Source organism: Lathyrus oleraceus, chromosome 2 (assembly GCF_024323335.1).
Source record: "Lathyrus oleraceus cultivar Zhongwan6 chromosome 2, CAAS_Psat_ZW6_1.0, whole genome shotgun sequence".
NCBI lineage: Eukaryota > Viridiplantae > Streptophyta > Magnoliopsida > Fabales > Fabaceae > Lathyrus > Lathyrus oleraceus.
The window spans coordinates 319,736,255-319,808,343 of NC_066580.1; the positions used below are offsets into that span (position 1 = coordinate 319,736,255).

Consider the following 72,089-nt stretch of genomic DNA (forward strand, 5'->3'; position numbering starts at 1 on the left):
TGTGCTATTAAAGAGTTATGCGATTAGGGTTGTGACTACACAAGAGTTATGCTTTAAAATATCAAGTGTTGATATGAAAACTAACGTTAGTTTCAAATGAATTGTTCATTAAAATACGGCATGCATGTCATGATCAATCGGGCAGCGGAACCCCCGACTAACTCTGCGTAGTGCGATCAATCGCCGAAATTTAATTTGGTTTATTTAATTAACTGAATTTAAAATAATAATAATAATGTCTTTATTGTTACGGTTATTGTTACGGTCTTGTGGTGATCAGTTATGACCTTAGTTTTCCTTTATTTTGTTTTTGAGATTTTAAAATACGGTTTGCGTGTCGTGCCTCTCTTTTAATTTTTTAATGTAACTTCTTTTCTCATCTCACTCCCTCGTGTGTAAAACAAATTTATTTTAGGTAATGTAATGTTATGAAGAAAGAGAAGAATACAATATCAAAGGAGGACAACCTTGAAGATCTTGCTTGGAGAAGCTTAGATCGTTATTAGGTTAACTTAGGTTCTCTCATTGGCTTGGGAGAACAATTGCGCTAGGGGCCATAACTCTTTCATTTTGTATGTATGTTGGTGCATGTGAATGTATGTTGATGCATGTGAGAGACAATTTATATGATAAATAAGTCGGTGAGATCAAAGTAATTGCAAATTCCCTTAAATTAAATATTAAGTTTATGTTTTCCAAGTTTTAGTACTCATCAAGACTAGTATCGAATAATGTAGGTTTCGCCTACGCGAGGTGCATGTTCTATATTAGTACGGTGCGATGGGACAATTATAATATTCAATTGCTAAAACAATAGTTCAAACTTAACTAAACAAATTATAATAAGATTATATACGTTTAGAAGAAAGAGTTGTAAATGATCCATACGATGGATTGGAATAAGGAGTTATTCACCCAACTAAAATATTCGAGAGTTGTATTAGATACAATTGGAAGGAGTTCCTACCTAAATAACCTAGTTTTGTGTAATCCTCCTACACGAACTTAAAACAAAGTGAAATGTAGATCTCGACCCACTAGAAAATCTTCCAACGAGATTTTATGAATCAAATGGTGAGGGTCATTTGTTTTGAGTAAAATAGTGGGAGCATATTTAATTAAAGGCCTAATTAAATATGCTACTTTAATGATACTTATATTTTCATATTTTTCATGTAGATTACCATGACAATAAACACCTCTAACAATATTTTACGATCAATCCTTGATAAGGAAAAATTGTCTAGGACAATTTTTTTGGATTGGCACCAAAATCTGAGGATTATCCTCAAGCATGATAAAAAGTTGTATGTCTAGGAGAAACCTGTTCCTAAAGAGGAACCCCCTAGTTCAGCACCTAAGGCATAAAGAGATCCTTATAAGAAGCATGTTGATGATGCCAATGAAACTGCTTGACTCATGCTAGCTACCATGAACTCGGAGTTGCAAAAGCAACATGAGAACATGCCAGCGTTCGATATGATCGGACACCTGAAGATGCTCTATCAAGAGCAGGAAAGGCATGCAAGGTTTAAAGTTTCAAAAGCCCTTTTTCAAGGCAAGTTAGCCGAGGGAGCCCATGTAGGTCCCCATGTGCTCAAGATGATTTGATATATGGAGAACCTTGAGAGGTTAAGTTTTCCCCTCAGAAAGGAACTTGCGACTGATTTGATCTTGCAATCGTTGCCAGAGAGCTTCAGTCAATTTGTCATTAATTTCAACATGAATGATATGGACAAAACTCTTTATGAACTGCTGGGCATGTTAAGAACTGCTGAGCAGAATCTGAAGTCAAAAGGGAAGTCTATTTTGATGATCGAAAATGGAAAGAAAGAGAACAAAAGGCCCACCAAACAGGGTGGTAAAGGGAAAGTCAAGGAAGTTTCCAAATCCAAACTCATTGCTCCTGCTTTGAAGTCTAGTGGAGGCATAACAAAGAATGACACATGCTTTCATTGCGGTAAGACCAAACACTGGAAGAGAAACTGCCTAAAGTACCTGGAAGATAAGAAGAATGGAGTAGAGACTTCAACTTCAGGTATTTTTATTATTGAAATTAATCTATCTACTTCTGCATCAGGGATATTAGATACTGGATGCGGTTCTCACATTTGTACCAATGTGCAGGGGCTAAAAAGGAGTAGAGATTTGGCAAAAGGTGAAGTTGAAAGTCTTATTTAGGGGTTTAAAATAAAATTTAAATTATGGTATTTGAAAAAAAATGAAGATTAAATTATAGTTTTTGTCCTTCTATTTTATTTAATCCACAAAATTAGTCCATTTATTTTAAAATCAAATAGTTTTGGTCTCCTCTCATTTTTTTATACTACAAAATGATGAAACCTTAGTTTTTTAAATTATATTTTATTTATTTATAATGTTTCACAAAAAATAACTTATGTATGATGATTTATCAAGTTTCACATGTGACACATCATTTCAAAATAGACAAAATCGCCAATTTTAAATTAAAAAATGTGAAATAAACTAAAACTATTTGATTTTAAAATAAAGGGACTGATTCTGTGAATTAGACAAAATAAGTGGACTAAAACTATAATTAAACCAAAAATAAACAAAAGTTTATATTTCGAGTCTAATTAACTTTTAAAATATTAAAGGATACAAATATGTATACTCCTAAGATTGATTAATTCTTTAGCAAATCAATTAATAGAAAAATTAATAAATAAAATAGATACTAAATACCTAAATAGTTAATGTTAATAAAAAGAATAATAATAATTACTTTACAAACATAAATTTGAACCTAAAAATATTTGAAGTATAGATTAGCTTTATCACTTAAGTCGATAGTCTCTCTATTTTACGTCATGATAATGTATTAATGAAATTAAATTGTTGTTATTTGTAAATCAATAATTTAATATATATATATATATATATATATATATATATATATATATATATATATATATATATATATATATATATATATATATATATATATATATATATATATATATATATATATATGTGTGTGTGTGTGTGTGTGAATTTTTCTACTATTGATTTAATGACTTTTGGAAATCAACCACAGTCTATGAAGGATTTCAATCAATCTTGATGAACAAGATTGTTATCACCAACACAATCAATCTTGACGAAGGAGAAGAAGAATATTTTCTACAGAGAGAATCTGCCCACAACCTGGTGAAAAAACTTATTATTTACTTTGCAACTGCAAAATTCTGTGAATACAATGTTATAAATACAACATTCACTTCATTACAAGAATAATGGTTACTCCCTCTATTTACAGATTTAGGTTAATCCAAAGCCCAAAACTATAAAAGCCCAAAATAGTTAACACTACTAAAAATAGACCTAAGTCGAAATCCTATGTGAAGCAACATGCTTCGACACTTCGACACACTAATACAACTCAGGACACTAGGTGATTCAACACTTCCTTGCTTTTGTCGAGCAACCTTCTTCGACACAACGAATTACAATTCAACACACCACCTAATTCATTGTGTCTAAGCTATCTACATTCATCATAGCTCTTAGTCTTCTGAACACTTCGACATGCACTCCCTTCATCATGATGTCTACAATCTGATTCTCAGTTCTATAGTGTTCCACATTCATCTTCCCATCTGCTATTTGCTCTCAAAGATAATGGAACCCTATTTCGATGTGCTTGCTTCGACCATGTGCTATCAGATTCTTTGTTAGATTGATAGCTGACATGCTGTCGATCTTCATGGTAATTGCTCCATGACTCTTCGTTGTTATTTCTTCGACCAGATTCACCATCCATGTTGAGTGACATGCACAAAGGGAAGCAGCTATGTATTCTTCTTTGCATGACGATAATGCCACTACTAGCATCTTTCTTGAACTCCAAGCAATTGGTGCATCACCTAGCATAAACACATAGCCATATGTGGATTTTCGATCCTTAGCATCACTACACCAACTTGAGTATGTGTATCCCACTAGTTTGCATTCTTTTCCTTCATCAGCCGCAGGAAACAAAATGCCATAGCCGAAAGTTCCTTTCAGATACCCTAGTATCCTCTTCGTCATTGCTAGATGTGATACCTTTGACTTCTGCATGACTCTACTCACCATACCTACATTGTATGCTAAGTGAAACCTTGTGTAGCAAAATGTATCAAAGTGACCAAATAAGTATTCTATATTGGGTTGGGTTGACATCATCTGAATCTGAATCTTTCGATAGTTGTAATCTGGACTCAACTGGAGCCAAAGTTAGGTTGCAATCTTGCATCTCAAATCTCTTGAGTATTTCACCTACATACCTTCTTTGATGCATCATCAAATCTCTACCACTCTTGTAGAATTGGATGTCAGGGAAGTATGAGATTTCACCCAGATCTGACATTTCGAGTTCCTTGTTGAGATCACCTTTGAAGTCTTCGATTCCTTCCTTGCAGCTGCCCATTATCAATAAGTCATCGACATAGAGACATAGTATAAGTAATTCACTCTTGCTTATTCTTACATATACTCCATGTTCAGTTGTGCACTTCACAAATTCCTTCTCCCTTAGGAAGCCATCTATCTTCTTGTTCCAAACTCTTGGAGCTTGTTTAAGTCCGTACAGTGCTTTATGCAGCTTGTACACCTTTCTTTCTTCTCCTTGTTTAATAAACTCATCTGGTTGTGCAACATAAACTTCTTCTTCTAAGGGGTCATTCAGGAATTCACATTTCACATCCACTTCACATCGACTTCAGTGTTGTTGACTTCGATGGACTTCAGTTCTTCATTCATTGCTTTCATCCACTTCGAATCTTTCAATGCCTCAGCTGCATTGACTGGTTCGACATCTCCGTAGAAAGCATAATGTACCAGCTCACCTTCTTCATTGACCATATCATCTGATGTAATCACACATTCTTGTAACCTTGCAGGCATGTGCCTTGTTCTTTGAGGTCTGCTTGGGCCTGCTTCACCTCTGGCTTCCTGTCGAACTTCTCTTTCGACATCACTAGTTGGTTCATCATATAATATTCTCACTAAACCCTTCTTAACATTCTCAGTCCAATCACATTCCTTAAGCTCATCTATGATCATGTCCCTACTGATCACCACTTGCTTATTCACAGGGTCGAACAACTTGTATCCTCCAGTCGAATGATATCCTATCAGGATCATCTGACTCGACTTGTCATCAATTTTTCTTCTCAGTTGATCTGGCACATGTCTATGTGCTATAGATCCAAACACCTTCAGATGACTCAAGCTAGGCTTGAAACCAGACCAACATTCTTCTGGCGTGATTCCTTCTACCTTCTTCGTCGGACATCTGTTCAGGATATATGTTACAGTCGACACAACTTCTCTCCATAATTCTTTGGGTAGATGTTTTCCTTTCAACATACTTCTAACCATATTCATGATGGTTCTATTCTTCCTTTCTGCGACTCCATTTTGACGTGGAGTGTAGGGTGGCACCACCTCATGCATAATCCCTTCTTTCACACATAATGCGTCAAAGTCTTTCGACACATATTCTCCACCACCATCAGTCCTTAGAATCTTGATCTTTCGACCGTTCTGTCTTTCGACCATAGATTTAAACTTGGAAAATACTTCGATCACTTCACTTTTCTTCTTGATCAGGTAAGACCACAGTTTTCGACTGAAATCATTTATGAATGTAACAACGTATTTGTTACCTCCAATCAAATTCACTTGGATAAGACCACATACATCAAAGTATATGACTTCAAGAATTACCTTCGACTTGCTTATTGCATCCTTACTGAAGTTGTTCTTGTGTTGCTTCGCCTGCACACATTCTTCACACACTTCGTTTGGAATGTCGATTTCTGGTAATCCTGAAACCATATTTCTTCTCTTCAAATCGATGTTGTCTTTTAAATTGAGATATCCAAGTCTATAATTCCATATCCATTCATCTTTGCCGGCTGTTATTGCAAGACACTTATGTTCCATCGCATTTAGCTTAATCTTGAAGGTTTTATTCTGAGACATTTGAGCCTTCAAGATCAACCTTCCATTTGAGTCGAGAACTCTCATCATCTTGTCTTCAATCAACACCTTGTAGTTCTTTTTGACTAACTGCTCTATGCTGAGCAAATTACTCTTCATGCCTGGTATGTACAACACATTTGAAATTACTGACCTCTTGCCATCTTTCCTCATAATCAGAACATCACCAACACCTTCAGCTGCTAGAGTGTTGTCATTTGCAAATTTCACCATGTTCTTCATTGAGGGCTTTATGTTGACAAACCAATCTTTCCTTCCAAACATGTGTGATGAGCATCCTGAGTCAAAGTACCACAAGTCCTTGAATCTCTCTTCATCTCTTGTTGTAACCATCAGCAACGTCTCTTCTTCTTCATGTTTCGCCATCTTTGCATAAGTTTCTTGATTCTTCTACTTTTCTGGATAATCACTAGAATAGTGACCATACTTCTGACAATTGTAACATTGAATGTGACTCTTGTCCGGCTTTTGACCACCTGTTAGATTCCCAAAAGTGCTTATTTAAGCTATCAAATATGGGCATCTTTCACTCCATTTCCTTGCTAAAGTGTTCGAAAACACCTTTGTTTTTGATGAATTGCAAAACAATGATAAGCGATCTTGGTACCTTTGATTTGTGTGTTATTGTGCAGGAATTAGGCATGAAATAATAGAAAATGAAGCCACAAGAAAGTTGGCAAAGGGACCAAAAAAGGATGCATTCATCAGCTTGCTCGCTAGGCGGGCGCCCAGCGAGACCCCAGCGAAGAGCTCCAGTATTTTACAGTGGCAAACATCAGCAAACTCGCTAGGCGAGCAGCCAGCGAAGGGTGTAGCGAACACGTCCAGACTTGGCCAAAAGCGCAGCCAGCACTCACTCGCTAGGCGAGCCATTAGCGAGCTCCCGACGAGCAATTACAGTAGCAAAACCTCCTAAGCTCGCTGGAGCGAAGGCTGAAGCGTGGGCTTCGCCTAGCGAAGGTTTTGTTCGCCTAGCGAACATGCCAATCTGGCAGAGGTTATTTCTTTGGGCGCAGGTGCCACAGGTGCCTCATTTTGGGGCTCGCTAGGCGAACAATTCTGCTCGCCTAGCGAGCATGACAGCTCAGTAGCAGCTCTATAAGTAGCCAGGGCTACTTTTTAGAGCCATACATTTTACACCTCCATACTTTTGTACTTTTTAGATATTTTTCCAGCATTGCTCTAGAGATCTTTTGTGACCTAGAAATCATTTCTCTTCATCTCTTAACAATCTTTCACAAAAAGAAGGTGGATTCCCATCCAATCTCGATTATTTGACTCGAATGTTGATCAACCTTCTTCCGAAACTTGTTGACCAAGCTACCATGAAAATGAGTAGCTAAGTTCTTCATTTTGTCAAGGTTAGATGTAGATGATCACTAGCTTTGTGTGTAAATGGGATGATCTTCATTTGTAAACTCTTTAATGGTGAATATATGGTGAAAACTTTGTTTTATTGAAAACTCTTTGTGTTGGTTTATGATCGAGAGATGTTTACCAACTCTTTACCTAGGTTTTCATCCAATCTTGTTTGTTAGCTAGAGATAGTAATGAATGATTTTGTTCACCATAAGGTTGAACCAGAAAGTTGTCATTTTGATAGATTGTGTTAGAGATAAACAATGGATCAAAATGGGAAAACTCACAATGTGTGTTAGAGATAAACACATTGGGAGGACTTTGTGAAATAGTTTATCATCTAAAGGAGTTTATAAGTTTTGTTGATCGAACATATACATGCAAAGTGATTGTCGAACCCTAACTCACTACTAGAATAAGTCATTTTAGCCTCCTAGTTTAGAGTCGGCCACCGACACGGACACTATTAGTGTCGGCTAAGCCTACACTAACGGACTCTATCTACGTACATCATTTAAGACAAGTTATTTTTTTATCAGTGTCGGCAAAACCGACACTACTTGTTATGTTACCTTTGAAGAATGTTTGATTAATTTATTTAGAGTCGGTGTGACCGACTCTATCTAGTAGCATTATTTTTTAATTAGTATTTATTTACTTAGAGTCCGCGTAGCCGACGCTATTATTATTACATATAATTTTTCCATTTATTTATCTATAATATGTATATATATTTAAGGTTTAAGTATTTTATTTATTAAGTAGAGTCCGCTTGGCGGACGCTAAGGAATTTTCTATTTCTGACCAAAAATTGCGCGCAGCTTATTTCCCTCTTTCCTTTTCCCTCGTCATTTTTCACTCTCCCTCCATTTCATTTCACAACACGAAAACCCTAATTCCATGCTAAATCGTGAATCCGTTTTTCCCAATTTCGTGAACCGATTCGTGAATCCCTAATCCGTGAATCCATTGAAGAATCCCTAATTCAAAATCCCTCGTTAAAGGGTTTCTGAATCATCAAAGGTAATGCATATTCGGTGAATCCCTAATCCGTGAATCCTTTTCGATGTTTATACATTTGTGTGCGTGGTTGTTTGCCCAGGCTGTCTATTCGGTGATATCTTGCTGTAGGAGGGAATCCTCTCCTCTTATAAAGGGTATTTGCTGTTAATGTTTGTTCGTTGATATGGTTTGTGTAACTTTGATAGCTTGATTATTTTAGCTCGCCAACTCTTTTCTTAACTGTTGATAGCAATCTGTCTCCTTCCACTGTGGTTTGCTTAATTTTCCTGTCTTATGTAGTAAATTGGTTTTATTTTCTTTTTCTATCTAGTGAAGAATCAAATTAGATTTTTTTTTCATTTAATCAAGAGCTTTATATGATTTTGAAAGTTATTATCATGGTCCGTAAATGATCGCTGAAACTCAAATTTGAGCAGGGAACCTGAATGTTTGATAGTGTTTTATGAAGTTCTAGGTTCTGAGTGTTTTATCTCTGTCCAACATAACCAGAATTGCATTAATTTCTGTATAGTGCTCTAATGTAAAGTTGATTTGATGATGTTTACAATGATTTCTAATGCCTTGCTATTGCAAATCTAATATGATATTGGTTGATGTTTGCTCTATCATGTGTTTATGAAAGGTTTGAAAATAGCTTGTAAAATTCAATTATTCTACTGCCAGATAAAGCTAATGTGATTGTTTTTCCCTAAGAAAAGAATGTCTTTTAATTTTATTCTCAATTGATTTTGTATGTTAGTTCACAAGATTGGAAGGCAAGACTAAAGATTCCACCAGCTGATACACGCTATAGGACAGAGGTATGATTACAAACAATTTAAAGCTGTTATCATATATATTCCAAGTGATTGTTTATTTAAATTATGTATTATGCTTTGGTTTTGGTCATATATTTTGTTTAAGAATTGCGATCTTTGAGTTTGTCAGGAACAGTACGCATCCCTTGTTGGAGTTGATTCTCTGCATTGGTTTTAGCTTTCATTTTGTTGAGTCATGTCATTTTTAGTGCCCTATGGCCTGTGCTCAGTGCCTTTTAGACATTTTATTTGATATGCCATTTTTCAGTCATTAGATCATTACGGCTTAGAATTTAGAGTATAAACATGCTTGATGAGATATTTACATCCTCACAGTCTTTTTTTACTAACTGAAATTAACCTGCATAACTACATTCACATAAAACAAGGAGGGAAAATTTTACAATTTTCATTTCAGTTACATTCCACTTAAATCTCAATTTCGATTCAACTAACTTTTGAATTTCTAAACTAACTGAATTTACAATGGAATTTAATTTCAAAACAGAATTTGAGTTAAACATTTCACTCACCAAATCCACCTCTAACAGATTTTATAACTTCTCATAACAGATCCTAACTAACTAATAACCTCTAACAGAAACAAAATTGCTGCACAGTTTTTGTTATGAACTTCTTAGCTAATTAAGTGTTAGGAAATTAATTAGTTGAATGTGTTATTACTTATTAGTAATGTCAGCTGTGAACTATTGTTGAAAGTCTAATAGTTTGCTTCTGTTAATGTTAATGTTGAGTTGTTATGACTTAAATGAAACCATGATATGCTTTTATTGTGGACTGCTATTAGCGAACTGTTTGGTGATTACTGAATTTCTGTTAGGATGGAGTTAAGTTTCTGTTAGATTTCTTACTTGAGTTAAGTCTGCTATCAGTTAGTAGGTTGTTTTGAATTCTGTTATGACTGTTAATGTTTGTCAAATGGGAGGTTAGTTAAGTCGAAATTCTGTTATGAAAACTGTTAAGGACTGATGTAGTTAAATTAGTTAGTTGGCGAGAATAGTTAGTAGTGGTTTTTTTGTTCTTTATGCCTAAAATTAAATCAGTTAAATGCAAGTTTTGTTAGTTTAGTTTTTCTGTTATTATTAGCAATATTGTCAGTTATTGGTATGCTATTAGTTGCAAATAATGGTTAGTAATAGTTCTTGTAAGTTGTTTATTTATATGAAACTAGTCACCCTGTAAATGATTGACTGAATGTTAGATGAATGGTGATGAAGTTGTCAAGTGAATATTGTTGTTGATATCACTTATGGTTATGAGTATTGGTGATTTTTGTCAAAACTCTATGGTGCTTGCAGTTACAGAATTCAATTAACTTGTTATTTTCAAGTTTCTGCTAATCTATGTTTTGTTATTAAGTGTTAAATGTGGGTGATCTCAATTAACTAGTTAGTGAATGGAAAATGCTTAGTAATGATGTGAGTTTAATGTTGGTCCAATTGACTTGAAATTGACTGATTTCCTGCTGTGATATGCTAACTAGAATGAAACCTAAAAAAATTGATTCAATAGTCTTGGAGTATGCATGTGGATTGAATGATGTTTTTCTTGAGTAATACATATGCAGGTTGTTATTAATGTTAACTATGTGTGAATGCAATGGCTTGAATTGGTTGTAGGACTGTTAGAAATTAATGATTGTTATATGCTATACTAATTTTCTGATGAAGCTGATATGAAGATTATATGCTATACTAATTCTCTCATAACTTTGTGGCTTATGGCCAGTCCAGTTAATCTTCCAAATAAGTACATCTTACAATTAGTCGGTGAGAACCACTTTTTGAGTTTGGCCTCCATTGATTAACAGGTTTGAATTTTAGTAACAAAAAATGTAAATGCAGACTTCATAGAAAAGGTCTAGTGTTGTCTTTGGAATACAAACATTTTATAGGATTTATGCTTTTGTACTGAACTGTTTCTTCTTCTTATTATTACAATTTTTAAAATGAATTTATCAGTGTAACTGTCACACTTGCACTAGCCTGAAATAAAACGGTCAATTCATATTTGCTCACTGTACATAATCTGTTCCCGGCATAGGGACAGGTGGCTACTTCTCATATTAGTTATTATGAAGTAGAAGATGGGGAACATCATTAATCTATTTGCCTAAAAAATGTTTTTTTTCTACTTAATCATTTCTGATCATAATCTAATTTTATATGAATGGGGTAGAGAAATTTGCTTATATGAGGTGGTTCTTATAAAAAATAGCTTACAGGTCATATGAATATTCTAATTTAATGTTAGAAAACACAACTTTCTGAATTTGTTACTGCTCTTGGTTAAGAACCTTTCTTGATGTTTCATTTAGTTGCATTTCTACTTTCCTCAACAAACAAGGAGAACTGTACCGAAAACATTTTACATTCATATTTACACATAAATACATAAACCTCAAATACATGCCATCACATAGATATATATGTAACCTTTTATCTTGACAAATTATTGTAATATCTAATCCCTTGGAATGCATGTATTCTATTCTCTCCTAATACCCATTAGGAAGTTATCTGATTTTCTCCTAATACCCATTAGGAACTTATCAGCAATTCATTTTTGTCTAATATATGTTTTAATTTTCAGTGGTTGACGAGTTAATTGTTTGCCTTATAGAAAATGGATCGTACTTGGATGTACGATAGAGTATATTCCAATAGACACGGATTGAAAGAAGAGTATGTTCGCGGGGTTAAAGACTTCGTAAAGAGGGCTTTGAAACAACCTATTTGTAAATCTGAGGGAGGGATAAGGTGTCCGTGTATAAATTGCAAGTGTCTCAAGATAAGAACACCAACTAATGTTAGACTTCACTTGTATCGAGATGGATTTCAACCAGACTATTGGATTTGGACTCAACATGGAGAAGTAGAGCTCAATGTTAATACAAGGAATGATTCAAATAGTAGTGAGCATGTGCATCATGATGACCAAATTGAGGCAATGAATCAGATGGTGTATGATGCTTTTAGGCCTTATGGAGTATTCTCTCACGTGAATGATAACATAGAAGTTGAGGAATATACGGAGGATGAGTTTCCCAACGAAGATGCCAAACGATTTTATGACAAGTTGATATCTTTCAACAAGCCCATTTATGAGGGAGCGACCCAATCAATATTATCAATATCTACTCAACTTCTTGAAATTAGGTCTAATTGGCATGTACCACAAAAAGGTTTAGATTTTGTTGCACAAATGCTTAAAAGTGTATGTCCAGTTCAAAAATGCTTGCCCGATAACTATTACCAAGCAACACAGTTGGTATCTAAGTTAGGGCTAAAGGTTGAGAAGATTGATTGTTGTAAGAATGGTTGTATGTTATATTACAAGGATGATAGCAATCTATCAGAGTGCAAATTTTGTAATGCTCCTAGGTTCATTCCTCGCAAGACTGGCATGGGAAAGTACAAAGATATCCCAGTGAAGAGAATGTTCTACTTCCCAATCATTCCCAGATTACAAAGATTGTATGCATCAACTGAGTCGGCAAGTGAAATGAGATGGCATCACATGAACAAAAATAGTTCCAACATCCTTCGCCACCCGTCAGATGGAAAAGCATGGAAACATTTTGATAGTGTATATCCTGACTTTTCTAGGGAACCCAGAAATGTAAGGTTGGGTCTGTGTTCAGATGGTTTTACTCCTTACATTCAAGCGTCTGCTTCTCCATACTCATGTTGGCCAATAATAGTTACTCCGTATAATCTCCCCCCTGAAATGTGCATGACCAAACCATACTTGTTTTTGGCATGCCTCATACCCGGACCTAAAAACCCTAAATTAAAGATAGATGTCTACTTGCAACCATTGATTGATGATCTACATCGATTGTGGTCCAATGGAATATTGACCTATGATATATCTACAAAACAAAACTTCATCATGAAAGCCTGCTTGATGTGGACAATTAATGATTTTCCAGCCTATGGTATGTTATCTGGATGGGGAACACAAGGTAAATTGGCATGCCCTCATTGTATGGAACACACTGATGCTTTCACCTTGAAAAGTGGCCATAAGAATTCCTGGTTTGACTGTCATCGTCGTTTCTTGCCATCTAATCACTCCTTCAGAAGGAGTAAAAGAAGTTTCCTAAAAAATAGGGTTGTGACCAATGAGCCACCTCCCATTTCCACAGGGAAAGATATATGGGCGGTAATAAGTAATTTTCCAAAATTTACTGAAATTGGATGGGAGGCGAAATGGAAAGAATTCGAAGGGTATGGAGTGGATCACAATTGGAAAAAGCGAAGTATTTTTTGGGATCTCCCATATTGGAAGGATAATTTGTTAAGGCATAACCTCGATGTGATGCACATAGAAAAAAACGTCTTCGATAATATATTTAATACTGTCATGAATGTTAAGGATAAAACAAAGGATAATGAAAAGGCAAGAGAAGACTTGGCTAAATTATGCTTTCGCGGGGACTTGGAGCTCCAACCCTTAGAAAACGGAAAGAATGGTAAACCAAAGGCTAGTTACACTCTAACCAAATCTGAAGCCAAGTTGGTTTGTAAATGGCTTAAGGAATTGAGAATGCCAGATGGCTATGCTTCAAACCTCAGTAGGTGTGCGAATGTAGAAAAGGGTACGGTGCATGGGATGAAGAGCCATGATTGTCATGTTTTCATGGAATGTTTACTCCCAATTGCATTCCATTCATTGCCAGATTTGGTTTGGAAACCATTAACTGAGCTAAGTCGATTCTTTAAAGATCTTTGTTGCAATACATTGAGGATGGACGACTTAATTAAGTTGGATGAGAATATTCCAATTATCATATGCAAGTTGGAAAGGATTTTTCCACCAGGTTTCTTTGACTCAATGGAGCATCTTCCAATCCATCTTGCCAAAGAAGCAATTCTAGGTGGTCCAGTACAGTACCGATGGATGTATCCATTCGAAAGGTAATTGTTGTGGTTGATTTTATTAAGTTATTGCATGTTTATCATAAATTAATAAACGTGGAATGATTGAATGTGCAGATTTATGGGAGTCTCAAAGAGGGCAGTGACAAATAAGGCTAGAGTTGAAGGTTCCATATGCAGTGATTATATACATCGCGAGACAAATTACTTTTGCTCTCATTATTTCAACTCTTTCCGTTTGTTGCCAACCATAAATCTTAGTAACAAACCTCATTTAGACAATGATGACATTCTACCTACAATGTCCATTCTACAAAGTGGCGGTCGACCAAGTGGGAAGTCACGAAAATATTTTCTATCTGATAAGGAATGGAAGTCTTCACATGTGCATGTCTTGATAAATTGTGATGAGGTTAAACCATATCTTGAGTAAGTGTGCATCATAATATATTCAATCAAATTATTGATGCATATCATAATAGATATTTACTTATGAATCGTGTGATTTATTTCAGCATATTCTTAGAGAACCACTCTCTAGATATAGAAGATTCATCTGGGCGCATACATATAGAGTTTCCCATATGGCTGAAGAAATATGTAAATGAGGAGACAAATGGAGTTACTAACCAAGATATAATTGCCTTATCTCGCAGTCCTGCATCAATGGCCATATCATGGAACATGTATTTTATCAATGGGTACAAGTTTCATACTGAAGAATGGAGCAAAGGTAGAAAAACTAGCAATTGTGGTGTGCACGTGAAAGGTCTTGCAGAAGGAGGAAATACTGATTTTTATGGAATAATCAAACATATCTTTGAGCTAGATTACTTTGGTCTGAAGCATAAGATTCCAGTTTTTTATTGTGAATGGTTTGATCCAACAAGGAATACGGGCACAAAGGTTCACCCACAATATAAAACTGTGGATATTAAGATGGATAAACGTTATCGTCCTTATGATCCTTTCATCCTTGCGCAAAATGCAAGACAAGTGTATTATGTCCCATATCCAGAAATGTGTAGAGATATGCGTGGATGGTGTGCGGCAATCACCACAAAACCAAGGGGTCGCGTAGAGATTGACAACATAGAGGATGAAGTACCTTATCAATCTGATGGGATGTTACCGGCGCTACCCAATGTAGAAATTGAAGCAATATCTTGTTTGCGTGACATGTCACAATTAGATGTGTTTGAAGAGATTTTTGATTGCTCTACTAGTGAAGCAGATAGAGGGCATTGATGAAGATAAATTAAGTCGCTGTGCATTTATCTTTTCCCTGTAGAGAACTTTTTCTTTGTTTACCCATCCTTTGTTAGCAGCATTCCTTTGTATTTGATTACAGGGTTTCTATAATGGAATATTTGAACACTGTAGATTTCCTTGATTAATGGATTTTCTGATGACTTCTGAGTACTTTCCTTGATTATTTTATATTATCATATCCACTGTTGTGTAAATGTATCTTATGCATTCTTTCCAACATGATAGTTTCCATACCCAATATATTTTGCAGGATGTGTGCTTTTTGTTGTTTTCAGAAGTGATGCTTTCACAATTGATGAAATAATTTGCAGTGACTTTACTATGCATTTGTTGAACTGAAATTAATTTAATATTATACTCGCCACATCTTTTCTTTTACTTTTAATTTTATCAGAAACTGCATTTGATAATGTTATGATACTGTTAAGAGTGTGACACTAACTAATCCTTTTATTTTTATGACAACAGATGACTAAAAGAGGTGGAAAAGCTAAGGTATTAGCACCAGGAAAACTTCAAGAAGAACGAAATCGCATAATTAACAAGAAGCATATCGTTAGGAAACCTGCTCAAACAACATTGTCTATGCAGGATGCATCATCGGCACCAACACCAGCTCAGGCAGCACCGTCCGTGCAGGTTGCATCGTCGATGCCGACATCAGCTTCGAAAAAATCATCTGTGCAGGCTGCATCGTCGATGCCAACACCAGCTCAGGAAGCATCGTCCGTGCAGGTTGCATCATCAATGCCAACATCAGCTTCTAAAAAATCGTGTGTGCAGGCTGCATCGTTGATGCCAACACCAGCTCAGGCAGCATCGTCCGTGCAGGCTGCATCGTCGATGCCAACACCAGCTCAGGCAGCATCGTCTGTGCAGGCTGCATCGTCGATGCCAACACCAGCTCCAACTGTAGTACCTGTTCATGCCACTACCTCTGAGAAATTCAGTTTTATGCCTACTCCAACTTTAAGCCATCAAACAATGGTTGGCCCTCAAAGTATAAACCTTCAAACAATGGCTAGCCCTTCAAATTTGGCAGAGGAGGAAGATGTGGATGCTGATGAGGATGAGGCGGTGGGTCAAGAAACTATTACCCCTCTTGTGCCAACAATAGATGAGAATGGGAAAGTTATTATAAAACCATCTGGTACTGGGTAAGTCATATATATTCTCATAATTTAATTTTGTGCAGGAATCTTTACTATATGTTGCACATTTTGATTTTGGCTTTTCTGCATGCCTAAAGAAGCTTCTGTAAAATTGTGTATCCTCTGCGTTTTCCACCTTGTTGTGAATCTCACCTTTTATGGATTCGTACACTACAACTTTTTAAGTGCTTCCCTACAGTTAAATGTGATTAATAATATTGTTCTGTCTTGGACTGGAATAATTAACACAAGAATGTAACATGTGTCATAATCATAATTGGTCATTAGGAACTCCATTGCATGATTCTATACAGAGGAACAGAACATGTAGATTGATTTTGGGTGAAAAAACTCCTAATCTAAATATGCTTACAGTACTAAAGTTCCACTTGGGAACATCATTCTCTAATAAGCTTCTTTCAGTTTACTTAATGTTTTATTTTGAGGTAAGTATCTCGTTAATTAACTATGTAATCATTAAGATACTGATGTTTAAAATATTCAATTAGACATATTGATTGATAAAAAGTTTAAGTGTGGAAGAAATCTCATATAGTTTTATTATTGTATTTTGTCTAAAATATATATAACCTGTTAAGAAAGTTGAGAATATTACTATCCATATGATTCTTAATAATTTAGTAGTTTTATTATTGTATTTTGTAGGCTAGTTCCTGCCAAAGAAGTTGCTGGTGCCATTAATTATGCGATACGCAAACAATTTTATAAACCTATACATCATTGGTCTGCACTCGATCCTGATACGAAAGCTGATTGGTTTAAGTTGTTTGGAGTAAGTATTTATTGACTTTTGTCACTTAAGTTGATCAAATTATATTTAAAAAAGTAACTAATTGGTTATTAATATTAATTATGTGATTTTAATTATTTTTAGGAGAAGGTTTCGTGGGATCCTTTCGATCATGCATTTGTCTATAGCGCATTTGAAAAAAAAGGAAGAAAACGATTAAACGACATGTTGGGGAAGGCGAGGAGAAAAGGGACTCGACCTTCATGGATTGGTGATGATGCTTGGGTTGAACTTCAAACTTATTGGAAAAAGACCGAGTTTTTGGCTGTGTCTTCTCAAAACAAGACCAATCGAGCTTCCGCAAGAGGCGGAGCAGTCCACACCACAGGCCGTAAGGCTCATATTGATGTTGCACTTCAACTTGTAAGTAATAAAATCCTAACAAATTATTATTATTATGAAGATTCTTTATATCTTGACAGTTTTACTCGTATTCTGTATTGATTATTGGATTATTTGATTTTTGTAGTCACGTGAACTTCAAAGGGATCTGCGTCCCGATGAGTTATTTTTAAAAACACACAAGAGGAAAAATGGTGAATGGGTTGACAGTCGTGCTGCATCTACTTATGTAAGTTCTCGTAAATTTTACTACATCAATATTTGCATCCATGCTTTCAGAAGCAGACTTATTCAAATTAAACTCTCCAAAAAGGATCTAGTTATCCATTTTTATAGTCTAATGTAAGTTAGATATAATAGCACAAGTCCTATGTTTAACTATCAGTTTGAAATTCCTGCAATCAGTTTGCTGTGCTGTTTGATATTTGTTTGAAATTTCTGCATCAATATTTGCTGTGCTGTTTGATATCAGTTTGAAATTCCTGCAATCAGTTTGAAATTCCTGCTTGTGTTATCTTGCTGTTAAATATTCCTTACTTTTTCAACCTACTGACAGTGACGTGCTAACAACTCAACATTACTCACTAATCCGACTCCTAACACTAACAGAAATCAAACATTCAATTAACCATATGCTAACCACTAATTCGAACTATTTTTACTGTTAATTCATCAGGATGATATGCTAGATTGTTTATTGCTCAGTGTTTTGAGAAAGGTTATGCAGATAGGATTCAGGTTTTTTCTACTGATTTTATTGATGAGGATTTCGTTGATGCTTGTGCTGGTTTGACTTATGCTAGGATTGAAGGAAAAACATGAATTATGAATTTGTTATGTTCTTTTGTTTTGTTTTCTTGTATTGTATGGTTTTGGATTTGCTGGTTTGTAAATGTTTGTTTGATTGTAAATTTAAACTACAACATGCTATGTTTGGTTGAATATACATGAATCAAGACGTGAGATATTGTTGCATATTCGAATTTGCTTCAACATTATATTTGTAAGTCTTTCATTTTCCTACACTGATGGAGTAAGTTGTGGTTACAATTTAATCCACTAGTCACACACACTATTTATTTGGTAAGTTAGTAGAGAAAGCTGTGGTTATGAATTATAATTCTCATTGAGGATTCGGATTGGTAGGAACTCACTGAGAACATTGAGTGGTCCATTGAACACTAGACACGTGTCTTATAATAATCCACCTCATTTATATTATTTGATTATGCATTATTGTCACACTTATTTGAATATTAAATAGGATGGTTATTACTGTTGGCATTTTATTGAATTACGAAGTTATTGAATCAATTAGGAAATGAATGTGATTGAACAAATTTGGTTAAGTTGTTTTTGCTGCAGTTTTTTATGAAATTGAAACGCAGGTTGAAAAATCAATTAGGAAACTAACTATTACTAACTATGTGATTTGGAAGTGTTTCAGACTGGTGCTGCAGTGAATTCGTTTAATGTTGAACCTTAGTTGCAATGTTGGGCTGAACCAAATGCAATTTGAAGCCGAACTGAATGTTAATTGATTAACCAAATGCTTCACCATTTGAGTGGTTTGAATTATTATTTCAGTTGTTGTTAGAAAATGAAGTAAAGTATTGGCTTTCAATTAGGGAAAGAATTTGGCTACCATGGTTTGAATTGTTGGAAATAAATGAAAGTAGTTTGGCTTGTTTGGTTATTGACATCAAAAAACTATTAGGAAGTTAGTATGTTAGTTTATGACTATGAAGTGTAAATTGGTTACGAATTGAATGTTAAATGGAACCTGTTAAATTTTGATTATTGAACTGTTATAGAAATGGTGAAATACTTGGATAGAAGCTAATATGAAATGGTGAAATACTTGGATAGAAGCTAATATGAAATACTTGGATAGAAGCTAATATGAACTGTTATAACCAACATATCATCTCTAAATTCTTAACAGAGCACTAACTTCTAACCAACATATCATCTCTAAATTCTTAACAGAGCACTAACTTAGCATTATAATGTTTTGTTATGCAGAAGACTTTTAAAGAGAAGTTTGATGCAGAACTTCAGCCAACTGAAGAAGGGAATGGAGAGGTTGTTCAGGTGTTAGATGGAGAGCGTGTAAATCAGCTATGGACAGAGGCTGCTGGGGGCCGTAACCGTGGTCGGGTTTATGGCGCTGCAGATTTAGCTATTAATCTAAAACGTGGATCAAAAAGTTTTACCCAACAATCTCAAACTCCTCAACACTCTATGTTTGGGATGTCATTAGAAGCTGAAAGAGCAGCTAGAATTAGAGCTGAACAAATTGCCGAGGCTGCAACGACCCAATTACAAGAGGCTAACGAAGCAATGCGAGCTGCTACCGAGGCTGCAAAAGCTGCTACCGAGACTGCACAAAGGATGGAGAGGGAGATGAATGCTTGGAAGGAATTTATGATGAAGAAATTTGACACTTCAACTTTTGTATCACATTCTCATCATTATGATGACGATTTGGATGATCAATCATTAGATGAAGATTGATCTTGTACTTTTAGTAGAATGAATTAATCTCGGATGTGATTACTTTTTGTGTATGTTTTTTGAAAGTTAATGTGGGTAGAACTTTTGTAGTTACTTTCACGAATGTTTAAAATTGTTTCCAAATGTTTTACCATAAATATGATATTGTGGATTGAAAAAATTTGTTCGAGTGAGGTTGTCATGTTGCAACCCGTTATTGTCCTTTTTTGTTGACTTTAGAGTCGGTGTATGCAAGGCTAAATATTCGTATAGACTTTTCTATGTTGACTTTAGTGTCGGTAAAACGGACGCTATCTGTTGACTTTTTTGTTGACTGTAGTGTCGGTGACACGGACGCTAAACATAATATTGACTTTTCTATGTTGACTTTAGTGTCGGTGACACGGACGCTATCTGTTAACTTTTTTTGTTGACTTTAGTGTCGGTGATACGGACGCTAAACATAATATTGACTTTTCATGATTTTGAAACAACATAGCGTCGGTTCCATTAGTGTCCGCTTTAGCCTCCGTCTCACCGAGGCTACGTAGCGTCGGTGTATCTTTAGCCGACGTTACACAGTAGCTTCGCAACTTTTATTCAAGGCCCGACACCGACGCTAAACCGACGCTACCAACATATTAGTGTCTGTTTTTTCACCGTTAGCGTCTGTAAATGGCCGACGCTAAAAACAGTTTTTCTAGTAGTGACTTTGGCAATATTTCTCAAATATTAAAACCAAAACTTTTACCGCATTTTCTTACACTTTTATGCAAGATACCGTGACTAAAACCAAAAACCCCCTTGTTACTACGAGTTAAGAATTGAAACAACTGTCGAAAGGCGGCGATATCTCACAATCCCTGTGGAGACGATAACAAAAACCCGACACTTAAAATTACATTCAACACCACCATCCGTTCCTCTACCTGCAACACCACCTCTTTGGTTGCCTTGGTTCTAGGATTTTCTCTGATTCAACCAGTTTCCTTCTTGCTGATTTCGACCAGTCAAATTGTTGTAACCTCCTTTGCCTTTGTTTCCATTCCAGCTTCCTTTGCCTTTCCTTTCTTTTGTTGATTTCCCTGTAAAGCCATATCACTCTTCGACTTTCCTACAGCTCTTTCAGCCATTCTTTGTTCATGAGATTCAAGCATCCCTTGAAGCTCTTCCTTTGTCAATTTTGAAAAATCTTTCGACTCTTCTATGGCTACTACCACGTGGTCGAACTTTGGAGCCAACGACCTCAAGATCTTTCCAACAACAGATCTTGATGTCAATACTTCTCCACATATCTTGGTTTGATTCACCAGTTTTGTAACCTTGATGAAGAAATCAATTATGCTTTCATTGTCTTCCATCTGAAGAAATTCATACGTCCTTTTGTGAGTTTGTAATCTCACCTCTTTCACCTTCTCTGCGCCTCCAAATGATTTCTCCAGAATTTCTCATACTTCTTTCGCTGACTCTACATCACTAACATTTTCAAAATTATTTACATCTACACGTTGATGGATTATAAATAGAGCTTTATAATCTTTCTTCTTCAATTCTTTATGTGCAACCTTTTCTTGATTTGTCGCGTTTTCTGCAAGCGTTGTTACTCCTTCCTTCACAAGATCCCAAAGATCTTGATAACATAACACAACCTTTATCTGCTTGCACCAATTCTCATAATTGTTGTTCTTGAGAATCGGAAGATTTGCTATAAAAAATGCCTGTTTGGATGATTCATTGTCATCGTGATGTTCTTCCCACGAATCGTTTAAACTAGAGCTCTTGATACCAGATGTTGGAAATCCACCACAACCTATGGAGGATTTCAATCAATCTTGATGAATAAGATTGTTATCAACCTATGAAGAAAGAAAATAAAGAACGATGAAGGAGAAGAAAAATATTTTCTGCAGAGTTTCTCTCTGTCCACAACCTGTGGAAAAACTTCTTATTCACTTTGCAACTGTAAAATTCTGTGAATACAATGTTATGAATACAACATTCACTTTATTATAAGAATAAGGGTTAATCCCTCTATTTATAGATTTAGGTTAACTTGTACCCCAAGCCAAAACCCAAAACTATAAAAGATCAAAATATTTAACACTACGAAAAATAGGCCTAAGTCGAAATCATGTGTGAAGCAACATGCTTCGACACTTCGACACACTAATACAACTCAAGACACTAGATGATTCGACACTTCCTTACTTCTGCCGTACAACCTGCTTTAACACAAGAAATTACAATTCAACAATGACCAATACTAATGTTTAATTAAATATGCTGAGAGAAAGAGTGTCGCGATAGAATTTGAAGTTTGATTATCACATAAATCATCCTAACCATCAAACCATTAAACTATAACACCTATCATTAGACATCTATTTAAAAGAAGAAAAAAAAACAAAACAAAAACCTTATCAACTCCATAAAACTAGCTACAATTTAGCAAAATCTCTTGAGGCCAATCAAATAGTATAGTACCTCTGACAAAGTAAGGTGTATTGACAAGTGAGTAGTTGAAAACTTTTGATTCGATTTCAATTGACAACAGTGACACCTCAATGTGTCACTCTACAAGGTTTAATGATCTGAAATTTGATTCACCCATTTTAGTTCAAACATCAAAAAACTTTCAAACATTTTTAGTCACTTTCCTTGAGGTTGAACTACTACATCTCACAATTATGAGATACTAGTCTATTCAAGTTCTGATAAGTGTCTTAAAAGCTAACTCAATTTACTCTTTCTCTTTTTGGTAATCTTTGCCATGAAATTGGTGCATAGCTTTGCACTTTATATTTTTCTCAGCTTCACGTAGATAGCAAAAGTTTCAGCGAGTCAGAGACACCAAGGTATTCCAAATGTGAAATAACAGCTTGGAATAGAGTTGTATATATGGCAACATTTTATCTCTTTTAGAATAAGAACAAAATTTGCCATCTTTGGGCATATATAATATGCAAACAAGCTTCTTATGTTGTTACCATTTGATTCTCAAAGATAATAAAATTTAACTCTTCCCATTATTTATAAGATAATACAAACTGTCGACCACTCTATAAGTATCATATTTATATTTCCTAAACATATTTATAACTTTTTTCTTCTAAAATACTATTACTATACTAAAGTTAAACATCCATATTTATGACAGTGTTTTTATAAAGATAATTATATACTTCATCAAAATAAAAATATTCATATACAAAATTGACACATTAGAATATTTTTTGAAAAGGGTTATTTATATAAATTAAAAATAATTTTTAGAAGTTTTCATCCGTTTGTTACATATTATTTTAAAAAAGAATATAAAAAATGTAAATAAATTGTTTCGAACAGGTTCTTTATTTTTTCAATTTAAAAAAAATAAATAATAATGTAAGTAAACACAAATATCTTACTTTTTAAAAATAAAGTAAGTTAATAAATTATCGAATATCTAATTATAATTTTTTTTAAATAGTGTTATATTTTTTATTCATGTAAAAAGTGGAAGAAAAAAATTTTTAGTAAAGGATGAAGGTAGCATAGAATCCTCTTCTTCGTATTTATACAATTTACTTCAACGTTTTAAAGTATATTAATTTTTAAAACTAAAATATTCTTAATTATTGTATATAAATTTTTAAAACTAGCAATGTGTATTAATGATTGAAAGATAAATTAATGTTTTCTAATAAAAATTAAATTTGAAAAATAATATTAATTGTTCAAATTTTTTTTTGAGTTACATAAATTTTTTTCTATACTGTTTTTAATTTAATTTTTAAATTTAATAATAAAATATATATACTCATAACTTTAGAAGTTATTAAATAAATTTATATAAATTTTAGAAAAATTGATTGACACGAATTAATAATTTATTTCAATTTTTTTATATAAAACTTATGAGTAGATATAAAATAAGTCAAATTATTCATTTTCATCAATTATATTAATTAATGGATAAGGTTATGCAATCAAATAGAATGTTATATATGTTTGATTAATTTTTAGGACTGATTTAGAGACACAAAAATTCGTCACTAAAATATTTTATGAAAATTATTGTTTAACATCTTCTTTCTCAATTTTTAAAATGCTAAAAAATTTAAAATTTAAAATTCAAAATTCAAGATCATCTTCATCATCTTACACATTTTTAATTCAAAATTTTGATATTTTAAAAAATTTAAAAAACATTATGATTTTATATGTTAACTTCGTATTATTGTTTTTAATTTTTTTTAAATATCATACATGTAACCCTTCAAAATCTTTCTCTTTAAAACTCTTTAAAAACCAACTCCCCAACAGATCTAAATATCTGAAATGGTTGATGCATGTAGGAAAAAATGGAGTTGTAAGCTTAAATGAATGACTAATTTAAAACTCTACTGAAATCGATGATAAATTTTCTGTAGAGCTAATGATTTGTAAGAAGAAACAGTCATAAGTCTTGGTGATCAAGTTATTTATATTAAGTTTGAGTTAATATTGAGTTAGATGTATTTATACTTTTGAATTCTGTAATATACTAAATATTTAAAATTTGTCTTTATCATGGCAACTTTTGTCTTCATGATTTCATTAAATATATTTTGGACCAGTGTTAATTTAAAGTATATGCATATTGCTATCTGAATTAAATATTGAGCTTTTATATATGAAATGGATTTTCATTTTTAAAGCATTTTTTGGAACATTGAATTACTCTAAAGAAAAATATGAATTTTGTTGGTCTCTAAATTTGTCACAAAAACATTTTTTTTATGTTGACTCGAATGATTTGAATCAATTAAAGTGAGATGATAATTGAATATAAGTGTTCAACTTCAACTATAAATGCTTCATTGTGTCAAAAGAGTTACATTGCATCTTCATATCTTATATCTCTTCTTTCTCTTTCTTTTTCTTTCCACTTCACATTCACACACACAAACTCACACTCATGTCAACACTAAACCATCTTTTCGATCTTCCAGAACAGATATGTTACGTACAATGCGGATTCTGCAACACCATTTTAATGGTAATCAGTTTTAACTGCTCTTCTTAATTAATTAACCTCATCTCATTTAGTTTTCATATGCAACTTTTTTTTTAATTCAATATTAAGTTGTTGCAGGTAAGTGTTCCATGCAGCAGTTTATCAACGGTGGTGACAGTAAGATGTGGTCACTGCACAAGTCTCTTATCGGTTAATATGATGAAAGCTTCTTTTGTTCCTTTGCACCTTTTAGCATCTCTTACTCATCTCGAGATGGTATTCAAACTACTTTGTGTTTGTTTTCTTCTAGATTTTTCAAGTGAATCTCAATAACATATTTGCGACCGTTTTCACTTTTTTTTTTGCAGCCAAAAGAAAGTAATAGTCCAGATGAAGATGCAAACAAGGCTTTGATAACTTTTTCTGATTGTGAAGATGATGATATAATTCCAATCACCAATGTAGTCAATAAACGTACGTACTCAAATGATACAAAAATTCAAATTTCTTCTAGAACTGTTGTAAAATAGTATAGTTTTTTTTTTCATATTTATTTGATGGATGAGTCATTGTTCTATGCAGCACCAGAGAAGAGACAAAGAACACCATCAGCTTATAATCGATTCATCAAGTAATGTTACTTACACTAAACAAAGTTATGCACTTATTATCATTATATAAAGTTGTAAATTTTGAATTCTAATATTGTGAGTATTATTTTATAGCAGAGAAGAGATTAGAAGGCTAAAATCTCAACACCCTGATATGGCTCACAAGGAAGCTTTCAGCACAGCTGCAAAAAATGTAATTTAGAATCATACTTAAGAAATTGCATAATAGAGTACTAGTTTATATTATCATTTAAAATCAAACTATAGAATTTTTTTAAAGATGGATGAATTAATCATAATTTTAAAAAATATTTTTTCATTTCTAGTGGGCCAATTGCCCTCAAATACAGTTCAAAGGAGATGAGGAGAGTTGTAACCTGACAGATCAGCTTGTGGATCTTGACTCTCAAGTGGACCCTAATGATGCTGAGGTATTAAAACAATAATTTATAATTAACTGAGTATTTTATGTTTATTTAACAAGTAATCTTATAATTGAAATTAATTAACAAATTGTTTTATTTTAGTTTATTAAAAGTTGCTATAAGTAGAAAATTATTTGGTTTGGCACAATGTGCATTTATAGTGTTACCTGTCCCTTTCTTTATATCACATGGTGAATAGTTAAAGTTAGAGTTCATGCATTTAATGGAAAAGACTTTATCCTCATTTTGGTTTCCAATCAACATGACATTGATCCACCTATTTAGAAACTTTTTCTAGAATATTCTCAATAAACTATATTCTATTATTGATTGTCATTTTTTCATTGCATTTTCAAAAGTTAGAACATATTATTTGATGTGTGAAACATTCGATTTCAGGTGAATATTGAAGAAGAACCAGGTTTTCGTGGAAGAAAGGTAGCAAGAAATTCCATCTTGGAAAGGACACCATTTGAGTGAATTAATAATAAAGCTCTCTCATCTGAATATATGACAAGGAAGAAAGCTGCTACTATTTGCTGTTTAATGCATGCATCAAATGAAAGTTATTTTAATTCTGAAAAAAAAGAAAGGAAAACGAAAAGATGCTCTTGTCTTGGTGATGAAAGAGAATTAAGTAGGTTTAATAATTGACACTTTTATCTGACACTTTTTATATGTTTACTCCATCTATCTTCTAAAAGTATTCAGGATTATGAGAATGTTCTTTCTTTGTTTAAAGACTGTGTCTAATGTTAAAAGAGTCTGATCTGAATAAGATTTGTTTAAAATTATTAAATACACAAAGAATGTTTATACATAATTTATCAAGATTTGTATTTGATAATTAAACCAAATATTCTGAATTTAGAATTAAGGAGATAGATATTAACTTTTCATTTAACAAGTTATAATTTATAACATTCAAACTTCTATCACAAATTAATCTCAAAAGAACCTTTAAAAAAAATATAGTTTACATAAAAGAATATGGTTGAGTATGGTTTATATTATTGAGATAATTGTGGGTTGTTGAGATAATTATAAATTGTTCAGAGTATATCTCATATCTTGAGATAATTATGAGTAGAGATAACCGTTTCTCAAAGGAAACTAAGGATTATAATTTTAGATAAATTGAACCATAATAAATAAATAAATAAATAAATAAATATAATATATATATATATATATATATATATTATATATATATATATAATATATTATATATATATATATATATATATTGTAATACTATAATCCAATTAAAATTCATAAGAAAGAAATAAATAGAACTATAGTTACTCTATAGTCGCAGAGGTAAACACCATTTGCCGAACTGCGTTAAAAAAGATCGATCGTGTCGATTGTCTTTTACTTTCGTTTATCTTTAATCTTTTATACTAGTTGTTGTTCAAACAATTGGTATTAGATGAAGATTAATCCTGGTGCGAAATTCGAAGTAACAAGGTTCGACGAGACGGGTAATTTTAGATTATGGAAAAGGAGGGTTAATGATTTGTTGGCTCAACAAAGTTTACAGAAGGCATTGCACGAGACGAAATCAAACGACATGGAGGATACCGATTGGGCAAAGAGGAAGGAGAAGTCTACATGATTGATTCACCTATGTGTTTCACACGAGGTGATGTATCATATCCTGAACCTAACGACTCTGAATGAGGTTTGGTACAAATTAGAGAGTCAATATATGTCTAAGACGCCGATGAACAAATTATTCATGAAGCAGCGACTATAAAGCCTGAAGATGCATGAAGGATATGATTTATAACAATATTTCAATATCTTCGACAACATAATCACGGATCTAGTGAGGCTTTGAGTGAAGATTGATGAGGAAGATAAGGCAATTATCTTGCTCTGCTCATTATCAGGTTCTTATGATCACTTGGTGACTACTCTTATCTACGGGAAAGACATTATCAATATTGATGTGATTACCAGTACACTTTTGTCTCATTCTCAAAGGAGACAAAGTGCAGAGGTGGAACTCAAGGTGATAGTTTGTATGTGAAAAGGGGTCAAGATCTTGGGCGGAACAAGGTTGATGGAGGCTTTAGAAAGAAGAGGTATAAATCTATGAATCGAAAAATAGCTAAGTGTTATAGTTGCAAACAAATTAGGCATTGGAAGATGGATTGTCCAAACAAAAAATAGGGTTCATCTGAAGGAGAAGGGAGATCCAAAACGCAACGAAATTTTAAAAAAAATCTCCTTTAGTGATCCTTACAAATGGGCATGATCAGTGATAAAATCGTTACCTCTTGTGACGATCGAAACCTTTGATGCAGATCTACGAAGCGATCACGAATGTTGAACGATGACAACGCCTCTACTCAGTCCACACGAACGGATTCCTTCAATCTCAGTGCTAGCTGCTACGAATGAAGGCTTTGAGTGAGAGAGAGAGAGAGAGAGAAAGAGAAACGAAATTGCAACTGCACAAATGCTTATGCATAAGGGTTCTATTTATAGAACCACTTGTGTGGGCTGCAAGCTAAAAGGCCCACTTAAGTGTATGTGGCCCATATCTTATAATATGCCAAAATCACTTAAGCGCGTGGTACCTTACCATATTTCGTATTCTACTTAAGTACACCGTACCTTACGATGTCCTACAATTCACTTAAGGGAACCGTACCTTATGGTGTTCCTTAGTTACTATATCTCTCATCAATCCGTTCTTTTGTGTGTGACCCTGTAGGTTTTCGCGGCATTGACAAATATATTAAATCACGTATTTAACATAATAAATAGTGAGTGGTATCTAACAACACATCACTGCTACCCAAGGCACGAAAATATCTTGCGATCTGACAAATCCTTTTGTGATAATACTTATGTGTACAATTACCCTTTTACCCTTATGTCTATATTGAACACAAGGCATAGACCGTGTCATCCCTGTCTAGTTCAATATCGGGCTCATAGACATTTATCTTGTTACGCAGGATGGGCAAATTCCATCTAGGTCACTCATGTCCCTTAGCATGCTTCATGGAGTACCCATCAACTGTCTTTATGGTCATCCAGTTACGGACAATGTCTGATCAACAATAAGGCACTCGACTCTACCTCTAGGGTCCATAGTGGTTTCAAGTCGAAGGGTGTTATACACCATTATCACCATGAGAATAAATTATGACACTTTGCATAACATTCTATATAGTATTATCATAGCGGGTCAATCCATTATAAATATTACTCTTAATATTCATACCTATGTTTAAGACTTGATAACTCCTTATCCATGATCCATGAGATGTGATCATCAGTCTATATATATAATAGTCTTAATGTTTTAATGTTATCCCACTTCACAATAAGGCTCGACTACGGATACTTTAAGAATATTGTCCTTATGTTTAATGTGATATCATGATTAAGTCACACTTGATACATTAAACGGACTACCTATTCTAGGGACTTTATTAAACAACCATAATAAAGAAAAAGCCTTTTATTATTAATAAATAATTCGATACAAGTACCAAAAGTATTGGCCTCTAGGGCTTACACCAACATCATCCAGCTCTGCAAATATGGTTCAAACTGATGATTCTGACAGTGAAGTGGATATATTGTGTGTTTCATCCAGCAAGTGCACATATGCGTGGATTCTTGACTCTGATTGTTCTTACCACATGACATCACACTAGGAATCGTTCACTAAATTCAAGCCAGATAATTTTGGATTTGTTTATCTAGGGGATGATAAAGTTTGTACTATCACTGAGATGGGACAAATTTAAATTTCCATGGACGATGGTGGTGCGCAAACATTGAACGAAGTCAGATATATTTCAAATTTGAGGAAGAACTTGATTTCCCTAAGTACTATATAGGAAAATGGTTTCTCCTAAATGTACGATGGAGATATGGACATTATGAAGGTTAGTAAGGGTGCATTGACTATGGTGAGAGCAAGGAGGATTTCATGTAACATCTATAAATTATTGAGAAACACTGATGTAGGTGATGTTGCATCAGTTGAGTGTGATAATGATGCAACCAAACTCTGGCATATGTGTTTGATTAATCTTAGTGAGTGTGGGGTAATGGAACTTCATAAGAGAAATCTATTAAAGGGTGTTATTAGTTGCAATTTGTCATACCCCAAAAATTACCCATCATTTTTCCTAAAAAAAAAAAAAAAAAAAAAAAAAAAAAAAAAACGAAAAAAAAAAAAAAACGAAAAAAAAAAAAAAAAAAAAGAAAAAAAAAAAAAAAAAAAAAAGAGAAATTTTTTTTAATTAATTAATTAATTAATTAATTAATTAAATAATTAAAATAAATAAATAAATAAAATATAACAAATTATTTTGGACTTGGGTCTCCCTCATTCCAAGCCCATTACCCACGAAATTAGTCTATAAATACTGAAGTTTCAGTAGAGGAGTGAGACTTGGAGTTTACACTGGGAGATTCACTGGAGAAAGAAGGAAGAGAAGCAAAACACTCTGAGATTTCCTTGGAACAAAACCTTGAGGAAAAAGAAAGAGAGAAAACAGAGAAGGACGGATAGAAATTTTGGCATAGGAACCCTGCCTACCCGGAGAATTCAGAGTAAAGAAACCCTGAAGGCAACCCATCTGCACCGAAGCCATCGCCGTCCAATTCCCGCTGCCTAACTTATTCCGATACTACAAGTGGTCAATCCCTTCAACCTTGAATTGGCAAACAGGTTTGCGTATCTCTATTGTTTATACTTTCAATTGGCCATATCTACATATATAATGCATCATGATTAAATGTTGATATATAATTTGCTTTCGTATGGGAATTTAAATATGCCTGAATACCCTGAATGTTTGATCATGTTATTCCTGTGATAAAATGCCATAAAATTCAAAGTTCCTAACGTGGGGCTGTTTTCAAATTCAAAATCCGTGGCCTATTCTGTTTTTTTTTTATGTTTTATCATAGCCATGCATTATTCATCCTATCCTATTTATTGTTGTGATATTTCTCCGGTGTAATCCTCGATCGCACCCTGATTTGGTGTTCTGACATGTTTCTTTTTTTTGAGTTTCGTAAAGGTTCACATATCCCAGGAAAAGGTTATTGGCTAGGTATTCCACTTTATTTGTGGGATACCCTTGTGGAGTTTCACCCTAAATTAATTTTTAATGTATTAATTTCTAATGTATTAATTTTTTAATATATTATTTTTAATAATTTTAATGTGGAGTTTCATCCTAATTATATAATTAATTGTAAAACTTTGCCTTTGAATAAGTGATCTTGGACCTCTCTTTGTTGCCTTACAATTACGATATTACGGTCATGTCCCGCGAACGTGGGGATACCCTTAGCAAAGACCCTTCGGTTAAATCATCATAAAATAAATTATAGTCCCTCGGATGTTGCCTTCGAATATACAACTTTGTCCCTCGATGACCCTCCGATGTTGCCTACGGTTAAATGATGATAGTCCCTTCGAATGCTAAGGTATCCTCATAACTGTTGCCTTCAATGACCAATCGATGACCCTACGATGACCCTTTTACATCCAAAGGATAAAACTACTTATTTCTCAATAATAAGGACAGTTTTACCCTCATAAGGATAGGAAATGCCCGTAAAGACCTTGGGTCGGTATAACTCTTAATTGCTGGCTCACAACTTAAAACATTTTTTTTTGCACCTCACACCTTTCAAAATGCCTTTAGAAAATCACCACTTGGTATACATTCATACTAGAATCATTACCGAGTTATATTTTTCTAAACAATTTTCAAAACTAAAACGGGATAACCACTTTGTATACATTCATACAAGAATCATTACAAAGTTAAATTCTCCTTTCAAAACAATTTTCCAAACAATTCACAAACACTTTTTTTCAGACAAAAATAATATAAGTGATCGAGCAATTAAGAGCCCATGGATAACCATGGATACAAAGGGTGCTAACACCTTCCCTTTGTATAATGTACCTCCCGAACCCAAAATCTAAATTAAGGTTTTCCTGTTCTTTTCCACCTTTCCTTATTGGATAAAAGAAAAGTCGGTGGCGACTCTTGCTAACCGCGACATTGCGATTAAAACCACAAAAAAGTCCAGTTCACCGTATGACAGAACTGGCGACTCTGCTGGGGAAGAGAAATATTTAAAAAGAGAGGTTACCTTAAAAACAAGATCACTTATTCAATTTGTCTGATTTATTTTTAAGGGATTGCTTGGGTATGTTATGCTTGAGTGAAAGATCCTACACCCGGATCTAGTGTACCTTAGGTAAGTAGCAAGAGATCATCGCGACTGTCCGGCGTATACTGGAATGGTCAAAATGATGGCTACGGTTAATGTGGCACTTTGGATGTCCTGATGTTCCTCATGTTAGTTGAGGAAATATTTGGCATTCGCGTGGTGTCATAAAAGCATTAACCAGACCTTTAGAACCCTAATTGACTCATCCTGGCCATTAGAAAGTAGTGAGATAACTGGCTTCGGTTCCGACTGGAGTTGGTTGAGACTCGATACTACACTCTTTGAGATTGGACTTTAGGGAAGCTTCGGTCAACCACTTGGTGTTGCACTGAAGTGGACTTAAGGAAAGGTCAATGATTTGAGATCCTTCTAGAACCCGGTTACTATTCTAAGACAGGTTGAACCAACCAAACTTCAGTGGGGAGGGTATTTACCTATGGAACTCACGCAAGCCTTAAAACCTAGGAATGATTGTTGTGTGACTTGCTTGTGCTTGTTATTTATCTAACAACATAACATCATAACATCATAACATCATGGCATTGTACTAACCATTTCAAGGATTTAGGGATTTAACTCTGCTAAAAAAAAACAAAAACAAAAGCAAAAACAAAAGAGAGAAAAAAAAAAGCTCTTTTTGTTAGTTTATGCAAAGTTAAATCCCGAAAGTCCTTGAAAACATTTCATACATTGCATTGCATCGCATAACAGGTATTCTAAAGGATCAGTGTTCTCACGATTTTCCTATCGAACAGATTCCAGCAGATTCAAACAGATTGAACAATGGCTCTCGAACAAACTGTCAAAGATCTCCAAGCCCAGAATGCTCAATTCCAGGAAATGATGCTGAGCTTATCTAAGGGGCAGGAAGAACTGAAAGCTCTTTTGATGGAGAAGAAGAAGGACCAGAAACCTGTGGGTTACATCAACCCGGGAGAAGGCTTAAGGGACAGGTTACAGGAGTCAAGATTAGAATTCCGAAGGATTCAGAAGAAGAGACCGAGAATGATTCGGAAGATGAGAATCCTAATCTCGTCAATTCTGAGGACGACGATGAAGATTATGAACATGAACAGTACTCTCCGAAGGATGATAAGTACAAGTTGCTGGAAGAACGTATGCTAGCTATGGAGGGGCAGAAAGTGCCCGGTCTGGATTTCGAAAACTTGGGTCTGGTCTCTGATGTGGTCATTCCCCGCAAATTCAAGGTTCCCATTTTCACTAAGTATGATGGTGCCTCTTGTCCTCAGATGCATCTAAGGGCTTATGTGAGAAAGATTCAGCCGCACACTACTGATAAGAAACTGTGGATCCATTTCTTCCAAGAGAGTCTGTCTGGCACACAGTTAGAGTGGTATTATCAGCTTGAGAGCTCTAACATCCGCACATGGACTGATTTAGCAACAGCTTTCTACAAGCACTACCAGTATAATTCTGAGTTAGCGCCTACTCGGCTACAGCTACAAAATATGACTATGGGCTCTAAAGAAAGTTTCAAAGAATATGCTCAAAAGTGGAGAGATTTGGCTGGCAGAGTCAAACCCCCTATGACTGATCGAGAGTTAGTGGACATGTTCATGGGTACACTGACTGGCCCATTCTACAGCCATCTACTGGGAAGTTCCTCGTCAGGTTTCACTGAACTTATCTTGACAGGTGAACGGGTTGAAAGCGGCATTCGAAGTGGAAAGATACAGGCAGCTACTTCTGCAAGCACCAAAAAGTCCTATCAGGGAAAGAATGAATCAAATGCTGTGTACAGTGAGAGGAAGCATAACAAGAGGAATCGTGACCATACTGTTGGGGCAGTTACAATTGCCGCACCGCCATCTCAGAACTTCCAACACAGACAAGACAGGTCGAGAAGACAGTTTACCAAGATCAATATGACTTTAACCCAAGCACTGCAGAGTATGTTAAAGGCCAATTTGATTACCCTCAGAGGCCCTCCTGCAAATCCCAACACTACTTCTCCTCGTTATAATCCCAACGCCAGGTGTGCCTATCACTCCGATAGCCCCGGGCATGATACGAATGATTGCTGGTTGTTGAAGAACAAGATTCAGGATATGATCGACGCTGGAGAAATTGAATTTGATCCTCCGGCGACCCCCAATGTCATCACAGCACCTATGCCTAATCATGACCAGAATGTTAATGTTGTGGACGACAATTCTCACGTTACTGACGTTGCTGATTTAGCATCTCCTCTCCTGATCGTTAAGAAGAATTTATTGCAAGCTGGTTTATTTCCAGGTTGTGCTGAAGATTGCGATCTCTGTGTACTCCGACCCAATGATTGTTTGAAGTTGAAGAACGGCATTCAACGGCTGATGGATGATCGTACAATTCTATTTGAAAGGGTTCCTAAGGTGGACAACTCTATTGAAGAGGTATCTGTGATTCTAGGTCCAAAGCTCCAGTGAAGATTACCGCTACTAGAGTGCCTGTGAAGATTACCGCTGAGCCCAAAGTGGCTCCCCTGATTATTACCGCACCTGGCCCCGTGCCATATTCCTCCAGCAAAGCTATTCCGTGGAACTATGGAGGCGACGTTTACATCCATGGCATAAAGCAAGTTGGTAGTTCTGCTAATCCTAATGATATTGTGGGGACTAGTAAAGTTACTCGAAGTGGAAGGATCTACTCCCCAGAAATCTCACCTCCCGCTCCCGAAATTCGAGGAAAAAGACCAGTCAATCCTCCTCAGTCAGAGACATCGGTCGAAGTTACTTCTGAAGATGTTGCCAAACAGGAAATGGAAGAGATGCTGAAAATCATCCGTAAGAGCGATTTTGATGTAGTGGAACAATTGGGGCATACTCCGTCTAAAATCTCAATGTTGTCCTTGTTATTATCCTCTGAATCCCATGCCAATGCATTGATGAAATTCTTGAAGACCGCTCATGTGCCTCAAGAAACATCCGTCGATCAATTCGAACATTATGTTGCTAATTTGACTGTTGACAATGGCCTAGGCTTTTCCGATGCTGACCTGACGCCAGCAGGAAAGAATCACAATAAAGCTCTGCATATCTCCATCGAGTGTGAGGGGATCACCCTGGCTCACGTGTTGATCGACAACGGCTCTTCCTTGAATGTGCTCCCGAAAGCTGTACTCGATAAATTTGACTACAAAGGCATTGAACTGAAACCTAGTGATGTTGTGGTGCGTGCTTACGATGGTGCGAAGAGTGTTGTCTATGGTGAAGTGGTTCTCCCTATCAAGATAGGACCTCAAGTCTTCAACACTACCTTTCACGTGATGGACATTCGTCCCGCCTACTCCTGCTTGTTGGGGCGCCCTTGGATCCATGGGGCAGGTGCGGTAGCTTCGTCGCTTCATCAAAAGCTGAAGTATCCAATAGCAGGCATGGTTGTCACTGTATGTGGAGAAGAAGAGTATATTGTCAGTAGTGTGCAAGCCTTCAAATACGTGAGATGGATGGTGAATTCTTTGAGACTCCTTCTCAGTCATTTGAAGTGGTTCCTCCACCCAGTCCTGTCCTTAAGCCAACTCCCCTTGTGCCCAAGGTTGTTCGTGCTCCCCCTGTCATGATCTCTCTGAAAGATGCTCAAGCCGCGATTGAAAATGGTGATCGTGCTGGTTGGGGTCAACTGATCAATGTACCGTACAAGTCTGATAAAGCTGGCCTGGGGTTTAACTCTGGAAAGATAGTCAAAAATCAGATTAATGCTATGGAAGATGCTGATAATGATTGCGACTTGGATAGCTGGATTTTCCCAACAATTGGTGACGGACTCAACAATTGGAAGACTGAAGACATTATCCCGATTTCCTTTAGTCAGGAGTAATTGTTATTGTTTATTCTAGAATTGCAAATTTTAATTTTCTTTTACAATCAAACTTCTTAAAGCATTGTGTCTATGCCCGAGGCACAATAGCTAATTTGTTAAGGGTTTGTCATTTTCATAAGCATATTCATATTCAATAGATCAATGGACTTTTTGCATTCAAATATTGCGCTCTTTATCTTTCCTGTCATTTTTCAAACAAGCTATGTTTCTTGCACACACTCACGTAACAAGTTGCCGATCCATATCCACTCTGGATCCTGTTGGTAATGACTCTGCTACTGTTCATTATGACTTTGAAAATCCGATCTACCAAGCCGAGGATGGAAGCGAGGAAGATTGTGAAGTCCCTGGAGAACTTGCCCGACTACTGCAAGAAGAAAAGACTATACAGCCGCATGAGGAATCAATTGAAATTGTAAATCTGGGTACTGAAATAAACAAGAAAGAAGTCAGAGGTTTCTTGGGGCACTCGAATTACATTGCCCGATTCATTCCACACTTGACTGCTACCTGCAAACCCATCTTCAAATTACTGAGACAAAATCAAGAGATGGTATGGAATGATGAATGCCAAGAAGCTTATGACAAAATCAGGAAATATCGCCAAGAACCTCCCGTTCCGATGCCACCAGTTGAAGGAAGACCTTTAATTACGTATTTGACCGTGTTAGAAAATTCAATGAGGTGTGTTGGGGCAACATGACGAGTCTGGTCGAAAAGAGCATGCCATATACTGCCTTAGCAAAAGGTACCGACTGTGAAACAAGATACTCACAGCCCGAGAAAGCTTGCTGTGCTTTGGCCTGGGCTGCTCGCCGACTAAGACAGTATATGTTGAATCATACCACCTTATTGACTTCTAAGATGGATTCTATCAAATACCTATTTGAGAAACCTGCTGTCTCCTGAAAGAGTTATCACTGACAATGGTACTAATTTGAACAACAAGATGATTACTGAACTCTGCACGCAGTTCAAAATAAAACACCATAACTCTTCTCCGTACCGGCCAAAGATGAACGGCGCTGTAGAAGCGGCTAATAAGAATATTAAGAAGATTATACAAAAGATGACGGTAACATACAAAGACTGGCATGAGATGTTACCGTTTGCTCTTCATGGTTATCGTACTTCCGTGCGAACTTCGACAGGGGCAACTCCTTTCTCTTTAGTCTACGGAATGGAAGCCGTTTTACCAGTGGAAGTTCAGATTCCCTCTCTAAGGATCATGAAAGAGGCGGGCTTAGACGAGGGACGAATGGATTCAGACTCGACTCGATCAGATAAATTTGATGGATGAGAAGAGACTTGTGGCTGTATGTCACGGGCAGATATATCAGAAGCGCATGACCAGGGCATTCAACAAAAAGGTCAAGAGACAAGTGTATCAAATTGGCGACTTGGTAATCAAACGCATCATCCTACCACAAACTGACCCCAGAGGCAAATGGACTCCCACATACGTAGGGCCATTTGTAGTTAAGAAGGTATTCTCAGGTGGAGCCATGATACTCGCTACAATGGATGGTGAAGACTTCCCACATCCCGTGAACGCGGACATAGTTAAAAAATACTACGCATAAAAGAGACCCGCTAGATCGACGAACCAAAAGGGTTCGGGCAAAAATTAGGGATATATAAAAAAAAATGTACACCCCGGTAAGTCGAAAACCTGAAAAGGCGGCTTGGGCAAAAAAGGGTATCCTGGTGGACTGAAAACCTGAAAAGGCGGTCCAGGCAAAAATTAGGGATTAAAGCGTATGACTATGTCCCGTTCTCAGTCAACTTTCATCCAAGTTCGAGGGACTGACCAAGCCAATCACTTCTATCCGACAGCAAGGGATGAGATGCTCGAAGACATAATGACAGTAGTAGGCTTAAAATCAATAGGACTTCTTCCACATAGCTTTCTCTTTGTTTTCGACAATTTCCTCTTACTAGGATTTCTGTCTCCTTGTACACAAATTGCCTGTTTATAGGCCTCCTTTCAAAATCAATACAACCCTCTTTCAAAAAAAGATGCTTTTGTTTTTACTTTTCTGTTTTGGTTGCGTAAATGTCCATTGATTTAATTTGAATTAATATGTGCATTTGAATATGACTGATGTTTACCAAAAATACATGCATAGAATAGCAATAGCAATTACTACCCGACTTCAGGATCAAGGAAAAGGTCTAATCATGCTTCCAATGAATCCGCTACCAATTCTCTTCCCCAGCAAGCCTGTTTTTTTTTTCCTCAGAAAATGGCAGTATCCCAGGCACAGCCAGTTACTCCCCAACAGAGGTCGGCGTCACCAGACAGATTGATCATCTCATCCATCCCCAGCCAGGCTCTGTTGAATATTTCCACCATCAGACAGAAATCAAGCATCCCCAGCCGAGAAAGGGTCATCGACACAAATGTCTCAAATCAGTAGATGGGGATTTATTTTCCCCAGTAGAGTCCCCAAGCAGAACTTCTCATACGCATAACTCATTCATTACATCCTTTCACAGCATACGCATGCATACAACATTCACATTTATTTTAGCATAACACGAAACATCTCATGCATCATGACATAGCATGAAGCTAACTTTTTCTTTGCAGGTTAATTATCCTCCTGATATAGTCAAAGTAGAAGGTTCATTCAGACAGACACCTTTATTCAAGATTCAGATACATATTTCAAATACAGTTCATGGGAACATTCATTCTGACAACACTTCGATATCCTCCTAACGATGGCATCTCTAAGCCCATCCCAGACATTTATTGCAAGTACAACATATACAGGTTATCAGATACAGCCTAACGTACGGTTCATTCTGATTCAGCCCAACATATGACTTCTTCAGCAACTCCAATGCGGTCTAACGTACGACCCATTTGGACCTTCAAATCCTCAGATGCTGCCTAGCGTACGGTACATTCAGGGGTGTAGTCTAGCGTACGACTACTTTCTTTTTCAGATGCAGCCTAACGGACGGCTCATTCTACAACTCGGATACGATCTAACGTACGATCCATTCTGAACGTCAACAACCCCAACGCGGTCTAACGTACGACCCGTTTGGATCTTACAACCCTCAGATGCTACCTAACGTACGGTACATTTCTGAAGTGTAGTCTGGCGTACGACTACCGCTTTCATCATCAGATGCGGCCTAACAGACGACTCATTCGGATGTCCATCCCCTCAGATGCTACCTAACATACGGTACATTTCTGAAGTGTAGTCTAACGTACGACTACCCCTTTCGTCATCAGATTCAGCCTAACGTACGGCTCATTCTGCAACTCAGATACGATCTAGCGTATGGTCCATTCTGATCCTTTATCCCCAACAGCATATGACACACTCCGACTCCCCAGCGAAGTCGGCAGCCTAATGGATGACTCATTATACGGTCTAACGTACGACCCAGTGTGGCACCCATGTCTTCAAATTGGCCTAATATACGGCGCGATCTGAAGCTTTCGTCATCAAACCTCCCGGATGGCATCTTTAAGCCCATCTCCATCAAGACCAACTGTCGATTCTCAAGTGCAAATTTTTGGGGCATTCTAGTGTTCAATAATCTTCCACCTCCAGACCACGAATGGCATACACGCCATCCTAACTCTCTCGGTTCAAGAATATTGAACAGGGGCAGCTGTCATACCCCAAAAATTACCCATCATTTTTCCTAAAAAAAAACGAAAAAAAAAAAAAAAAAAAAAAAAAAAAAAAAAAAAAAAAAAAAAGAAAAAAAAAACGAAAAAAAAAAAAAAAAAAAAAGAAAAAAAAAGAGAATTTTTTTTTAATTAATTAATTAAATAATTAAAATAAATAAATAAATAAAATATAACAAATTATTTTGGACTTGGGTCTCCCTCATTCCAAGCCCATTACCCACGAAATTAGTCTATAAATACTGAAGTTTCAGTAGAGGAGTGAGACTTGGAGTTTACACTGGGAGATTCACTGGAGAAAGAAGGAAGAGAAGCAAAACACTCTGAGGTTTCCTTGGAACAAAACCTTGAGGAAAAAGAAAGAGAGAGAACAGAGAAGGACGGATAGAAACTTTGGCATAGGAACCCTGCCTACCCGGAGAATTCAGAGTAAAGAAACCCTGAAGGCAGCCCATCTGCACCGAAGCCATCGCCGTCCAATTCCCGCTGCCTAACTTATTCCGATACTACAAGTGGTCAATCCCTTCAACCTTGAATTGGCAAACAGGTTTGCGTATCTCTATTGTTTATACTTTCAATTGGCCATATCTACATATATAATGCATCATGATTAAATGTTGATATATAATTTGCTTTCGTATGGGAATTTAAATATGCCTGAATACCCTGAATGTTTGATCATGTTATTCCTGTGATAAAATGCCATAAAATTCAAAGTTCCTAACGTGGGGCTGTTTTCAAATTCAAAATCCGTGGCCTATTCTGTTTTTTTTTTATGTTTTATCATAGCCATGCATTATTCATCCTATCCTATTTATTGTTGTGATATTTCTCCGGTGTAATCCTCGATCGCACCCTGATTTGGTGTTCTGACATGTTTCTTTTTTTGAGTTTCGTAAAGGTTCACATATCCCAGGAAAAGGTTATTGGCTAGGTATTCCACTTTATTTGTGGGATACCCTTGTGGAGTTTCACCCTAAATTAATTTTTAATGTATTAATTTCTAATGTATTAATTTTTTAATATATTATTTTTAATAATTTTAATGTGGAGTTTCATCCTAATTATATAATTAATTGTAAAACTTTGCCTTTGAATAAGTGATCTTGGACCTCTCTTTGTTGCCTTACAATTACGATATTACGGTCATGTCCCGCGAACGTGGGGATACTCTTAGCAAAGACCCTTCGGTTAAATCATCATAAAATAAATTATAGTCCCTCGGATGTTGCCTTCGAATATACAACTTTGTCCCTCGATGACCCTCCGATGTTGCCTACGGTTAAATGATGATAGTCCCTTCGAATGCTAAGGTATCCTCATAACTGTTGCCTTCAATGACCAATCGATGACCCTACGATGACCCTTTTACATCCAAAGGATAAAACTACTTATTTCTCAATAATAAGGACAGTTTTACCCTCATAAGGATAGGAAATGCCCGTAAAGACCTTGGGTCGGTATAACTCTTAATTGCTGGCTCACAACTTAAAACATTTTTTTTTTGCACCTCACACCTTTCAAAATGCCTTTAGAAAATCACCACTTGGTATACATTCATACTAGAATCATTACCGAGTTATATTTTTCTAAACAATTTTCAAAACTAAAACGGGATAACCACTTTGTATACATTCATACAATAATCATTACAAAGTTAAATTCTCTTTTCAAAACAATTTTCCAAACAATTCACAAACACTTTTTTTCAGACAAAAATAATATAAGTGATCGAGCAATTAAGAGCCCATGGATAACCATGGATACAAATGGTGCTAACACCTTCCCTTTGTATAATGTACCTCCCGAACCCAAAATCTAAATTAAGGTTTTTCCTGTTCTTTTCCACCTTTCCTTATTGGATAAAAGAAAAGTCGGTGGCGACTCTTGCTAACCGCGACATTGCGATTAAAACCACAAAAAAGTCCAGTTCACCGTATGACACAATTTATAATTATACAAGTATTGTAGACTTGGGAAACAATGTCATATTCGATTCAAGATCAGAAGCACAAAACAAAGGGAATTTTAGACTATGTGCATTTTGCCGTATGAGAGCCTAGCAAAGAGGTTCCCATGGGTGGTTCTATTTATTTTGCGAATTTCACAGATGATTTTTCTCACATGGTTATGGTGTATTTCTTGAAACGGAAATCTGAAGTCTTTGCCAAATTCAAGTTGTGGAGTGCAAAGGTAGAGAATCAAACATGCATAAAAATCAAGTATTTGAGGTTAGATAATAAGACAGAGTACACTGATTTGAAATTCAAGAGGTTTTATGAAGATAACGGTATTCAAAGACATTTTTCAGTTCACAAGACACCACAATATATTGGTATGGCTGAGAGAATGAATATGTCTTTAACATAAAGGGCAAGATGTATTTTGTTAAGTGTTGGATAATCAGAGGGTTTTAGGGCATAGGCAGAGACTATGGTGTGTTATCTTATCAACAGGTCACCACGAGCTTCATTAGAGGGGAAGGCTATAGAGGAGGTATGAACATACAATCCTATTTATCTTGACAATTTAAGTATTTTTTAGTGTCCTACTTATGTGCATATATCTAGTGAAGATCGATCCAAACTTGATTCAAAGTCGTAGAAGTGTGTCTTTGTCGGTTTCATAAAAGGTGTGAAGGGGTTCAAGTTATGGGATTCGACTAAAAAGAAGATGATAATCAGTAGAGATGTTATTTTTTATGAGCAGTTAACATTGAAGCATTCAATTGGAACATAAGTATCAACATCTTAGAAGAAACTTCCAGCAAATAGGTGATACAAGTGGATGTTGATCTTCCACTAGTGGAGATTTTATAGCTAGTGCCTGAAAACAGGAGGAACTAGGCTCTAATATTGAAATTGACCATGAACCTGAAGTTTCAGGTGGAGTGAATGATTATATTATTGATGTTACATAGAGTACCATTCAACCAAGCCACCTGAAAGATATGGGTATGAAGACATGACAATATGTGCACTTCTTACTAGTTCGAGACACCCTTCTAGTTTTTGAGAGACTATAGCTAGCCATAAGAAAGATAAGTGGATGGGTGTCATGGTGGATGAGATGGATTCCTTGAAGAAAAATCAAACATGGGAGCTTGTTCAGCTTCCTAAAGGAAAAAAAGGTCAACGTTTGTAAGTGCGTGCTCAAGAGAATACCAGCAGTAACATAAAAAGACAGGGAAAAGTTTAAGGCTTGTCTTGTAGTAAATGGGTACTCACAACATAAGGGGATCGATGATGATGAGATTTTTTCTCTGGTCGTCAAGCTTACTTCTATCAGGGCAATATTAGCCTTGGCATCCAGTCAAGACATCCATTTAGAGCATGTGAATATGAAGACAACATTTCTTCATGGTAATCTAGAAGAGAACATTTACATGGAGCAACCAGAGGGGTTCAATGTCACTGGACATGGAAGACTAATTTGTAATTGAAGAGGTCTCTGTATGTTTTAAAGAAGTCTCCAAGGAAATGGTACCAGTTTTGGTTCATACATGCTTAATATTGTCTACATAAGGTGTGAGTATGATTGTATTGTTTATGTTAGAAGCCTTGATGATGAATCTTTTATTTTTCTATTATTGTATGTTGATCATATGTTGATTAATGCTAACCATTTACATGATGTAAATGAACTGAAAATCATGTTGGGAAAGAGTTTGACATGAAAGACTTAGGTGCAACTAAGAAGATTCTTGGTATGGAAGTTCACAGGGATATGAGTGCTAGAAAATTATGGCTCAATCAGAAAAGCTATGTTGAAAAGGTAATAAAAAAGTTTGGCATGAGTATTTCGAAAGTTGTAACTACTCCATTGGTAAATCTTTTTAATCTCTCATTGGATCAGTTTCTAGAGATAGATGAAGAATCTGAGTATATGTCAAGGACCCATTATGCTAGTGTTGTTGGTTTCTTAATGTATGTTATGTTCTGCATTATACTAGATTTGACACAAGTTGTAAGTTAAGTTTGTAAATTTATGTCCAAACCAAGAAAGTGTCATTGGGAAGCAGTCTAATGGATTTTCATTTACTTGAAGGATACTATGAGTTATGGTATCATGTTTAGTAATGAATAATGTGATCCTTCAGTTGTAGGATATTTTGATTCAGACTATGCTAGTGATATAGATGATAAGAGGTCTACAACTGGGTATGTCTTTACTTTAGTAGGGGGCCTATTTGTTGGAAATTACCGATTCAATCTATAATGACCATGTCGACAACTGAAGCAGAGTACATGGAGGCAGGAGAAGTTATCAAAGAAGCCTTATGGATTGTAGGATTGGTGAGAGAATTAGGTGTTGATCAAGGTAGAGTTCAGTTGCATTGTGATAGTCAGAGTGTCATTTATTTGACAAACAATCAAATGTATCATGTCAGGACCAAACATATTAATGTAAGGCTTCACAAGATCAGAGATTTACTTGCATCTAGACAAATATTACTTGAAAATGGTCATACTTCAGTCATCAGTGATAAGTTCAGGCATTGTTTAGACTCGTTACATGTTTTTCAGTGTTAAGTATGAGGTGTGCCTCCTCAGTTTTTAGGATGAATCATTATGTAGGATATCTTCATAGGAGTTTGATATTCGCCAAAGGAGAGATTGTTGAGTATGACTCATAATATTGAGATAATTATGGGTTGTTGAGATAAATATGAGTGGAGAAGCGAGAGTAGATTTTATTGTTAAATTTTTGTATTGAAATTTTATTATAAAATTTATAGATATTTTTAATTAACTTTTTTAATATTAAAGGGTATAATAATAAATATTAAATATATTCCTAAGATTGATTAATTCTTTTGTAAATCAATTATTAGAAAAATTAATAAATAAAATTGATACTGAAGATTTAAAATAATTAATATTAATAAAATGAATAATATTAATTAAGTTAAAAACGTAAATTTAAAACTTAAGAGTATTTGAAGGCTTAAAGTAGCTGTATCATATGACAGTTCAACCTATTACAACAACATGTTGCATGTTACGAAAGTATTAATTTAGAATTCAACTTATGAAAATAGTATTTCTTTGTATTTTCTCATTATGAAATAATGTAAATAAATTGATGTTTATAAATCAACTCTAAAAAAAAGACATGTAATTTTATAAAATGTACACTCACATATGAATTTTTTCATTATTATTAATCTAGTGATCAAAACTACTATTTAATTAAATATGTTGAGAGAGTGTAGCATTCGAGTTTGAACTCTGAATACCACATAAATTATTCTATATAGATGATTAAACATGAACTTAAAAGAAAGAAAAACCTTATCAACTCCATAAAACTAGCTACAATCAAATAGTATAGTACATCTGAGAAAGTAAGGTGTATTGACAAGTGAGTAGTTGAAAACTTTTGATTCGATTTCAATTGACAACAGTGACACCTCAATGTGTCACTCTACAAGGTTTAATGATCTGAAATTTGATTCACCCATTTTAGTTCAAACTTCAAAAAACTTTCAAACATTTTTAGTCACTTTCCTTGAGGTTGAACTACTACATCTCACAATTATGAGATACTAGTCTATTCAAGTTCTGATAAGTGTCTTAAAAGCTAACTCAATTTACTCTTTCTCTTTTTGGTAATCTTTGCCATGAAATTGGTGCATAGCTTTGCACTTTATATTTTTCTCAGCTTCACGTAGATAGCAAAAGTTTCAGCGAGTCAGAGACACCAAGGTATTCCAAATGTGAAATAACAGCTTGGAATAGAGTTGTATATATGGCAACATTTTATCTCTTTTAGAATAAGAACAAAATTTGCCATCTTTGGGCATATATAATATGCAAAGAAGCTTCTTATGTTGTTACCATTTGATTCTCAAAGATAATAAAATTTAACTCTTCCCATTATTTATAAGATAATACAAACTGTCGACCACTCTATAAGTATCATATTTATATTTCCTAAACATATTTATAACTTTTTTCCTTCTAAAATACTATTACTATACTAAAGTTAAACATCCATATTTATGACAGTGTTTTTATAAAGATAATTATATACTTCATCAAAATAAAAATAAAAATATACAAAATGGACACATTAGAATATTTTTTGAAAAAGGTTATTTATTTAATTTAAAAAATAATTTTTAAAAGTTTTCATCCGATTGTTACATATTATTTTAAAAAAGAATATAAAAAAATGTAAATAAATTGTTTTGAACAGGTTCTTTATTTTTTTAATTTTAAAAAATGTATTTTTTTTAATTTAATATTGTAAGTAAACACAAATATCTTACTTTTTAAAAATAAAGTAAGTTAATAAATTATCGAATATCTAATTATAATTTTTTTTAAATAGTGTTATATTTTTTATATATGTAAAAAGTGGAAGAAAAAAAATCATACTAAAGGATGAGATTTTTTAATTTCTAAAATAACCACAATTTTAAATAATTTACCAAGATAATCATGTTTCATGCACACGTTTAAAGCACGCGCCAGTTAGACTGACACATGTATTTTGTTATTGAGAAGAGGCGCTAATACCATTGACACATGCATGTAGTGAAACCAATGCAATTGACCCATGCTTACTATATATCATGTGCATACGCCATTGCATATGGCGCAAGCTATATATATATATATATATATATATATATATATATATATATATATATATATATATATATATATATATATATATATATATATATATAATAATATATATATATATATATATATATATATATATAATATATATATATATATATATATATATATATATATATACGTTTAAAGCACGCGCCAGTTGGACTGACACATGGATTTTTGTTATTGAGAAGAGACGCTAATACCATTGACACATGCATGTAGTGAAACCAATGCAATTGACGCATGCTTACTATATATCATGTGCATACGCCATTGCATATGGCGCAAGCTATATATATATATATATATATATATATATATATATATATATATATATATATATATAAAGTTAACATACATAACAATTGACAAGAAAATCAATGACTCTCCCGATTGAAACGCCCATTGTTCCACATCCCGGTGTGTTTGCCTGCCTTCGAGGTCTCCCACGATTTTCCTGAGGTGTTTGGGGTCTTTAAGTGCTGACATGATAGGCTAGAGTGAAGGTCCGGTGGAAGGTCCAACTGTATTTGATAAATTTGTCATCATTTCTTTCCAATAGTTGGGGGTGTTGCCGCCAACGGCACTGTCGTAATTGAGTTCGGTGCCCATGTTGTTGTAGTTAGGTCGTTGTGGTTGGGTGGTTTGTGGACGGTATGGTTGCCCGAATTTGGGACATTGAATTGTTCTGGAAACGAAGCAATGGTTCCTATGGTGTAATAAAGTCAAACAATGGTTAGATGTTGTGGCGATGAGATGTTTGGGTGTTGATAAGTGGGGGTTATGATGGGTGAGACTGAATCGTATGAATCATTCGGGTTATAGACAGATGTGGTGCTTGCGTATGGTTGGTGGTTAGGATTTGGTTCCTGGTTTTGAGTTTGGGTGTGTGGCATGAATTGGTTGCGAGGTTGGGTGTATATGGTAGGTTGATTGTGTGAGGTTGGTCGTTGGGTTTGGGTGGGTTGACATTATTCTTGGGCGGGGATTTATTGTTGGACGTTTGATGACGAAGCTCGTTGGCTAGATGATTGGTGTTTTTGCTGTCCAAGTTGCAACATCATCATGCTTAACCTGATGATCATGACCCAGATACGACCTCCAAATAATTTTTATAAGAATTTGACATGATTAAAGGATATGTAATTAGATCATTTTTTAAAATCAAAAGTAGAATTTTTTAGTAGTAATACATCGTCTAGTCCTAAAAAATCTCCGATTGCACGTTGCTCCTCAGCCTAACTTATGTTTGATCTCAGATACACACCCTTCAATTATGAGTGCCTATAAAAACATTGATAGTGGTTGGCAGGATCCTCCTTCAACGCATGTCTACTGCATTAGATATATCGCTTAAAGTTTCATGCGAAAGATCAAAGACAAAATGTTGCAGAAGAAGGTTGTCAACGCAAGGTATGCATTAATAGAACCTTATTTCAAACACTACCGGGAAGACATCAGATTGTCAAACGCATACGTAGTAAGGTGGATCAACAATATTCCATTGGAGAAACGGACTAGGACATACGACAATGGTCAACAATGGGGCCAAATGACAACAAATCTTATGGAATCAATGAACTATGTCTTCAAAGGCATCTGAAATCCACCTATAACCACTTTAGTGCAAGCAACCTATTTTAGGTTAGGGCCGTTGTTTGAGATCAAACATTTCAAATGGAGTTCAGTGTTATAATATGAGCAGTTGTTCAATGATGCTTCAATGAAACTCATTAAAGAGGAAGCTGCCAAAGCTAACACACATGTGGTCATGGTGTTTGACCGTACTAAAAGTTGGTACAGTGTTGCTGAGTCAATGGATCACAATGAAGGCATACCGAGGGGACACTATCGAGTGGAACTTGATAGAGGGTGGTGTGACTGCAAAAAGTTCCAAGCCTTTTGTATGCCCTACTCTCATGTCATAGCGGCATGTTCAAAGTTTCGACAGGATCCTTCCAACTTACTATCCGACATTTACAAAGTCATAAACCTTTGCAATGTTTACAAAATTAGCTTTTCGATGGTAGCAATGGAGGATTACTGACATGCATATTGTAATACCCCAAAATTTACCCTTCATTTTTCCTAGAAACATACGCTTTACACCTCATGCATGCATTCATTTTTAGGTCATTTAACATTAGATACATTGCATTTCATCATATCAATCAGAATTAGATCCAAGAAACTTTATTTAAAAAAATATATATATAAAAAAAAATAAAAAAATAATAATAAATAAAAAAATAAAATATAACAAAAAATTTTGGACTTGGGTCTCTCTCATTTGAGCCCACAAAGCCATGAAATTCAGTCTATAAATACCAAGGCTTCACTTGAGAAAAAGAGAGAGAAGCAAAATACTCTGGGGTTTCCTTGAAACAAAACCCTGGACAAAACCTGGAGAGAAACCTGACAGAGAACTCAGAGCAGCCTCCAAACCCTGAAGGGAACTCAACTGCACAGAATCACCTCTGCCTCACATAAACCCTAAAGATTGTTTTGTAAACCTCACGGGTGCCACTCAATTTCAATCAAGCTCTCCAATCAGGTTTGCCCTTATTCCCATTACCTTTATGCTTAATTTGGATCATCTGAATGTTTGAGGTATGATGGATGAATTTCATTAGGTTTTTGCCCACGGGTCATAATTATGTATGAATGTATAAATAATGCCTTGAATGCTTAATCGTTTAATTTCTGAAGTGTATGCCACAGGGTTTGAGGTTTCTGAAACCATATTGTTATCCATGAAAAAATGCTTATCGTGTTTCACTAACCCTTTTGTTGAGTTTTTGTGAGGGCTCACATGACTTTTGCAGGGATAACTTGCGTGGTTTTCCACTTTATTTGTGGGATACCCCCTGGAGGTTTCATTCCGATTACCTGTACTGACTCACTTTCTTTGATGGTGTTTAGCTTGGAAGGATCCCTGGGTTTCCCATTCCTCTAACTGCTGTTACTTCGGATCTTTATCCGCGTGGTACTTTTACATTTTTCCGCATTTTACTGCTTTCCTAGCTGGAAGACCTCGATAGGAGGCAATGTTTTTGTGTGTTTTTTTTACAGGTTCCTTCGTCAAGGACTGCCTTTTTGCATGAGTTCACCAAACCCTAACCCTTCATTGATTTTTCTTCTCCTAAACACACGTTTACTCCTTCTACTACAGGTGAGTAAGTCTCCAAAGGTCGAGCATCCGGTAGATTGCGTAGTAACGTCGTTCGTCCAAAACCCACTCCATAACCCCGTAGTTAGCCGAACTACGGCTTGCTCTGATTCTCATTCCAGATGAGATACGTAGGCATAAGACGCGATGTCTTAGCGAGCACACATCCCCCCAACCCTTAGGTCAGCCGAGCTACGAAGACTTTGATTCTCGTATTCATATGAGATACGTATGCAGTGGATGCGACATCCGCGCGAGTCATTTTCATTTAAACCTCTTTTTTGGGTAAACATCACAAGATAAACTCACACCCTTTAGACAAGAACTACAAAAGTGGATCCCGTAGAGTACTACGGATGCGTAGGGGTGCTAATACCTTCCCTTCGCATAACCGACTCCCGAACCCAAGATTTGGTTGGGAGACCCCGTCTTGTCCTTTCCTTTTTCAGGTTTACTTCGAGCGTTTCCTTTCCCTTCTTTGGGATGAATAACGCACGGTGGCGACTCTTCTGTCATTTTCTTTCGCCGGTTGTTTTTTTCGCGCACTGTATTTTTCAGGTTGCGACAGTTGGCGACTCTGTTGGGGACACTAAGAAGTTGACCTCTTACTGGTCCATCTTCCCTAAGCGAGTCCCTCCTAGCTTGTGTGATTTCTTGTTTATTGGGTGTTCATGCTTTTGTACATTTATTTGCTTACCTGCTTGCATGTGTCTGTTGTATCTGTTGGATCTGTTTGTTTGTTTGTTGGGATGGGGTGTTCTATGAGAGATAAGCCCATTACCCAGGCTTGAGTGTACACACAGGTTTTAGAGTGGATAATCATGAGGCTTGCGTGGCGTATTTCTACGTTAAGTCGTTCGTGAAGAACCACACCCAGACGAGGTTTCTTTTGGATATATTATGTCCTACGGGTGTTCCGTAACGGCAGGATGTTCCTCTAGAAATCGTCGACTCTGGTGACCATTTCCTGAGAACTCAGTCGAGGCCTCTCCTCCGAGACGTGATTATGTTAGCTCTGGTGGGCGCATTCTCGCTGCTCAATCCGAGGACCCCGAGACTGAGAACTTGCTTTAGGATGTCCTGTTGAGGGGAGTCAATGGAGGTCTTTTGTCCCGTAATAATGCCAAACCTCCAGTGGTAAACGTATTATTCGCGACTGAAGGGCTGAAGCTGACGAACTTCTGTTCTTAGAACCTACCAGTGAGGGGCGGGCTAAATTCAGGAAACCTTAACCTCCAACCAACCCGGTTTTCTGGAGCAAAGCTTTGATCTTGTATTATATTCTTCAGTGGGTTTCTCTTCAGACAGTGCAACCTGACAGATGTTCAAGCGGATCCTGCAATCCTGATTTCCATGCCATTGCATTGCATTCACATCATTTTGCATCACATCATTTTGCATTCATATCATTCAACACATGTTTATCTATTCCCAGGGGTTCATATCTTCTTCTTGATTCTAGTCGGGGTTTTCTTCTTACACTGTTTATCAAATGTGAGACTGGAATCAAGGGGGTAGAATACCTTTGGAATTGATAAACATGTCATTGCATTTACATATTCATTAGCATGTCTTGCATAAAAGGTACCGCCACAGTGTTCTCAGTTTGTTTGGTGTTCCATCAGCAGGATAGCTGACCCAGGCATTCACCGATACGGTACCCGAAGGAATCAACAGAGAGCAATGGAAGGTGTACAAGCAGAGCTCGCTGAGATGAGGATCCGCATGACCCAATTCATGGATGTGGTTCAAGGGGTGGCTCAGGGACAGCAAGAGCTCAGACAGATGATGCAGAGGAATCCCGCCGCTACTCAACCAGAGACATTGGATGATCCTCCAGCTGGAGAGGCTAATGGTCCCAATGGACCGGGGCCTATCCCAATCCCACATGTCAACCTTGATCAACAGCTCGTCCATGATGATCAGGCCGATCAATTCCCCCTACTTCAGGAAGACTTTGGCATGGGCCATGGCATGGACCCCATGTTTAGAAGATTAGAGGAGAGGCTGAAAGCTGTGGAAGGACAGAATCCTCTGGGAGTAGATGTTGCTGACTTGGGGTTGGTCCCAGGTGTGAGAGTGCCACCGAAATTCAAAGTCCCGGTCTTTGACAAATACAATGGCAGCTCTTGCCCCAAAACTCACGTGCAAGCCTATTTTCGTAAAATGGTTGCATACTCTGATGACGAGAAGCTACTTATGTACTTCTTCCAGGATAGCCTAGCTGGGGCATCCTTGGAATGGTATATGAGGCTGGACAGAGCCCATATCCGTTGTTGGAGGGATTTGGCGGAGGCTTTCGTAAAGCAGTATCAATATAATGCAGACATGGCTCCGGACAGAACTCAACTTCAGAATCTGTCTCTTAAAAGCAATGAGTGCTTCAGGGAATACGCTCAACGCTGGAGGGAGATAGCTTCCCGTGTTCAGCCTCCTATGTTGGAGAAGGAAATGGCTAACATGTTCATGAACACTCTGCCCGGACCTTATTTGGAGCGTCTGGTGGGGTGCAATGCCTCCAACTTTGCTGATGTGGTCTCTACCGGAGAGAGGGTGGAGAATTACCTGAAGACCTGTAAGATCCAAAATGGAGTTGGATCTTCATCAGGGGTAAAAAAGTCGTTCATTGGAGGGCATAAGCAGAGAGAGGGGGGAGTGAATTCATTGACTTCCTATCAGAACAGAGGTGTTAGAAGGAACAGTTTCCAGAATTATCATCAACAACCGTATGTTGCGGCTGTGACCATTCCAGCTGCAGCACCACAACAACAACAACCACAACCTCAACCAGCTCAGTACCAACAGCAGCAACAACCGGGTAACAGACCCGCCTATCAACAGAGGCAAAGGATGATGGACCGGCGTTTCGACACCCTTCCAATGTCGTACGCTCAGTTGCTTTCTAGTCTTCAACAACTACAACTTGTGCAATTGCGCATTCTGGCTCCTCCTGTTGGTAGACTTCCGGTGGGTTACGACGCCAATGCTAGCTGTAGCTTCCACTCTGGGGCACCTGGCCATAACATTGAGAACTGCAAAGCTTTTAAGCACGTAGTTCAGGACCTCATAGATTCAAAAGCCATCAACCTTGCACCGGCTCCTAATGTCGTCAACAATCCCATGCCGCAGCATGGTGGTGCAAACATTAATATGATGGAAGGAAAAGCCAAGTCCATTAAGGATGTGTTGAAGTTGAAGACTCCATCGTTGGATATCAAAGGATGCTTGCTGAAGGCCGATGTTTTCCCCGGTTGTGGGAAGGATTGTTTGGATTGTGCCACTCAGAGTGGAGGTTGTTTGAAGCTACAGCAGGGTATCCAGGCCTTGCTCGACAAAGGTATCCTCCAGGTTGAAGATTTGTCTGTCCAAGAGTCTGTGGAAGGGGTTGAGGAAGAAGTGTTTGAAGATGCTACTGATGAATTCGCAGATGTTGTTCCTGTTAATTTTGTGATTCCCAGTGAGGTCTCTGCGGTCAACAATGAAGATGGGGATAGTGATTGCGACATCGACAACTGGGTGCGTCCGAGGATCCCGGGTGAAGTCATCAACAATTGGTCTTCTGAGGAGATTGTCCAAGTCACTTTTCTGAAGGAGTAATTTTCTTTGTTTATTCATGCATGTCCAAGTCTTACGTTCCGCCCAGGGCGTAATGACTCATTGTAGGGCTCATCTATGTGACACTTGCATTTTTTATCATAAATAAAGGACGTCTTTTTGCATTCAAATATTTCGTTCCATGTCTTTCTATTTTTGTAGTTTTTTTCAAAACAAAAAAAATGGCAATGTTTTGTTTAGTTTCCACTTTTTTCTTTCACACTCATAAGCACATACCATCACTCATGCAGATGCACGTCACCGGATCCTATTGATAACGGTTCTGCTATGGCTCGCTTCGACTTTGAAAATCCAATCTTTCAAGCTGAAAAAGAGGGTGATGAAGACTGTGAACTCCCTGAAGAACTTGCCAGGTTCTTAAAACAGGAAGAAAGGGTCATTCAACCGTATCAAGAGCCTACTGAAGTGATTAATCTCGGCACCGAGGACGCCAAGAGAGAAATCAAGATAGGGGCTGCTTTGGGAGATGATGTGAAGAAAGGGCTGATTGAATTGCTGCAAGAATACGTTGACATCTTTGCCTGGTCTTATCAGGACATGCCTGGGCTGGACACAAACATCGTGGTACACCGCTTGCCTCTCAAAGAAGGTTGTCCTCCGGTCAAGCAGAAGCTCAGAAGAACAAGACCAGAGATGGCTGTCAAGATAAAGGAAAAAGTGCAAAAGAAGTTGGATGCAGGGTTTCTAGCAGTCACCAATTATCCGCCATGGGTTGCAAACCCCGTCCCAGTACCTAAGAAGGATGGAAAGGTACGGATGTATGTCGACTACCGGGATCTGAACAGAGCTAGCCCTAAAGATGATTTCCCATTACCTCACATCGACGTTTTGGTGGATAATACAGCTCAGTTCTCGGTATTCTCCTTCATGGATGGCTTTTCTGGCTATAACCAAATCAAGATGGCACCAGAGGACATGGAAAAGACAACTTTCATAACCCCATGGGGCACCTTCTGCTACAAGGTGATGCCGTTTGGTCTGAAAAATGCCGGAGCAACATTTCAACGAGCTATGGTGACTTTGTTCCATGATATGATTCATCATGAAATCGAGGTTTATGTGGACGATATGATTGCCAAATCTCAGACAGAAGAAGAACATTTGGTGAATCTGCAGAAATTGTTTGAACAGTTAAGGAAATTCAAACTGAGACTTAATCCGAACAAGTGCACTTTCGGGGTGAGATCGGGAAAATTGCTGGGTTTTATTGTTAGTGGAAAAGGGATTGAGGTGGATCCGGCCAAAGTGAAAGCGATACAGGAAATGCCTTAGCCAAGAACAGAGAAACAAGTCCGTGGTTTCTTAGGGAGGTTGAACTACATTGCAAGGTTCATGTCTCACCTAACAACCACGTGTGAGCCAATTTTCAAATTGATGAGGAAAGATCAGGCTATCAGGTGGAATGAAGATTGTCAAAGGGCTTTCGAGAAGATAAAATAGTATTTGCAGAATCCTCCTATCCTTATGCCTCCAGTCCCAGGGAGACCGCTGATTATGTATTTGACAGTACTTGACAATTCTATGGGTTGTGTTCTCGATCAACACGACGAGACAGGTAGGAAAGAACATGCCATATACTACTTGAGTAAGAAGTTCACAGATTGCTGTCGCATCCGCGTAAAACAACCGGCGGGCTAAAACAAAACAAACAGAGCTGCCACCGTGCGTTATTTATCCCACAGAGGGAAAGGAAACGCTCGAAGTAAACCTGGAAAAGACATGGTCTCGCGACCAAAGAGAGATGGGATCGGGAGTCGGTTATACGAAGGGAAGGTATTAGCACCCCTACGCATCCGTCGTACTCGACGGGATCCACGCTCAAAAAGATAGAAGAAAAGGTTGCTCAAACTGCTCAAAAGAATGCACACACACACACACTGGAAACAACACAGGTGGGATAAGAGGGGAACGGGCTCGCTAGGATATCGCATCCTATGCCTACGTATCTTATCTGGAATGAGAATCAGAGCTACCGTAGTTCGGCTCACGCACGCCGAAGCAAAACACACGCACAGACGCTGAGACGTCAAAATAAATACACAAACGGGAAAACATGGAAACCGAATGCCAATCGTTGGGCTTACATCAGACTTTGAACCAACAAACACACACAGGAAACCAACTGCCAATCGCTGGGCTTACGTCAGACTCCACACAACAAACACCAATAGGATACGGACTGCCAATCGCTGGTCTTACATCCATATCCTAACACACACAAGAAGGTTAACCAACAAAATAAGTTACTAAGGAGTCTGGCACTCGAGCCTAGTAACTGTCAAGCAAACACACACAAAAAGAAAAAGGGTGCCCGGAGAGATCTCGTACGACCTCCTGCCTACGTACCTCATCTGGTATGAGGGTCAGGGCAACGTAGTTCCCCTTAACAGGGGAGAAACTTTCTCCTAACCAGAGACTGGGAAATGACAAACTAGAAGGGAGACTGACTCGAGCCTAATAGTTATCATGCAATCCACAATGGTCCTAGGTTGAGTTTTCTATCTAACTTGCACAGGCAGCAATCTATCCTAAACAGGCAAAGCAAAGCAAACATACACACAATTAGCACACACTATATACAAACAAAGTGGGCTCACACAAGGTTAGGTTGTGAAACACAAGCCAACTGGAATCGGGTGTAGTTAGCTCTTAACCCTAACATTGAGAGTTAGGGTGAAGCAGATGAAATGGTAAGTGAGGGTAAGACCTCACAACTCTTATCCCTGGCCTGGGAGAGCTTCAGACAAATGAAAGTGGGAGTTCAGAAAGTTGGAACTCTTCTCCACATATGACTGACACAACAAAGATCTTGGGTTAATATCCACAATGCATCAACACAAGGTGTGTGAGCAAAGTGGATGACACACTGAATAACAGGAGATGGATTGCACATCTCTTTTATCTGCCAATTGCCTTATCAAAGGTCTTTTCCTGCTTGGCACAAAGATAAACATACACAAGCATTGCCTCTTAAGGAGGACTTCAGACAGGTGTCTGCCCAAGTAACAAGACAGGTCTTCCAGACTACATGGATTCAGGAGAGTCATACCTATGTGGTTAAGCAACCAAGCAAAAGCGAGTTCAAATTGAACTTAAGCAACTAATGTACCTGAAAACAATCTAACTCAATCAGTACATAACTCAAAAAGTCAAACAGACAATCCAACAGTCAACAGTTATGGTTAAACAGACAACAAGCAAGGCAACCATGTGCAAGGCACAAACTCAACTCAAATGAGCTACAAGCCACCTACAAAACAAATCAATGTTAGTCAACATCAACCAATCAAACCAATTCAAGCAATGTGAATCAATCTCCTCATGGCCATATGCTTCTCATCCTGAAAACAAAGCTCAAACATAAGCATAAACCACTAGAACAAGGCCTAGGGTCAAAGGGGGATAAATAATTCAAAACAGAACATGAAAATTGACATGAATGAACTTCAATCCAATAAGAACATCATCCAAAAAGTTCCACATCCATATCATGCACCAAGATCATTTCACAAGTCAAATAAGGCAAAGCATGCAAGTTGAGAGCTCATTGAAGCAACAGAATGAACAAATGCATATTAATTCCAAAATGATTCAATAAATCCCAAGAAAAATCATGGCTAAACATAACTTATCCCGTGATCAACAAACCAAAAATCAAGGCATTTGGACAAGTGTAAGCATGGCAATCAAATTCCATAAGGCAAGGTAAGCACAAACAAGCTCAATTAGGGCACAAAATGCTACATCAACTTAGCACAAGCCTAAAACAGAATTGACAAATGATAAATGCCTCAAACCAAAACCAAAATAATCTTCAATGTGTCTAGAAGCAATGTGCAAAATTTCAAATCCATAGGATAAACAACCATCATTTCACAAATCATTGAAGTTCATGACTATTCAAAAGTCCACAAATGGTCATCCAGCAAGAAAAATCCCAAACAAATCAGAAATGAATCTAAAAATTCCACAAAAATTCATGATTAATCCTAACATCCAGAAGAAGAATCATGCAAAAAATCACATCATTTGGCATTTATTTGGCATGGCAAAGAAAATCAACAAGTTGAACAAGCAATGGTGTGACACACATTGTCACACCTACATTAACCAAATCATATCTCAACAACCAGAAATGCTAAAAATGCAAACTTAACACCAAAATGACCCTAAAGATGTCTAGTTTACGCATGCAAAGTTTCAAAGGCATTGGATTAAAATTCATCATTTCACAAAGCAAATGGCAAGCAAGGTTCAAATTGGACATGCATACACAAACCCTAGGCCAAAATATTTTTCAACCGTGCACAATTTGTGTAAAAATAATCAAAAAAAACTAGACATGATGAGGAACAAGATGCAAATATTCCCAGGTCATTTGGATCATTATTTATGGACTTATGAATTTTTGAAATGAATGAAAAATTAAAAAAACATGAAAGCAAGGCGCATGAATGGCATGGTGAACATGTGAAAATAATACAAAGCAATTTGGAAATGTGCATCGGCTGGGATTCAAAGTGAGCACCAATTTGAAATGAGCGCGTTTCTTTAATGAAACGCACCGTTTCATTAAGTATATGTGGCAATGGGAGGCGCTATCAGCCAATCGATTTGCCACGCCAAGACACGCTGGACCAATGCATGGAGAATAACATGAAAACACATGCAGAATACGCGCTGTGAAGATCAAACGCATCCTGGAAACGAAACCCTAAGTGTTCTTCAACATTCATACGTGTTCTTGAGCTCAAGAACAAAAGTGCTCAGAAATGGAAAATCATCACACCATTGCATTCATCTTTCAACATACATCACGGATCAAGGCTTGGTTAGTGCTAATTCAAACTATATCAAAAGACTCGAGGCCAAGAACATTCACATGCTAAACTTAAAATCAACATAACTAAGTCATTTCTTCATGGAATTCATGGATTCAAAGCTCAGTGTAACCACCAATGAAAGATCTACAATAAGCATCTATCAACTTCAAGAATTAAAGCACTCGAGTTCTGACCTTGTTGGAGAAACAGAAGTGGAATTGGTTGATTCAGGTCCTGGAAAGCAGAAACAGATGATCTCCAATGATTAGATGGATGAATGGATGAAGAACAATAGCTTAATCTTGCTCGATCTGTCCAGAAATTCCAACTGCCATTGATGGATGTAAGCTTCAACAGTGCTCAAATCTGCATGAAATCCTTCGAATCCTGCTTCAATCCAGCTCAATTATGCTTATGGATGATGATTCAATCAAGGAAATAGCAATGTGTATGAGGAAAATTGAAGAAAAGTTGAGAGAAAAAATTGTGAAGATTGGATCTAGATCTGAATTCTGGTGTTGTTAATCATGAAAACAGTTATGCTTTAGCTTTTATATGGTGTGCTAATGATGTTGGTTAATCACAATTAAGCTAATGCAAGTGGATTAATGAAAACCAAGTGTTGATGCAAATTTGCAAATGCACCTTATGCATATAATGACCAATGGAACAGTGCACGTTTTTGGTTCCAATTCACTTGAAAATGCCATGTAGAAGCCAAATGCAATGCTAGGAAATGAAAACAATGCATAATTTTTGAATTTGGGATTTCCCTCCAAAATTCAAATGAAAATGCCAATATTTTTGTGATCAAAATGCATGGCTTATGATGCATGAATTGGATAGTGCATGTCAAAAGAGAAATGTTGCAAAAAGAGCCATCTCATTTGGCCTTATGGTTTGAAAGTTATGCCTTCTTGAAGTTCAAATTCACTTGGCAAAGATTGATCCATATCTCTTCAACCATACATGAGAAATTCATGTTCTTAGACTTTTTGAAAAGGTGAGAGCAAGATCTACAACTTTCAGGTTGGACAAAATTTCATTTGAAGCATTTTTGATAATGTAATCTTGAGGAGAAAACCTTTCCATTTTTGGCAATTTTGAATTACAAGTCACTTTCTATTTTTGGAAAGTTTTGTCCTGACTTTATTTTCTTCAATGTTGATGTTTGAAATGTCAAATGAGACTTGTTTGAACATGAATGAAGTATTTCTAACCACTTCTCACCTCCAAATCCACCAGTTGACTTTTGGTTGACTTTTTCAGTTGACAGATGACTTAGCCATGCACAGATGAATTTGAGCCTCAATCCCTTGATGAAATGGCTCCAACATGAAACCCTAGCTTACACAAGCTCAATAAAAGCATATGATGATCCCCATCTCCATGAAAGACCTCATCTCCTTGACAAACCCTGATTGGCTCAACACAACTGATTAGGGTTGACCAGAGGTCAAAACCCTAATCCCAAGGAATCTGATCAGGCACAATGAACCTCTTGGTGATGATAAGACCATGATGATGGTGATGCACCATTTCAACCAAGATAATGATCAATCTCCTTGAGGAACCAAGAAACCCTAATTGAAGCACAAACCCTCAGATGGCTAGTGATCAATTCATGAGACCCCCAAGCTTGCATCTCTTAACCTCTCCATCTTCTGATAAAGACTTAGGAGGATGACTTGCTTATTGTTTCCACATGATATGCAAAGATGCAATGACTAATGTCCTAAAAAAATGAAATGCAACATGCTAAGCTAGTCCCAAGAGAGGAGGGCAAATTTTGAGGTGTTACAGCTGCCCCTATTCAATCCACTGTGAACCTGTCGATATGAACAGCCTCGGCTTTTAGATGATCAGGGTGAAGAGTGATTGAATACCAAGAACAGACGAACAATTTGCACTCTGATGGGAAAATAATTAACAGCGCCTGTCAGAATCGGCGAAGAAGCAATCTTGAAAGAAGAATCCGTCGGGTACGGAGAAAGTCGGCCTGAGTACCGAAACAGAAATGCTGACCTGCATACCAAAATAAATGGTAACACAGGAATAACCATGGCCTGAACGCCGCTCATCAGTCTGAACACTGAGCATCAGAATATGAGAGTATTGATGTTGGTCTGAATACCGGGAGATTGGCCTGAACACCGGAAAGATTGGCCTGAACACCGGAAAGATTGGCCTGAACGCCACTTCGGTCTAAAAACCGGAAACTGGTCTGAATACCACCTCGATCGGGATACCGGAAACTTGTCTGAATACCACCTCGGTCGGGATACCGGAAACTTGGCCTGAATGCCACAAGTACTTCAACCTGATTGTTGGAAACTTCTTCAATCTGAAAATTGGAAGCTGGCCTGAATACCACAAGTTCTTCGACCTGAACGTCGGAAACTTCTTCGATCTGAAAATCGGAAACTGGTCTGAATACCGGAAACTGGTCTGAATACCACCTCGGTCGGGATACCGGAAACTTGGCCTGAATGCCACAAGTACTTCAACCTGATTGTTGGAAACTTCTTCGATCTGAAAATCGGAAGCTGGCCTGAATACCACAAGTTCTTCGACCTGAACGTCGGAAACTTCTTCGATCTGAAAATCGGAAACTGGTCTGAATACCACAAGTTCTTCGACCTGAACGTCCGAAACTTCTTCGATCTGAAAATCGGAAGCTGGCCTGAATACCACAAGTTCTTCGACCTGAACGTCGGAAACTTCTTCGATCTGAAAATCGGAAGCTGGCCTGAATACCACAAGTTCTTCGACCTGAACGTCGGAAACTTCTTCGATCTGAAAATCGGAAACTGGTCTGCATACCGGAAAATTCTTCATGCCTATCAGCATCGGCAACAATAAGGTAAAGTGACGAATGAGACGACACGTGGGCCAACGACTTATGTTAGGGATAACAAGCCACGAACCGGCTATTCTCTATTCAACCCTAGCCAACGAACACTTCGCGTTTAGCTGGGGATTATCTCTTTCGCTTTACTTTTTTTTTTTGGACCCCGAAACTTCTCTTGATTTTTTATTATTTCCATCTCCGCCTGACAGAAACCCTTCCTCCAATATCGCACTACTGGGGAATACTGTTGATTCAAAATCACGATGCCAAACTCCTCGGAGTAACATCTTCACCTTCTGGCGAAACCACCTCTCAAACAATAACCACGACTTGAGACTAGCTTATGCTTGCAATGCTGATGCATGACATTTTTTAGCGTAATGCTCCACAATCATGGAAATGCTACGCAATTAATTATGAAATATGTTATGATCTCCTAAATGATGAATGTATAAAAAGTATCCCCCTCAAGGGACTCTTATGGGGAGCTCGAGGCACTCTGCTGAGGAACTCGCCAACACTCCGATCTCCACCCTGCTGGGGAATAACACTGCTGCTGGGAAATAGGCCACCCTTACCAGGAATAACCTCCTCTGCACCCGATCCGTTTGGGGACTTCGCTGGGGAAAGAACCACCAATGCACTCTGTGGGGAAACCAACAATCTCCAACTTGCTGGGGAAATAACAAGCTCTACCATGCCAGGGGAAATAACTACCCACAGACACTTATGCTGGGAAATAGCAACCTTCAGGCCTGGCTGCTGAGGAACACCGATCTCAAACCCGCTGGGGGAGATAATCATCCCGACTCTGCTTGGAGAAACCCCTACCAATAGATACCTCCACTGGGAAATAGCAACCTTCAGGCCTGGCTACTGAGGAAACACCGATCTCAAACCCGCTGGGGGAGATAATCATCCCGACCCTGCTAGGGAAACACAGACCTCGAATCTGCTGAGGAGGTAACAATCCAACTCTGCTTGGGGAAACCAGGAAAATCTGGTACTGAACACCCGTCGACTCGTCGAACCATGGCATTCACCATCCCAATCCACTGTCAGCTTTCCAATTTTGAGAACTCCCAGACTCGTCTGGACTTTTCTGATTCATCACCTTGTATTCCCGCTCCTCCGTACTCGACGGAGAGCGAACTCCTTAGATTGGTGCAGACTTTTTAATCTTCAGACTTTGAAGAGTCTTCTTGATTAATATCCAAGATCGTCGTACGCTCGTTCGCCGTCTTTTCACCATTCTTCCATCCATTAGTCCCTGATCGGACTCTACGGGGATCTTTTATCAAAAGCTTCCACATCACAACCTGCAAGTGAGCGAAATTATCTAACAGTACCTGCAAAAGAGATCGTTAGATAAAAACATGCCCCAGGCGTGTCAAGATTTCAACACTTGGGTCACTCAACCTTCCGAATAAGATTTCAAGTTTCAATCTTATAAACATGCATTGGAAGGGACCTGTATGTCTTAAAATGCAAAGATTCTTTATCAAAAATAACTGGATGTTTTCGCAATCAAAGCGGTAATGAAAACAAAAAACAAAATTATTTGACTGAATATGCATTTTATTGATTGAAAAAGTGTAGCTCATGACTGAGCAATACAAAGGAAGCAATTCCTGAAAAGAGGTAATTGCGCACAAAAGGAAAATCTATCCTAATGGCAATGTGAAGCCGCGATCTCATCGAGTTCCAACTCGGTTACACCCCATATGTCCTCGGACTCTCCGTGCTTTCTGCCTTCTGAACAAGACGTTTCCGACTGCTCCCTCCCGGGGATTATCCTGGTGCCTTAACCAAAGCGCGAACGATCATGCCAGACGCAGTTGTTCGTTTTAATCCCTCTTTTGCCTGGACCTCCCTTTCGGGTTTTCAGTCCACCGGGATACCCTTTTTTGCCCAAGCCGCCCTTTCAGGTTTTCGACTTGCCGGGTGTACAGTTTTTTTCTCTTTTTATCCCTAATTTTTGCCCGAACCTTTTCATCATCTTTTTTTGGTTCGCCGGGATGCTCATTTCTGCCTGGACTATTTTATTCTTTTCGTCCAACGGGTCTCTTATACGAAGTATTTTTAACTGCGTCCGCATTCACAGGGGATGGAAAATCCTCGCCATCCATGGTCGTCAACAACAAGGCTCCGCCAGAGAAAACCTTCTTGACCACGAATGGACCTTCATAATTGGGTGTCCATTTGCCCCTTCGATCGTTTTGAGGAGGAAGGATCCTTTTCAGCACCATATCACCTACGTGACACACACGAGGTCGTACCTTTCGGTCAAAAGCACGCTTCATCCGCTGCTGGCACAACTGCCCATGACAGATGGCCGCCAGCCTCTTTTCCTCAATCAGGCTCAACGCGTCCTACCGAGTCCTTATCCATTCAGCCTCTTGCAACTTTACGTCCATCAGGACTCCCCAGGATGGAATTTGAACCTCAACCGGTAATACGGCTTCCATCCCATATACCAACGAGAAAGGCGTTGCCCCAGTAGACGTACGCACCGAGGTACGATACCCAGGATACAAGCTTCGTACTCAGCCACCCTTGTTGGTGCATTCAACTGTTATTCGGGCAAGAAAAGGAATGTGGGATCTCTTCAGCGCAACCAGAACGGCACCAACTCCGCTTCCATTCATGTTAATGGCCCCATCAGACATCAGAATCCGTTCGGATTCAGGGTCAGGCCCCTCCTCCGGGATCGGTTCCTCACAATCTTTCGATTTGAGCACCTCGAGATGTCCTCATCAGGGAACTCAAACTTCCTCGGTTGATAATCCTCTACGGGTTACTGGGCGAGGTAATCAGACAATACACTCCCCTTGGTTGCTTTCTGAGAAGTATGCTGAATATCGTATTCAATCAAAATCATTTGCCCTCTTGCAACCCGTCTGGTCATTGCTGGCTCTTCAAAAATCTACTTGATCAGATCCATCTCGAAATCCACAAAGTGGTATGAACCAGCATACACTGTCTCAGTCGGCGAGCAGCCTATGCCAAAGTACAGCAAGTTTTCTCGAGCAGTGAATGTATTGTTTCACAGTCGGTAAACTTTTTGCTAAGGTAAATTGCATGCTCTTTTCGACCGGACTCGTCATGCTGCCCCAGTACACACCTCATAGACCCCTCGAGGACCGTCAAGTACAGATTAACAGTCTCTTTCCATAGGGAGGCAACAGAATCGGAGGCTCCTGCAACTATTCTTTTATTTCTCAATGCCCCTTGGCAATCATTATTCCACCTGACCGTTTGATTTGATTTTTCAACGTCTTGAATATGGGTTCACACGTGGCTGTTAGATGAGGTGTGAACCGTGAAATGCAGTTCAATCTGTCTAAGAAACCACGAACCTCTTTTTTTGTTCTCGGTTCAGGCATTTCTCTTATTTTCCTTTTTTTTTTAGCAAGATCGACCTCGATTCTTCTCTTACAATGAACCCCAACAGCTTACCGGACCGCACATCGAAAGTGCACTTATTTGAATTCAACCTCAGTTTGAATTGTCTCAACTGGTCCACTCAGCTTGGCCAGATCTACCAGATGCCCCTCCTCTGTTTGGGACTTTGCTATCATGTCATCAACATAGCATTCAATTTCATGATGAATCATATCATGAAACAAAGTCCCCATGGCTCTCTGATAAGTAGCACCGATGTTCTTGAGACCGAATGGCATCACCTCCACTCTTGACACTCGCCTCCAAGGCGGAACCAACTTTCGCTTCCTTTCCGACCTTCTCGGTGCCTGGATTAATGATCTCAACTCGCTTCACGTGCGGCCGAATCACCTTCTCCTCTTGTCCCAACAACCTGGCTAATCTTCCAGCAGATCACAATCTTCTTCGCCTTCTTCTTCGGCACGATAGATCGGATTGTCGAAGTCATACAGAGGTGTAACCAAATTGTTATCAACGAGATCAGGAGAATTATTTTTCGAAGTTGGAACGAGTCAAATCAAAAAAAGGGAAAAATGAAAACAAACATTGCCATTTTTATTTATTTTTAAAACTGCGAAAATAAATGAAAAACAGGGAACACCGCTTTTACTGTGAAAAACATCCATTTATTAATGATGCAAAATGTTGCACAATGAAACACATGAGGTGGCCCTTACAATGGACCATTACGTTTCGGGCAAAACGTATGGCTTTCATGCAAACAGAATTAAAAAACAGAAATATTACTCTTCAGGATGAGTGACAGTGATGATCTTTTAGGCCTTCTAGTTCCCTGGTACGCACGATTTTATCCACGAGTCAAGTTCACAGTCACTGTCAGTCTCTTCACCCACCGCACAAACGCGATCGGAATCTTCAGCAATTGCACCCACCATCACCTGACCATGCGCCAGCATGGGATTAGCATTAACATTCAGTGATAGTGTAAAATTGAGGGCCTTGGAATCCACCAGGTCTTGGACAGCATGCTTAAAGGCTCTACAACCTTCAATGTTATGTCCAGATGCACCAGAATGGAATTCACACTTGGCGTTCTCATCATGATTAGGAGGCCTCTGATCGGATCTCAATGGAGCTAATGTCCTTAATTGTACCATTCCGAGATCTTTCAACTTCTTCAACAGAAGAGCATACGTCATGGGTGGCTTATCAAACTGACAACCAATCCCCTTTCCTCTCACTTGGCATCCAGCTTTCTGTGCTCTCTGTTGAGGGAACTGATGTTGCCGTGGTACAGATTGATTACCAGCAGGAATCGTTACCGCAGTAGTGTGCTGGTAGTAATGATCCCCACCGTATCCTCTCTGGGCATGGGCATACACAGCATTCGCGCCATCCTCCTTCTTATGCTGACCATTACCAAAGGATTTCTTCGATCCAGACGACAAAGCGTTTCCTGGTATTTTCCCCTTCTTCAACCATTCTTCAATCCTCCCCACCTTCTCAGCAATTGCTTTCTGCCCCAAGGCGAACTCTTGCATGACATTGATCAGCTCTCCCATCTTCTCTTTCAGCTCGAGAATGTCTGTGTTGGGTGGATTCATCATTCCTAAGTCAATCAAACATCTTAGAAACTGACACCTGCAAAATAGAAGACAGATATTATGACTCACACATGAATGCAATGTCTATCCGTATGAGGAACACTCTGTCTTTCGATCCTGGCTTCATCGAGACGGATAATAATTCAACAGCAGCATTCTGACATCAATCGTCTGGTTTTTCCATACAGAGCAGGAAGTTATGATTTAGCAAAGATATCACCCGACCATGTGTGTGCTGTGTGAATGCACAGATAAGCAAATAAAGCTTGAAGATCAATCACTGAATGATAATAACCACTGTATACCAAAAGTGCACTACAAGTGCAAAAGTCATACATCAGGCTGATACAAATCAAATACAATTCTCCAGAATCAGAAAGAACATACAAGCAAGTGAATTCCGTCAACATGCCTGACGGTAATCCAACACATGATAACAACTGCGGCAAAAGTCTAAGCTGAAGAAGGTCCTACAGATGGTTCTGCATCATCAACCATCCTGGTGAACTTCACAGCAAACCTGAGCTCAGTGTTCTCCTGCTGCAATCTCCCTATCTCCTTCTGGTGAATCTTCATCTGTCGGAAGTAATGATCCCTCTCAGCAAGATAGTGATCTCTCTCAGCAATGATCTTCACTTTCTCAACTTCCCATTCTGTAGTAAGGACTTTGGCTCTAACTTCCCTCTGATTCCTCACAAGAATCTGCCTCCTCTTCTCATCATCAATGACCCTCAAAGCTCTAGCTAGCTTCTCCTTGGTAAGGTCATGCTCCTTCGCAGATGACTCCAAAGCTTGGTTGATCTTGCCATAATAGACGGTGTCTATCTCAAAGCGCTTCATCTCCATGGCATGTTTCTTATCCTGGTCTTCCATTCTCCCTTTGATCTCCTGATTAGCCATCTGAATCCTGGCGACACTCATCTCCAATTCAGTCTTCTCCGCTTGCAGCTGATCTCTGGCTTTCTTCATCTCAAGGAACTCTTCCATACTGACAGAAGGACGTGGCCCCTCAATCGTAGGACACCAAGGATCACCTCCAGGAAATGGTAAATGTGTGAGCTCAATCCTCTTCCTAAGCCAATCATCAAATGAAGGAAAAGACCTGCTGTTAATCTTGCCAAAAGGAACCTTGCCCTTCCTCTGAATATTTCTCCATGCCCCAGACACTTGCCTCAACCGTGTCAGATTACCCTCAGCCGGGAAATAGAAAGACTCCTGAATCTCGCGCTCGAGAGGAGGAACCTCCATAGCAAACCCCATTTTTCTCCTAAGAAGCGTCGGGTTGTAATTAATGCAACCTTGAACTCCTATAAGAGGCACATTGGGAAAACTCCCACAACTGTAGATGAAATCTCGTCCGGCCACACCATTGTGAGTCCAAGCTATGTCCTTGGCTTGCAAACCCATCAACTTGGTCGCCCAATTCACAGTTTGGTCATGAAGAACAAAAACAAAGGCACCTCTGGAAGGCAAATACCCCATAAACCATTTATGCAACAGTTGAGCACAACATCTAATCAATCCCACACGCCGTTTCTCATTCCGATTATGGACCGAGTAATAGACATCTCCAACCAGAGTAGGAACATGATTCCTCTGTATAAACAATTTGATGGCATTAATGTCCACAAAGTCCTTCTGATTAGGAAACAGGATGGTCCCATAAATGCTCACAGCAATCAGAGCACAAACGGTCCTCCAATTACCCACAACAGCATGCTCCTTGGCCTTAGCCTCCAAGAAACTCAGATGAAAACCAAGCAACTTTCCCTTCTCCTTCAAACCCCTCTTTGTCACCTCCGGGCTCAAATAAAGAGCACGAGATATCTCAGCAATATCAGGTTCTGCCTTAGTGACGTAGAAAGGAATATGATCTCTGATCGGAATACCCAGGATGCTAGCATAGTCCTCCATCAAAGGTCCCAACAAGTAATCTGGGAAAACAAAGCACCTCAAGCCCGGGTCATAAAACTGGAGAAGAGTATGAATGGCACTCCTATCACTGTCTGTGAGCCTGAAAACCGACTTCAAAATACCACCGTATGCCTCACGGAACATCCCCACATGGTCGGGTGTAATCAATGCTATCATATCTCTCAGCACTCCAATCTCTGGGTCGAAGAAACTATAGACAACATCGTCCTTCAAACCGGTCCTCATGTCTGGAACAAAGAAGTCTCTCAACCAGGATCTCGATCAAGAATGTCCCTGCATATGGATAAACATGAGTTAGATGCAGATAAATGCAAAATGTGAATGATGCCGATGTATGAATGCAATGCATTGTGCCATCCTCCAAGTCATCTGAACATCTGTTGCACTGAAGCCTTGATCTCTGAACTGATCACAACCATCTGCGATACTGAGCAATCATAAGTCCAACTCGGGAGTTTCGAAATAAACGGAACTGAAAGGTACATTGTAACACCCCGATAATAATATGATAATTATTTAAATTGTTAATAATATATTTATTAATTTAATTAGATAATTGGATTATTATTATTATTATTTTTGGAATTATTGAATTATTATTATTATTGGAATAATAATATAAATTGGAAAATATATATAAGTTGGAAATAAGGAAAAGAGCCCATTTGGTAAAGAAAAGGTTTTCACGTGAAACAGAGAAGCGATCGAGAAAGTGGAGAAAGGGCAAGAGGAAGAGCAAGAGGGCAAGGTTGGAGAAGAGAAAAGCTTGGAGCTCAAAGAATTGCCGGATTAATCAGGTAAGGGGGGTTTATCGTCGTTTAATGGGTATTATGGGTTAGCATGTAATGGGTAGTGATAAACCGTTGAATTGACCCTAATTGGGATTAGGAATGCTGAAAATTGTGATGAATAAGCTGTGTTAAATCTGAAATTGAATTAGGTAATTGGATGGGTAGTGATGTTCCGAACGTATAGCTTTTTAGGGAATCGGAATCGGAGGTCCGGAAGTCCTCCAACGGCGGAAAATGCGGAGAATTCTGCATTCTGCTTTGTGTTAGCGCAGGAACAGCTTTCTGTCTTGCGTTAACCGGTTAACCCAGGGTGTTAACCGGTTAACACTGTTATGTATTTTGAATAATTGCTGTTTTGTCTGCGTTAACCGGTTAACCCAGGGTGTTAACCGGTTAACACTGTTGCGATTGCTGAAATATTGCTGTTTGTGCTGCGTTAACCGGTTAACCCAGGGCGTTAACCGGTTAACACTGTTAAGTTTTGGGCAGGAAGCGTGTTTGTGCTGCGTTAACCGGTTAACCCAGGGCGTTAACCGGTTAACACTGTTGCAAAGTGGAAAAATTGTTATTTAAAATGTTGTGTGCCAAATTGATGGTTGCCTATATTGGTGTACGATGTAATAGGGATTATTTCCCGTTGTCTTGAGCAGTAAGGGTATTAGTAGAGTGTGCTAATACTGTGATTAATTATTTGACATGATATGATGTTTTGATACATGTGTTGATGATGTCTGATGGTATGCATAATGCTGTGAATGTATATATTATGCATGTATTTGTGAATGGACTATTGTATGGCTTAGAGTGTGAGCAAATGTCCATTGTGGATTGTCGTTGATGTTGCATTGCTAGATGATTAGCGTGCATAGCATAGCCCTTGGGGTTGTAGCTAATTCCCATAGTGAGGAATTAGTGAGTGAATCATTGTGGATTTGTTGTTGATGTTTGCATGCTAGGTGATTAGTGTGCATAGCATAGCCTTTGGGGCTGTAGCTAATTCCCATAGTGAGGAATTAGTGAGTGAGTCACTAGATCTCAAATGAGTGGGACTAGTGAGCTTAGTAGCCGTATCTGGATTGATCGGTGAGCTTGAACTATATGTTCAAGAATAGTCGGTACCGCATGTGTGGAGTCTCATTGCATAATGTATGTATGGCGTATAATATGAATGGATGTATTCCAATATTATACGTGTGGTTGTGTTGACATTGAGTATGAGTATGAATTGTGTTGGTATTGAATATGATATTTGAGTTGATGTGCCGTTACTGAATGTATGATACGATTAGGGTGATTAATGTGTTAATTTACTTAGCATTACATGATATTCTATAATGCTTATTATATCGATTGAGGAACTCACCCTTACAACTATTTTCAGGTAACGAGCAGTGATTGAGTAGAGGCTAGTGCTTGGAGTCTAGTGTAGTTCCTTAGTGGGTCATGCTCTGATAGATGTAACATCGGGATGGGATGTTTTAACTTGTTTTAATTGTTTTATTGTTGGTTGTGAACCATTTTACATGTAATGTGTTACATGTTTTGAATGATCGATTTGATCTCTATCCGCTGCGTATTGTGCAATACTTTATGTTTTGAGTTAAATAATGAGCATGACTAAATATTATGGAAAATGGTGTGAAATAATTGTGTGACACCCTTAAATGCATAATTACTCTGATTTATATGTTGTTATTTTAATTAAATATTTGGGGTATTTTAGTAGGGTGTTACATTAGTGGTATCAGAGCATAGTCGGTCGAGTCGAGTCGTAATTATTCTGTTTCCCCTGTACGGGATAGGTGTTGTGTAACCCTATCAGTACTTATTGTTTTAGCTTGTTGGGTTTTCAGAATAGAGATGGCTGGAAGAGGTAGAGATGATGCTGCGATTGCTGAGGCTCTGGGTATGCTAGCTGGAGTACTTGGAGGGAATCCGAATGTTGTGGGAATGGGAGCTGCTCGTCAACTGAGTGAGTTCCAGAAGAACAATCCTCCAATGTTCAAGGGAGCATACGATCCAGATGGCGCTCAGAAGTGGTTGAAGGAGATCGAGAGAATCTTCCGAGTGACTGAGTGTGCCGATAACCAGAAGGTCAGGTTCGGTACGCATATGCTGTCAGAAGAAGCTGATGATTGGTGGGCTGCTACCCGCACTGAGTTGGAATCTGCTGGGAATACTGAGATCACTTGGGCTGTGTTCAGAGAGAGATTCCTGAGGAAGTACTTTCCAGAAGATGTCAGAGGAAAGAAAGAGATAGAGTTCTTAGAATTGAAGCAGGGTAACAAGTCGGTTACTGAGTATGCTGCTAAGTTCACAGAGCTGTCGAAGTATTACACTCCCTATGATGAGGCTACTGGGGAATTCTCGAAATGTGTGAAGTTTGAGAACGGGTTACGTCCCGAGATCAAGCAGGCTATTGGATATCAACGGATTAGAGTGTTTTCTGATTTGGTTGACTGTTGCAGGATTTTTGAACAGGATACCAAAGCCAGAGCGGAGAGCTATCAGCAGAGGGTTGATAGGAAAGGCAAGAATCAGAATGATCGTGGAAAACCGTATGCAGCTGGCAAAGGTTTTCAGAAGCAGAGTGGGATGAAGAGGCCTAGTGGGGGAGACTCTAGCGCCCCTGCTAAGTGTTATAGATGTGGTCGGGCTGGACATCGTGTCCATGAGTGTACCAGTGCTGAGATGAAGTGTTTCAAGTGTGGCAAAGGTGGTCATTTGGCTGCAGAGTGCCGGTTGAAGACTGTAACTTGTTTCAACTGTGGAGAGGTGGGTCATATCAGTCCACAGTGTCCTAAGCCGAAGAAAGAGAATCAGTCAGGAGGCAAGGTCTTTGCGTTATCGGGTTCTGAGACTTTTGCAGATGATCGTTTGATCCGAGGTACGTGTTATATTAATGGCTTTCCTCTTGTAGCTATTATTGACACAGGTGCTACTCATTCCTTTATATCTTTGGATTGTGTTGTGAAACTTAAGTTAGAGATATCTGAGATGCATGGTAGTATGGTGATTGATACTCCTGCGAAGGGTTCAGTGACTACTACTTCAGTTTGTTTAAATTGTCCTTTGAGTATTTTTGGTAGAGACTTTGGGATGGACCTTGTGTGTCTTCCACTAGTGCAGATTGACGTTATCTTGGGTATGAACTGGTTGGTGTCTAACCGGGTTTCTATCAACTGTTTTGATAAGACTGTGATCTTTCCTGAGATTGAGGAAAGAGGGAGTTTGGTTCTATCAGCAAGGCAGGTGAATGGGGCAGTAGTAGATGGGGCAGAGTTGTTTATGCTGTTAGCGGCTTTGGAGGCTAAAGATAAACTAGCGATTTGCGATCTAGCCGTGGTGTGTGATTTTCCTGATGTGTTTCCAGAA

At 37.8% G+C, this 72,089-nt stretch overlaps 3 protein-coding genes across 3 annotated transcripts; all 3 read left to right on the top strand.

Annotated features, from left to right (window-relative positions):
* Positions 1-11,837: 11,837 nt before the first annotated feature.
* On the top strand, positions 11,838-15,343 carry LOC127123036 (uncharacterized). Its single transcript, XM_051053302.1, has 3 exons — positions 11,838-14,134; positions 14,213-14,524; positions 14,611-15,343. Exons 1-3 carry the CDS (start codon positions 11,838-11,840, stop codon positions 15,341-15,343), a joined length of 3,342 nt encoding a protein of 1,113 aa, XP_050909259.1.
* A 492-nt stretch (positions 15,344-15,835) lies between these two features.
* On the top strand, positions 15,836-16,373 carry LOC127123037 (uncharacterized). Its single transcript, XM_051053303.1, has 2 exons — positions 15,836-16,316; positions 16,369-16,373. The coding sequence occupies exons 1-2, from the start codon at positions 15,836-15,838 to the stop codon at positions 16,371-16,373; spliced, it is 486 nt and encodes a 161-aa protein (XP_050909260.1).
* Positions 16,374-25,053: 8,680 nt separating this feature from the next.
* LOC127121376 (axial regulator YABBY 4) lies at positions 25,054-26,855 on the top strand. The gene is made up of 7 exons (XM_051051878.1): positions 25,054-25,187; positions 25,284-25,421; positions 25,514-25,619; positions 25,728-25,776; positions 25,874-25,949; positions 26,083-26,187; positions 26,581-26,855. Exons 1-7 carry the CDS (start codon positions 25,107-25,109, stop codon positions 26,659-26,661), a joined length of 636 nt encoding a protein of 211 aa, XP_050907835.1. The 5' UTR covers positions 25,054-25,106; the 3' UTR covers positions 26,662-26,855.
* Positions 26,856-72,089: the final 45,234 nt, after the last annotated feature.

Coding starts and splice junctions, on each gene's coding strand:
- LOC127123036 (XM_051053302.1), top strand. CDS start 11,838: ATGGATCGTACTTGGATGTACGATAGAGTATATTCCAATAGACACGGA. Junction 14,135..14,212: donor TGGATGTATCCATTCGAAAG/GTAATTGTTGTG, acceptor TTGAATGTGCAG/ATTTATGGGAGTCTCAAAGA. Junction 14,525..14,610: donor GAGGTTAAACCATATCTTGA/GTAAGTGTGCAT, acceptor GATTTATTTCAG/CATATTCTTAGAGAACCACT.
- LOC127123037 (XM_051053303.1), top strand. CDS start 15,836: ATGACTAAAAGAGGTGGAAAAGCTAAGGTATTAGCACCAGGAAAACTT.
- LOC127121376 (XM_051051878.1), top strand. CDS start 25,107: ATGTCAACACTAAACCATCTTTTCGATCTTCCAGAACAGATATGTTAC. Junction 25,422..25,513: donor CTCTTACTCATCTCGAGATG/GTATTCAAACTA, acceptor TTTTTTTTGCAG/CCAAAAGAAAGTAATAGTCC. Junction 25,950..26,082: donor TCAGCACAGCTGCAAAAAAT/GTAATTTAGAAT, acceptor TTTCATTTCTAG/TGGGCCAATTGCCCTCAAAT.